The 70,442-nt window shown below is 52.2% G+C and overlaps 1 protein-coding gene across 2 annotated transcripts; it reads left to right on the forward strand.

Annotated features, from left to right (window-relative positions):
- Positions 1 to 29,571: 29,571 nt before the first annotated feature.
- Positions 29,572 to 48,899, forward strand: EPHB3 (EPH receptor B3). Of its 2 annotated transcripts, XM_081087075.1 has the most exons (16): positions 29,572 to 29,781; positions 38,195 to 38,259; positions 39,516 to 40,188; positions 42,491 to 42,646; positions 43,370 to 43,720; positions 43,868 to 43,992; positions 44,202 to 44,361; positions 44,441 to 44,549; positions 44,928 to 44,980; positions 45,931 to 46,053; positions 46,199 to 46,446; positions 46,930 to 47,145; positions 47,257 to 47,406; positions 47,495 to 47,688; positions 47,783 to 47,938; positions 48,043 to 48,899. In XM_081087075.1, exons 1-16 carry the CDS (start codon positions 29,676 to 29,678, stop codon positions 48,149 to 48,151), a joined length of 2,994 nt encoding a protein of 997 aa, XP_080943201.1. In that variant the 5' UTR covers positions 29,572 to 29,675; the 3' UTR covers positions 48,152 to 48,899. The 2 variants fall into 2 exon arrangements, with proteins under 2 accessions (XP_080943201.1, XP_080943200.1); XM_081087074.1 differs by having other exon boundaries at positions 46,930 to 47,406.
- The last annotated feature ends 21,543 nt before the right edge of the window (positions 48,900 to 70,442 follow it).

Below are 70,442 nucleotides of genomic sequence, written 5' to 3' on the forward strand. Positions count from 1 at the left end.
CTCTCTCTCTCTCTCTCTTTTAAATTAACCAGTCATTTGTAACTAGCATAGTGTCTAATCAACATGAAATATAAATATAACCACATGGAACAGCTGTAGTTCTCTACAAAAGAAAAGAAATTTTAATAGGCTTGTGCAGCTTTATAAGAAATCAATGTTTAATTATTGTTAAGACTTTTAAAATAGTGAAAAAGACCCATGAACTTCCTAAGAATCTATTCTAAAGAAACAATTTAAATTGCAGAAGAAAAAAAAAGTATTGCATTATTTATGATAACCTAAACAGTGAAAAAGCACTAACTATTCATCTGTAAATGAATTAGGGCACATTTGCATGTTTGCACAATGGCATATTTTGCAGCTATTAAAAGTTCTGTTCAGCCTTAGAGTGGAGAAAGATTTCCAATGCAGGGCACCAAACCCAGAAGCTATTAAGGAAAAGCTGACAGATTTGACACCATAAATATTAAAAAGGCTTGTCCTTGAAAGACATCATAAACAGAGTGAAAATACAAGTGACAAACTGAGATAAAATATGCAGGAACAATCTTAAAACCATGTATTTTTATTTTCCCCATAAATCCTGCTTCTTCGCACTTCTCTGCTCCAAGGCTGAGCCTTGAAGCTCAATGCCCAGAGAAAAAGTGGCAGACGGGCCCTGGAAAGACCATGAGTCTCAGCCCTGACTTCCTTCACCTCCTTAGAAAAACAAGGGTCTCCAATGCCAGCCTCTGTAGAGAAAAATGATTTATTCCTGAACTTTGCCCTTTAATAAATCAAAGCCCAACCTTGGTTGACTTGATCATAAATGTCTACACAGTGAGAACTACTATCAAGAGGAAGGGGGGAAAATAGCCATCCTTTCCGCAGGGAGCATCGTGGGAGGAAGAGAAAGACAAGGATAGGAGAGTGGAAGGTGAGAGATGTGTGTCCTGACTGTTGCAAACTTCTAGACAGGGAGATTGAGGAAACATCCAAAGTAGGAGACAGGCTTCAGACCCCATTTTGGTTTGGAGTTCTGGGATGAGAAGCCCCATGAGACACCTGCCCTGGAACAGCCTTTCTGTCTATTGAGGCAGAGAGAAGGCCAGCAGTTAGCTACCCGGAATCTTCCTGGCATTCACTGGATTTCCTGGATACCTTGGGAAGGAAGAGCTGACCCTGGAGGTGAGTTCTGGGTGGTCACTCAGGATGGAGCCAAACGGGAGTTGTAGCCAGGCCTTAAGGGGGGTCAGAGCACCAGTGGGACTGCAGTGGAGAAGAGTTCATTGAAAGGACCCCTGACTCCAAAGAAGCTAAGAAAGACCTCAAGTTTCTTAACCCTCGATTTAAACAACAAAAGACAGCAAGATGCATGTCCAGTGTCCAGGCCGGTAAGAAACATGGTTATAAGTCAAAGATAAGTATCACATGATCTCACTCACATGTGTAATCTAATGAACAAAATAAACTGATGAACAAAATAGATCCAGAGACGTAGAACCATGAACAGACTGAAGGATTTTAGAGGGAAAGTGAGGGTAGGGGTGGGGTGGGAGAGGGGAGATTAACCAGGGAACTTATATGCATATATGCATAGTGCCTGGACACAGACCATAGGGTGCCAAAGGCTTGGAGGGCCAGTGTTGGGAGGAGGGGGTCGATGGGAAAAACAACAACAATAAACAAAGTGGATATCTGTAATACTTTCAACAATAAAGATAATTATTTTATTAAAAAAGAAACATGGCTACAGACGTCCGAGGAGCCATGGAGCAGTACAAGGACCTGGGCTCAAGACCTTAGACCCCTTTCTTCTTCTCTTCACCATTAGACCATAGCAGCCCCATCTTCCATACACCCAAATGCCATCTCAGAGCATTAGCAAAAGGAGAAGCATAAGAGTTAAAATACCCAGGCCTAGCATAGTCTAACTGCTGAAAAACAAGTGTAAAGAGAAAATATTAAAGGTAGCCAGATAAAAGACATCACATATACAGGGAGTAATGAAATGAATGGTGAAAAATAAGGGAGGCCAGAAGATAATGGAACAACATCTTTAAATGACTATAAGTAAAAGCTGACAATCCATAATTTTATATTCTGTGAATATACCCTCAGAAATGAGGGTAAACTAAAGTCATGTTAAAATAAATGATACTTGAGAGAATTCATTGCCTGCAAAACTGTAGTATAAAAAAAGTTAAACTAGACAGAAACCCATTTAGAGGACATTACACCCAACAACTGCACATTCTTTTCAAGTGCACACAGAATGTTCAACAGGATAGAACAGATGCTGGGCTATAATGTAAGTGCAATGCATTTCAGAAGACCAAAATCTTAGAGTATGTTCTCTGACTGCAACAAAATTAAATTGGAGACCAATAACAATAAGATAGGTAGAAAAATCCCCAAATATTTGGAAATTAAATAAGGCAATTTTAAATCTATTATGGGTCAAAGAAGAAATCACAAGAGAAATTTTAAAATATTTAAATTAAATGATAATGAAATAACAAAATTTGTGAGCTGTACCTAAGCAGCTCAGAGGGAAGTTTATCGGTTTAAATGCTTACAGCGGAAAAGCAACAAGGGTTTAAAATCAATGATTTGAGTTTCTAGCTTCAGAAACAAGAAATGTATGAGTAAATTGAACTCAAAGTAAGTAGTGGAAGGAAATAATAAAGATAAGGGCAAAGATCAATAAAAGGAACAATAGTCCAACTATAAAGAAAATGAACAAAGTGGAAAGTTGGTTCTGTGCAAAGATGAATAAAATTTATAAGCCTTTTATGAGATTAGCTAAGAAAAAGAGAGAGATAACACTATCAGGAACAAAAGATGGAATTCAATAAGGATTCTCAGACCTCGAAAAAATTAAAAAGTTATGAAGAACCTTATGCCAATAAATTTAACAATTTAAGTAAAATGAACAAATTCCTTAAAAAACACTACTCGCCTAATCTAAATATCCCTGTACTCATTAAGTACATTGAATTTCTAATAATAATTTTTTTTAAATATTTTTTATTGATTTTTTACAGAGAGGAAGGGAGAGAGATAGAGAGTTAGAAACATCGATGAGAGAGAAACATCGATCAGCTGCCTCCTGCACACCTCCTACTGGGGATGTGCCCGCAACCCAGGTACATGCCCTCGACCGGAATCGAACCTGGGACCTTTCAGTCCGCAGGCCGACGCTCTATCCATTGAGCCAGACCGGTTTCGGCATAATAATAATTTTTTAAAAACTTCCCACAAAAGAAACTTCAGGCCAAGATAGTCTCATCAGCGAATTTCATCAAACATTTACAGAAAATGGAAGGAGTGGCAAAATCATGTTGTAGAAGAGCACATAGGTAAGAAATAATGTTGCAGTTATATTTGAAAATTAAAAGCTGCCACAGTGATGTTGAAATAGGCTAATAATTCTTACACGGGACACAAAAAGCACAAACTATAAAGGTATTGGGTTTACCAAAATAAAATTTCTATTCATCAAAACACATAATAAAAAATGAAAAGTCAACATCCAGACTGGAGAAAATATGTGCAGTACACATATATGACAAAGAACTCTTGTAAATCAATAATAAAAAGACAACTCAATGAAAAATAGACAAAAGACTTGAAGAGAAACTTGAGAAAACAAGATTCTGTGGTCAATAAGCACCGAAGAAGATGGCCAACATTTTTAGTCATCAAGGAAATGCTCATTAAAACCACAATAAGATATTGCTTCATACCCATTAAAATGGCTAAAATTAAAAAGATGAAAAATTCTAAATATTGATGACTATGTAAAATAATACCTCCATTTTGAAAAATTGTTTTGCAGTTTCTTATCTATATATATAAAAGGCTAATATGCAAAGTGTCCCCTGGGGAGTACAACTGGGAGAACAGGAGTTTGATCACTTGCTATGACATGTGCTGACCACCAGGAGGCAGTGCGGAACATGGTGGGTGACCAGTGGTGGTGGCAGTGTGGTGGCGGCACAGCGCTGCTGAGGGAGTGAGGGAAAGAGGAGGCCAGAAGGTGGGGAAGTGGAGAACCTGATCGGCCCTGATCGCTGGCCAGGCATAGGGACCCTACCCATGCACAAATTTCATGCACCAGTCCTCTAGTATAAAGATAAACATATACCTATCTTATGACCCAGAGTAATATAGGCAGAACCCTAATCCCTGGAACTTGTGACTATATTACATTATGTGGCAAAAAGGACTTTGCAGATAGACGTGACTCAGTTAAGGATTTTTCAACTGAGAAATTATTCCAGATTATTTAGGTGAGCCCATATCATAAAGGTCCTTAAAAGTGGGAGGGGAGGCAGAATAGGTCAGTGACACAATGTGACAAGGATTGATCCACTGTTGTAGGCTTTGAAGATGGAGAGAGGGGACCATGAGCTGAGAAAGGTGGGCAGCTTCTAGAAGCTATAAAAAGTATGGAAATGAATTTACCCTTGCTACGGGCTGAACTGTGTCTCCTACAATATGAAGCTCTAACCCCCAGTGTGATGGTATTTGGAGAGGGGGCCTTTGGGAGGTAGTTAGGGTTAGATGAGGCTGTAAGAGTGGGGTCCTCAGGATGGGATTAGTGTCTTTGAAAAAAGAGACACAAGAGTGCTCTCCCCTACTGCCACGTACCCCATTATGAGCACACAGCCAGAAGGCTATCTGCAAGACTGGAAGAAAACCTTCACCAGATCCAGACTGTGCTGACAGGCCGACCTCAGACTTCCAGTCTTCAAAATTGTGCGGAAATAAATTTCTGTTGTTTAAGCCACCCAGTCTCTGGTGTTTTATTATGGGGCCCAAGCTGACTAAGACACCATAGAACCTCCGGAAAGGAAGGCAGTTCCAAGGACACCTGATTTTAGCCGCTGTGAGACCTGTGTAAGACTTCTGACCTACAGATCTATAAAATAATATTACATTTGCCACTACGCCCTTAGTAACTTGTTACAGCACCAACAGAAAGCCAACACACCCAGCAATTCATTTTCTAGATATTTACCCAAGAAAAATGAAAACAAATCTACAAGAATCATTGTATATGTTTTTAAAAAATATTTTTTATGGAGTTCAGAGAGGAAGAAGAGGGAGACAAAGATAGAAACATCAATGATAAGAGAGAATTATTGGTTAGGATCAATCCGGGTATGTGCCCTGACCAGGAATCCAATCATGACCTCCTGGTTCATAGGTCAACACTCAACCACTGAGCCATACCGCTGGGCTTGTTGTGTGTTTGTAGCAGCTTTATTCACAATAGTAAAAACTAGAAAGAACTCAAATGCCCATCATTAGGGAATGAATAAATAAATTGTGGTATGTTTGTACAATAGAACACTATTAAACATTTAAGAAAGAATGTCAAAAGGACAATGAGGTACCATCTCACACCTGTCAGAATGACTATCATCAACAAACGACAAGTGCTGGCGAGGATGTGGAGAAAAAGAAACCCTCATGCACTTCTGGTGGGAGTGCAGACTGGTGCAGCCACTGTGGAAGACAGTATGGAGTTTCCTCAAAAAATTAAAAATGGAACTCCCATTTGGCCCAGTGATCCCACTTCTAGAAATATAACCCAAGAAATCAGAAACACCAATCAGAAAGGATATATGCACCCCTATGTTTATTGCAGCACAATTTACAATAGCTAAGATTTGGAAACAGCCCAAGTGTTGGAATACTATGCTGCTGTAAAAAAGAAGGAACTCTTACCATTTGCAACAGCATGGGAGGACCTGGAGAGCATTATGCTAAGTGAAATAAGCCAGTCAGAGAAAGATAAATATCACATGATCTCACTCATTTGTAGAATATAATAAACAACATAAACTGATGAACTAAAATAGATCCAGAGACATAGAAGCATCAAACAGACCGTCCAACTTTAGAGGGCAGGCGGGGCGGGGGTGGGGTGGGTAAGAGATCAACCAAAGGACTTGCATGCATGCATATAAGCATAACCAATGGACACAGACAGTAGGGGGGTGAGGGCCTGTGCTAGGGGGTGGGAGTGGGCGGGGAGAAGTCAATGGGGGAAAAAGATGACATATGTAATACTTTAACCAATAAAGAATTTAAATAAATAAAAAAGGAAGAATGAACTATTGATATATGCAGCAACATGCATGAACCTCAAAAACATGTTGAGTGAAAGAAACCAGACACAAATGAATACATAATGTATGATTCCATTGGTGTTCAGGAAGGGGCAGAGCAATTTATGTTGATAGAAATCAAAATGGTCATTGCCCAGAGGGGTTGGGTACAAGGGAATTTTCTGGGGTGATGGATATAGTCTACATTTAAATTAGTGTGTTGGGTACCAAGGAGTAAAAATTCATCAAAACCTTTTGTTATACACTTGAGATCTTTGCGTTTCACTGTACATAAGTTTTCCTCAATTAAAAAAAAAAGGAAGAACAAATAGTGTGTGTGTGGGGGGGATATCTCAGTCTCTGGCATACCTTTTATGTATCCTATATTTTTTTTGCATAACATAAAAAACTCCTTTGTTCAATAATGTTTGCTGCTGTGATTGATGAATCTAAAAATCCCACTGTCTTAATACAAAAATATTTCTTATTCACCTGAAGTCCAAAATGGATGCTCATGATCGTAGGCAGTCCTCCAAGTGGTGATACAAGAATCTATCTTGGCCTCCACATCTCCATAGCATGCTTCCAAAGATGCATGCATTTGTCTGCATCAAGCCAGCAGCAGGGTTAAAGCTTGGAGACTGTGCTTGAGAGGTTTCAATGGGCCACGCCTGGCAGGGGCATGACTTCTCTGACTCTGCTGGCTTGAATTTAGTCACATAGACACACATGACTGAAAGGCAGGCTGGTAATTGTAGTCTAGACAGGAGCCATCGGAGAAGATGAAAAAGATTTGGTAAGTTGCAGTGTCTGTCACAACGTATTAAAATCTCATGCTAGCTAACATGTGTTAAATGTATGCTATTCATGAGCAACTGTTTAAGAGCTTTACAATCTTCAAAAATTCTTTGAGATACATACTAGTTTAATCCCTATTTTACAAGTGAGGAAACAGAGGTATAAAGACGTTGAGTTATCCAAGTCATTCAGCTCATACGAGGTGGAGCTTGGATTTGAACTCAGGCAGCCTCAGGCCAGAGCAGGTGGCCATAACCATTACTTTATGATGCATCTATTTAAAGATTGCATAAAAATTCTGGATGAGTCAAATTTTACTTACCCATCTTTATACTGCTAGAGATTTAGGTTATATATTGACTAGGGCTGCGAATAATGCATTGCTGAACATCATCAAGTTCCCTCCTCCCCATATTATGGATTGACTCTTTAGAATTCTCTTTTCGTTTTTAAAGTTTGCTAAATTAGGCAGACAAGACTCTGCTTCCTCTCTGAATTATGTACTGCATACAAATGACCTCATTATTGACAAGACATTCATCATGGGTTGTTAAATGTTTTGGTTCAGCTCTCTCGGTTTGCAAATTGTTCTCTACAGAATATTAATCTGCTTTGGGTTGCTATTTGGCCCTGAAGACACTTGAGTAGACAGATAGTTGCCCACTTTACACAACAGAGTTATGAATTTTTCATTGGGAAAGATCTCATAGCCTAGCTGGTCCAATTCTTTAGCTGATGAAGAAAGATAGTTCTAAAAATGTCAGGACAAAAATAGAAATTTTAGAAATTGAATCACATATTTTACTTGCTAGAGGAGCTTGCTTTCAAAGAGAGTCCATGAGAAATGCTGCAGCAAGCGGAAATTTAGCTCATGAACAATTAACAGCTGTTACAGTCAAAATGCAGAAAGGGACCAAACTTTGAACTGACAAACTGGACCTCAGCTGTGGGAGTGATGTGGCTGTTGTAAAATAGTTAACATATTCCCAGTCCTAGTGTGCACAAACACCTTGCTCAGCACTTTACATTCTTTGTCTCATGTCGTCCTTGCAGCAAACCTGTGGGGGCACATATTGTAAATATCCGTGTTGTACAAATGAGGAAATGGAAGCCTGCAGAGGTTAGAGACTGATGCATTACTTTTAAAAGCAGAAAACCTCCCCCACCAAAATAGCTCATGGAACCTCATTAAAACCATATCTTTTTAATTTTTTTATTATTTTTAAAATAGATTTTTATTGATTTCAGAGAGGAAGGGAGAGAGAGATAGAAACATCAATGATAAGAGAGAATCATTGATCAGTTGCCTCCTGCACGCCCCCTACTGGGGATCGAGCCCACAACCCAGGCATGTGCCCTTGATCAGAATCAAACCTGGAACCCTTCAGTCCACAGGCTGATGCTCGATCCACTGAGCCAAACCAGGTAGGGCAAAACTATATCTTTTTAGATTCTTTGTTTGTCACGTCAGGGTGAACTAGGAATTCCACTCAGAAGATTATTCCTAAACCCTAAAATTCTCTTAATTTCTCAGGAAAAAAATAAAAGGAATAGCATAAAAAGTTAACTAGAATGGTAAAACTCTAAGCTTTCTTGAACTCAGAGTGGGAGGAACGGGCTACTAGTACTGATTGGTTGGTTGATGGCCTTTCAGGAAAGGCTGACCCACCAGGAAGTCTATTGTAGTTTCCATTCTCTGTCACTTGCTCTTTCTGTGTCAAAGCCCTCCTACCAGGTGTCTGGGGGTCCCTCCCTCCTTTCTTTTCTCCTTCACCTTCTCCCACAGCCTCTTCCCAGCTTCTTTCAGGCCCAGCCTCCCCTGCCTGTCTCAGTCCTTCCCTGTGATTCAAGCCACAACCCTGGGGAATCTTCTTGAACTTTTCAGAAGGTAGAGGCTGGCTTCCATTAGGCTCCATCTGTTAAAATGCGAAATTCCTTCCCAGACGCCAACCCTTATCCCAAAGCTCCCTTTCCTTGGAACACAGGTGTGTCACAGGGGTTGTCTATCCCCCTGATGACTGTCCTACAGTCTGAGGTACCACAGGAGGCTGAGCTGTCGCTTACAGGGGGCTGATGGGGGAGGCAGGTTGCAGGGATAAGGAGCAATGGGTCCTTTCTGGTGCCCCTGTGGGCATGTTGTGGAGCTGAGGGCAGCCAGGCACTGGATGAGAGCTTGGCTTGGCTTGAGGATAACCTCCTGTATTCCAGGCCCCGTGGCCTCTGGTATCCTCACCTGGACTGTGGCAGCCTCCTCTGGGACAGAAGGAGATTCCAGGGAGAACAGGCTCAGAGGGATTGTACAGGGGGGTGGGGACTGTGTGGAAGGAGCCTGGGTTCCAGCCACCTGTGTCCAAGCCCGTGCAGCCCAGCCAAGGCCCTTGGGACATGAGGTCTTGGGTTGGCACTGGCTGGGGCGCTGGGAGGCCCCCAGGAGGAGTCGCACAGGCTGACTTCCTCGGGAAGCTCACGGTCTCCTTAGGAAGGAAAGACATACACCTGCAGGCTTGCTCACGCACACCGTGCGCGCACACACGAAACGCAAATGATGTGAAGACACCCAAGCACAGTGAAGAGCTGACCGGCTCAAATGCGGCAGTGACTTGATTCCGCTACAGTGGACTGGTGCCGGGTCTGCCGGCCCTAACAGCCTCATAGTCTCACAGACCCAGCTCACAATGGGCAGTCTGGCGGCACAGTCACTCGGCCCCTGTGGAAGTTTGTGTTGTTCGGTTGGTGGATGCATAGCTCTCTGCTGCGTGTGGCACAGCCTTGGTGGAGAATCCCAGGGGTCTCCTTGTGGGTCTCCCATGGGAACTTGTCACCAACCCCACAAGACAACTTTCCCGTCACTGACATCTTCAGCACCATGTCAGCGGGTTATGGGTTACGAGGCGCAGGTGACAGAGCTGCTTGCATCTCAGGTAACACGGGGCCCCTTCGAGACAATGGGGTGGGGCAGCCTGAGTGGGGGTTCCTCCTACCTCCTCAGCCAAAGCTCTGCAAACGAAACATGTTAAGTTCTTAGAAAGAGAGACAGAGAAAGGAAAGAAGCTGCTCTTTGCTGTATTATCTTGTTGGATCCTTTTATATGCATATCCCCCAACTAACTGAGTTCCTTTAAGGCAAGATTAAAATCCCAGCCTCTCTCCTGACCTACATATGTGATCCTGGGCAAGTCACCTCACTTCTCTGAGCCTCAGCATCCCCTCTAAAAACTGGGGGTGATGTCGGAGCCCAGGGCCCAGAGGTGCTGTGAGCATCGAGAGAGAGAAAGCTCACAGGACCTGGCACCGTGTCTGCACACAGTCTGTTCTCCTTAAAGACTGGCTATCATTCTCCCTCCCTGTGGCCCTCTGGCAAAAGATTCCCCACGCCAGGCCCAGCACTCAGTAAATCTGTGCTAATGTGTTAGTGGGTGTTGATGAGTTCATGCAACCCTTGGGTCACATGTGGTTAGCATGTGTGCATTTTAATAGGCTCTTTTACAGTGACTCTAATGATGTGTGGATTGTCTGGGGGCTCTGGGGTTGTTCTCTCAAGTTGTAAACTCACCACCGCTCTATCCCACTCTCCTGGGAGTCTAGCCACCTCCTCCGCAACCCGACATCTCCGCAACCCCTCCTCACAGGCACTCGACACCAAGGGCTGCAGGGTGGATGTGGTTTGTGTACATGGGTATGTGTGCTGTTTGTATACATGTGTGTCGCCTATGTGTTGTATGAATGTGTGTGTCATCAATAGTTAAGTTCCCAGAAGCAGTAAAAAGCCGTGGACTGACCCTGCCTGGGTGCAATTTCCTCACTCACCTCCGAGGGCTCTGAGCCCCTTCCAGCTCCCCCAGACTGGACTGTGTGCAGCATCTGTGATCCTTGGTCTTTGTGTCTCAAAATTTCAACCAGGACTTTGGCTTAACGGTGCTCAAAACAATAGTACTTCTTAGCTAACTGAATGGAAAAAAGCAGTGCTGGATGGTGTTGTCTGGGCAATGCTGCAGTGCCCTCTCGTGGATATTTCCTGAACTTGTCAATGTTTGCCGTTATGTTTGTCTTTGAGCCCAAGAGCTCAGAAGTTTTTCCTGGGAATCCAGCCAGGCTTGGCCTCTGCTGCTGTTGGTCATTCCGCTGCCTCGCCGAGAGCACAGCTCAGTAGGAAGTGGGGGTGAGGATGGGGTCAGGCTGGGGAAGGAGTTGATTTCAGGAGACCAGATCTGAGCCTGCACAGCCCAGGAGACCAGGTAGCAGGGGACAGTCAGACCTCTCATTTCCTCTGCATCCCTCTCCTCTTTTTTTTTTCCCCTCAGGAAATGAGTTGACACATGTCTTGATTCTGTGAATGAAAACAAGGGTACCTAAAACAAGATGGCACATAAAAGTCAAGATTCTCAGACCAGGCGCATGCACGCACACCCACATCTAATCCATCGGCAAGTCTTGGATCCAGCAAGTTCTGAACCCAAAACACATCTCAAATGCATCCTCACTGCCAGACCATCGCCTAAGCCACCATCATCTCCTGTTTGATTTATCCCAATGGCCTGCCAGTCCACCCTCTGGATTCTACTCTCTTTCCTATAATCCAGACTACACACAGGAGTGAAATGTTCTTTCAAAATAATAAACAGATCCCAATGCCCCCCATTTAATAATGCTTCATTTGTCCCCCATTTCACTTGAAATAAAGTCCGAACTCCTTCCTGCGTCCTACAAGGCCCTGTGTGTGGAATAAAGGAAGGCCGCCACTCCAAAGGGTGGGACCAGGACCAAATGACAGAGCCGTAGAGCACGAGAGAGATCCCTCTCCTGAGAAAGAGAAAATTTCCTAGTAATCACAGCTGCCCAGGTGGTCTGCTCAGTGCGGGGTATGGTCCTGCTGTGGAGAGTGCAAAGCTGCCACTGAGAAGTTGGCTGGAGACTGGAGGAGGTGGCCACCCTCTTGCCTTCCTGCACCAGAATTCTGTACCTGTAGGCATGAGAAATGTGGGAGGAAGTCCCCACTTTATTCGTGGTGGAGAGACACACAGATAGAATCTGAGCGGATGCAGTAGCTCTTCAGAGAGTGCCAGCCTCTGCTTCCTCGGGAACTCTTCTTCCAGGGAGGAGCGCAGTACCTGGGGGCAGCCCGTCCTGTCGACACCTCCAGTGTGGGGAAGGCCAAGTCTGCCTCCTCCCTGAAACGTCCTCCTCTCGGGCTCAGTTCTTCCATCTTGCAGGGTACACTCTTCTGAAAGCGTGCCAGCGACTGTGCTGCAGGCCGGGGACATTGAGATGGAGGGTGCAAACTCTGCTGTTAGGAAGGTCGTGGGTGGGGGGAGCTGGGCTGGCTAGCAGTTCTAGCACCACAAGGACACCTGGACCAGGAGAGGGGATGGTGAGGGTGAGGGGCAGAGCTCACAGGAACTGGACCCAGGGAGCCCTATGGTCATGGTGTCTGAGAGTCCCAGGGCAGGGCCAAGGCTTTGCTGGTTTGGAAAGATCCCCAGGTGGTTCTAAGGTGACTATGGTTGTGGAACCCTGGCTTAGTTGGGAAGAGCTTTGCCTCTGAGACACCTGGATTAGAGTCCCAGTTTTGTCATTTGATGCTGGTGTGACTGTGGCATCTACCTCTCCAGTCCTGTGAATGAGCAGGAGGAGGGACAGGGAGGAGGGAGGGAGACAAGGAGAGATTTGCTGAGCCGTGTACCTGGCCAGGGAACCCAGCACAGGGGCAGGGTGTCTTTCCAAATGGCCCCATTACACAGGCCCAGCTGTACCCAAGCCATGGGTACAGGCACTGGCACCCACTCAGTCCAGTTTTCATTTCTGAAGCACTCGCTGCCAGGAAGAGCCAAGATGGCGCCTTTATGTAGGAAACACAGTAAATCCTTAAAACACATGATGCAAGGATTTTCACAGCCACTCTATGTGGTGGGCACTTCAGGATCCCCTTACAGAGAAGGAAATGGGTACATTGAGAGGTTGGGTGTTGTCTAAGGAAACTGAAGTTAGTTACTGGACTGGCATTGGGACGCAGCCCTGTCTCAGCCAAAAGCCTAGAATGAGTCTTGCTTACCCGCCATCCAGCTTAAGAAATGAAATATTACACAGCTGAAGTCTCTGAATTCCCCTCCCTCGATCCCCTCACCACTCTCCCCTCCAGCCTCTGTCCTGAAGTTGGTGCTTATCATTTTCATGTTTACATACCTTTACCACATATGAAAGGATTTATAAACAGTGCACAGTCTCTGAGTCCACATTTAGAGCCACTTATAGACAGTGTCAGGGAAAGGAAATCCTTCTGCAACGTTGTCTCTCAAGATTGTTTTTGACATTTATCCATGTTGACACAGATCTCCAATTTCTGCATGACCACTTTTTATTTATTTTTATTTTTATTGGGATATAATTGACATACAACATGGTATTAGTTTTATGTGTAAAACATAATGCTTTGATATATATATATATATATACACATTGTGAAATGATTACAGTTTACTTAACATCCATCACCACACAGAGTTACAAATCTTGTGATGAGAACTTTTAAGATATACTCTCTTAGCAACTTTCAAATATACTATATAGTATTGCTAGCTGTCATCATCATACTGTACATTACACCCCCAGGATTGTTTACCTTATAATTAGAAGTTTGTATCTTTTGATCGCCTCTACCCATTTCACTCACCCTTCTCTTCCCTCCCCACCCCCCTGCCATCCCAGCTTCTGATAACAACCAATTTGTTCTCTAGATCTATGAATTCAGGTGTGTTTTTTTCCCCTAGGAGTCCACATGTGAGTTAGATTATATGGTATTTGTCTTTGTCTGTCTGACTTATTTCTCTTAGCATCATGCCTTTAAGATCCATTCCTGTTGTTGCAAATGGCTGAAGTCTGTGGTGGGAGACTGCTCCAGCATTGTGCCACCTCCCGAGTGAAGGCCTCCAGCTTGGCAGCATGCTCATGTAACAAAGGCTTAGCCTTAGAAGTAAGTCCACAAAGGATTTCCAACTCAGCAGCCTAGCCTTTTACTTTAAAGAGTAGACACATTGAGGATAACTCCTACCAGTGGTGTTTCAAGACTCTCTGGGGGTCACCACCTCCATGAAGCCTTTTTTATGGCTGAATAATATTCAGTTGTACATACATGCCATATTTTCTTTATTCGTTCATTTGTTGGTGGACATTTAGGTTGTTTCCATATCTTGGCTATTGTAAAAACAATGCTGCCATGAACATGAGGGTGTAGATACCATTTTGAGATAGTGATTAAGTTTCCTTCAGAGACATACCCAGCAGTGGAATTGCTGGGTCATATGGCAGTTCTATTTTTACTTTTAAAGTATATTTTTATTTATTTCAGAGAGGAAGGGAGAGGGAGAGAGAGAGAGAGAAACATCAATGATGAGAGAGAATCATTGATCAGCTGCCTCCTGCATGCCCCACACTGGGGATTGAGCCTGCAATCTGGGCATGCGCCCTGACCAGGAATTGAACCGTGACCTCCTGGTTCAGAGATCAATGCCCAACCACTGAGCCACGATGGCCAGGCTGGCAGTTCTATTTTTAATTATTTGAGGAACCTCCACACTGTTTTCTGTATGGTTGCACCAATTTACATTCCCACCAACAGTGCACAAGGTTCCTTTCCGCCACAGCCTCGCCAGCACCTGTTGTCGCTTGTCTTTCTGATGATGGCCATTCTAACAGGTGTGAAGTGATAACTCATTGGGGTTCGATTTGCATTTCCCTGATGATTCGTGATGTTAAGTGTTTTTCATGTACCTGTTGGCCATCTGTGTGTCTTCTTTGGAAAAATGTCTATTCTGATTCTCTGCCTATTTTTTTAATGGGGTTGTTTGATTTTATCATCACTTTTTTAAAATCCATGACTCTGTTGATGGACCTTTAGGTTGCTATCATTTACTTTTCTAGACAATGATGCTACAAACACTTTTGTTCAGGTAACCTTTTGCACACACAAAAGAGTTTCATAAGGGTGTACACCCGGGAGTGGAATTCCTGGGCCAAGGGCATTGGGCTCTTTAAATTTATTGTGCATTTCCCCTTGTGTCAGCAGCATGCCAGAGTTTCTGTTGCTTTATGTCCTCACCCACACGAGGGCTGCCAGATCTCACACATACAAGCCTACCTTCTTATTCTGTGCTTAATAGCCTTTTGTGGTAAAAAAAAAAAAAAAAAAAAAAGAGAGAGAGAGAAAGAAAGAAAAAGAAAAGAAAAGAAGTCAATGGAAGAATAGTTACACAAAGAATGCATCCAGATTATGTTCTTGGCCATGTAATCCTCAGAGAAGTCTGGATGGAGGTCGCTAAGGCAAGCTGTGCCATTGTTAATTCAGAACATCCTGCTATGAAACATGGAGTGAGAGACATGAAGCACATTAGGAATTGGACCGGCTTGTTGGTGATCTCCACCAACAATCTGTTTCGAGGCATTATCCTTTTGTCGTGACCTTTTGTTTGGGGGAATAAATAGGGAGCCCAAACTACTAGGTTTCCCTGAGGTGGTCCCAGTTCATGGCAGTTGTCCCAGAAAAGCTTCTAATAGCACCTCCTTGGACTCTTCAAAAGTGTTCAGGTTTGAAAGATAAATTAGATGGTCAAGTGGCAATTCAGGGCAATTTCCTATCCAGAGTATTTAGACTTCTAATATTCTGCTGTGGTCAGTGTGAATATGATTTAAGGCCAGAGAGCAAATCGTAGGGGCAGAGCTACAGTTATTGCTACAACCATGAGATATAGGATGGAAGTGGGAGAGCCTCGGATCCTTCCAGAGAGGGAGCTGACCACAGCGCAGAAGCTCTGTTCCCCGTGCTCTCACGGTGGAGTTCTGGCCGTGCTATTGCTCACGGCCCCTGGGAGGGCCAGCTCCAGGGGCAGGTGGTGCCGGGAAGCCTGGCAGGTGCTCCCCCTCCCAGCCTCCTCGAGATCAGAATCCGTTCCAGGCCACCAGACAGTGCTCCCTGCCAGCCCTTTCACGAGAACAGTTCCTGGATGTGCTGCGGGAGTTGTGGCCAAGCTCTTGTGACAACACCTCCTGGAATAACAAAGGGATCCTTTGTGGGCAGCCGGCTCCAGTTAACAGCTTGTGGATGGCTGGACTCCCTGGCACTTTCTCCTCTAGACGGCACCCCATCCCCCGACTCCCATCTATTCCGTTCACAACAATCTGGGATCCTACATAGATAATTGGGCCATTTGATCAACCTGAAGAGGTAGGTCAGGGCGGCCTTCCAACATGAAAACTTCCGGAGGAAATGGCAGGACACAATGGGAGACCTGTGGTGGGGGCCCCTCAGCGTTCCCTTCCAGCATTGTGCCACCTCCCCAGTGAAGGCCTCCAGCTCGGCAGCGCTCATGTAACAAAGGCTTAGCCTTAGAAGTAAGTCCACAAAGGACTTCCAACTCGCAGCCTAGCCTTTTACTTTAAAGAGTAGACCCATTGAGGATCACTCCCACCAGTGGCGTTTCAAGACCCCTCGGGGGATCACCAGCTCCATGCAGCCTTTGTTGAGCTGCCACCCATCCCAGCCCAAATAACAGTGACCTCTTGCTTTTGTGCTTCCTTCATTATCTACTGTGTGTGTGTGTGTACACACACACATACATATGCCTGTCACAGCACAATGACTCCCTCAAAGACAATGGCAGTATCTTACCTTATTTCATGCACTAGGAGCTCAACAGAAGTTGGTTAAATTAAGAAATGAATCTACTCTTCACCTAGAGCAGTGGTTCTCAACCTTCTGGCCCTTTAAATACAGTTCCTCATGTTGTGACCCAACCATAAAATTATTTTTGTTGCTACTTCATAGCTGTAATGTTGCTACTGTTATGAATCATAATGTAAATATCTGATATGCAGGATGGTCTTAGGCGACCCCTGTGAAAGGGTCGTTTGACCGCCAAAAGGTCGCGATCCACAGGCTGAGAACCGCTGACCTAGAGGGAGTTAGTCTCAGAAGCAAACTGGATAGAGGAACCCAAATGAAATCTCAAGTCTCTTGTTGCCTTCTGCCTTTCTTCTCTGTCTCATTTTCTGTCATGCAGATGGACTGTACTGATATTTGAGGAGGCTGGCCACCAGGAAGCCCCAACTTACAGCATTACAGCTCTGGGAAATGAAGGCAACTGCATGGTCTCCCCTGGGCCCTTGGTCATCCCTGGGGCCACAGCGTGGGGTCCACTGACGGATGGGTTCACTGGAATCATATGACTGGGCTGGGAAAATGGAGGGGATTGAGGCAATCCTGAAGAGACAAGAATAACAGACATTTAGAGCAATAGCACTGGAGCTTGGGGAATTCCTGGGAAGACAGATTCAGAGCTGGAGCCCAGGACTGATCTTGTCGGAGGGATGACTCTGTGGTAATAACCACAGGCCAAGGGGGTGGGGTGTTAGTGCCAGACCCCTGTAAGAACAGCAAGTGGTTATATCTGCAGACTCTGAACATCATCAACAGTAAGCAGATGTTTGAGAACCTACTAAGTGCCAGACACTGTGCAGGCCCAGGGGGAGCGGTGGTTACTGTTAGGTTAGGTGGCTCAGGAGGCGGCGAAGAAAATAAAGAGAGTTGATCAGAAAAGGAAGCAGTTTAAGCCGAAACCGGTTTGGCTCAGTGGATAGAGTGTCGGCCTGCGGACTGAAGGGTCCCAGGTTCGGTTCCGGTCAAGGGCATGTACCTGGGTTGTGGGCATATCCCCAGTAGGGGATGTGCAGGAGGCAGCTGATCGATGTTTCTTTCTCATCGATGTTTCTAACTCTCTATCTCTCTCCCTTCCTCTCTATAAAAAATCAATAAAATATATTTAGAAAAAAAAAAAAAAGAAAAGGAAGGAAGGAAAGTTTATTCTGCGTCCCTGGGAGACCCACGCACCCCAAGGACAGGGCACGTGGATTCACGCCAACAGGGAGGGGGGCGCTTTTTTTTATACTGCGGTTGGGTGAGGGGTGGGGACATGAGCTGAGGTATTCAGCTGAGGAAGTTTCCGCTGCAGGGGGTCATCAGGATATTCAGGAATGAGTCAGTATCTGTGTGGGGGTCGTGGAGAAGCCAGTATCTGTGTCTGGCATGCTGATCTGTTAGAAATGCCAGGGGGAGTCCATTATCTCGTCACATGTCTGCATGTATCCGATCCTGGGATCTCTCCGACCTAACAGTTACCAGACAGCAATCCTTGCCTTCATGTGACTTGCCGTCTACTGGATGCCCATGCTCCACTGAATGCCCCCACCAAGCCTCAATTCCCGGCAGACTTGGCTTCCAGGATGGGCAGTCATCATCCTGATAGCTAATATTCTTGGAACTGAAGGCCCCATTTCATTGTGGCAACAGGGCTACGATGTGGATTTTTAGGATTTAGGGTCAAAAACAGGCCCTAACAAGAGAGAGAGAGAGAGAGAGAGAGAGAGAGAGAGAGAGAGAGAGAGAATGTGAAAGAGAGAAGAAAGAAAGAAAAAGTTGTTGAAGAAAAAGATGGACAGCCAGGCATTGGGGTGGGTTGGGACAGCACCAGGACCTGCTGTGGTCTAGGTCCTGTCTCGAGGGTGCTGCTCCTCTGGCTCAGCAGGAGCTGCCTTCAGTCCCCGGCTGTCTCTCCAGTCCAGCTCCCAGGAAAAGGCTCTGACTGGCCTGACCTGGGCCAATGCCCACCCCTGTGATCGGGGGCAGGTTCTGTGATTGGCAACCCCACCATGTGGAGGTGAGGAGAGGCGGGTCACCCATAGGAAGGATGAAAGGGAGGGAAGTATGTTGAGTGTGACAGAAACAGCAGCGCATTGTTTTATCTCCATTTTCTATTACCCAGGTGTTGTTTATCTCGGTTCTCCAGGTGAGGAAACTGAAGCTTAGAGAGGTTATATGGCTTGCTCAAGGTCACACTGACGTCGTGTGACAGGACTTGAACCCAACCTGCTTGATGCAGAGTCCACACTCTTCATCTCTATGCCAGGGGCGTGTGGCTGGCAGGGTACCTCACTCAATCACAAACGGTAATTTAACAGAATAACATAGTGGTTATGAGTTCAGGGACCAGTTAAAAGGTAATTGCAATCCAGCAGGCAGGACAGGGAGGACTAACTTACACTGAAGCAGCAGCTAAGAAGTACAGGAGGATGTGAATGACTAGAGAGCATGAAAAGAAAGGTTCGGTAACTGAAATCTGTCATGAGTGATAGCCAATAGGATGCATGAAGGAAGGACAGGATGCAGACACTCAGGTTTCTGGTGTGAGCACCTGGTGGATGGAAGTCCTTAAATGAGATACAGAATTCGGAGGAGGAAGTGGTGGGGTTGGGAGTGGGAGGGAGATGGCTATAATTTTGGACATCTTGGATTTGGAGGTGCCTGAAGGACATCCAAACAGAAACATCCAGAAGCCAGTGGATAGATGGGGTCAGGAGCATGGGAAAGAGTCATGGGTGTAGCTGGTCCCCTCCAGGGGCACTGACAAAGGCCTGAGGGTTCAGCCTGGGGAGTACAACATTTCAGGGCAGTTCAGAGTACTTTCTGGGTTCTGCAATTTTGTGAGAAAATATCAGGAAGGGTATCTCATTCATTACCCTCCTCCTGTCTTGCCCCCTCCTTGCCTGCCTTACCTGGGTAGGTGAGTCTCCCCAACCTGCCTTACCTGGGTAGGTAAGTCCCCCAGGCTGCCTTACCTGGATAGGTGAGTCTCCCCAACCTGCCTTACTAGGGTAGATGAGTCTCCCCAGGCTGCCTTACCTGGGTAGGTGAGTCCCCCAGGCTGCCTTACCTGGGTAGGTCAGTCTCCCAGGCTGCCTTACCTGGATGGGTCAGTCTCCCAGGCTGCCTTTCCTGGGTGGGTCAGTCTCCCAGGCTGCCTTACCTGGGTAGGTCAGTCTCCCAGGCTGCCTTACCTGGGTGGGTCAGTCTCCCAGGCTGCCTTACCTGGGTAGGTCAGTCTCCCAGGATGCCTTACCTGGGTAGGTAAGTCTTAACATTTCAGCGCACATGGCATATCCTGAGTAGAGCCTTGCCAGGCCTCCTGAACCTGCTTTATAACATCACACACTCCGGCACAGCACTCATTCCACTTGAATAATTTAATCTCATCAGTAATGCTTTCCCTTACTAGACCAGAAACTCCATGAAGGCACAGACCATACCTATCTTGCTCTTGTATCCCAGTGGGATGTGGAGAACATCCCTCCTCCAGGCCCTTTTCCTTGCTTTCCTCTCCTCCCCCTTCTCCCCTCCCCCCAACTTCCAAGGATGCTGATTTACTTGGCCAGTTTCCAAGGCACAGATAGGGACAGGGTCACAGCATGTTACAACCCACCTACATTCCTGTGGCCCTTCTTCTGCGTCCTTCACCTGTGCCTCTGGGTCAGTGACACAACCTGGGCTTTCTTGGGGGCCAGCCTCTTCTCCTCTCCTGTTTTCTCCTGCCGTAGACCAATTCCAGCATGTCATAATTTCAAGAGTTTCATCAAAAGGTTGATGAGACTTGGGGACTCAACAGGGTTGAGTCACACATATAGTCACCTGTTGGAAATGGCTAAAGGCATTTCCCCAAACCTGAATAGGAAACTGATGGTGGCTGCCAGACAGTTAAAGGGCATCTTAATCTACATGTTATTGCCTCCTACTGGCCAAACACCTGAACAGCCGTAGGCTATTCCCCAAACTGACAATGCCTCTGTACCCTTTGAAACCTTACCCTTTGAAGTGTACTATCTCCACCTTGCCTTAGGACAAATTGTGTTAATAAAAGCAAGGGTCCTAGACAAGGAGGGACTCTTCAGTTCCTTTAGCTGAAGGTCCTCTGACCCCCAATGCCTTTCAAAATTATATCTTGTCTCCGGACTCTTTATTAGTCTCTGGATTCCTATGTCATCTGCGCACAGCCTTTTCCAGATTCCTGAACCCTTCTTGATGTTGGGACATGAACCCCAGCATTGTCCCAGTGCCAGGGCACTTGGAAGGGCTCCTCCTTTGGTCCAGTAGCTCTTGGGAAGGCGCTGTCCGGGGTGTGAGGCTGTAGGAGGGACTGCTCGCAGAGAGGCCTGCCTTGGGAAAGCGTGTCCTCTCCCAGCTAGTAATAAACTGGCACTTCGGTCTCTCACTTGTGTTTATCCTTACAGCCTTGGGAACTTTATGGAAAGAGGGATGACTGGAGGGTAAGATTTGGCCATTTCTGGGCTCTCCAGCCAATTCCCTCTGCTAGACCTTGCACCTCATTTCATTTCTGCTCAGCAAGTGAAGGAAGGAAGGAGAAAATGCATAGGCCGGAGCTGGCTTCTACCCTGTAGTCACGATCATTGATGATTTGTCTCTGGGAGGGTCAGTCTTAGAACGTTTGAATATGATGCAAGCCCTGAGCTTTTGCTCTTGTGTATGTAAACTGTGTGCCAGACGACGGTGATGCTACTGCAACTTCTGGGCTCCATCCTGATGCAATCTGAAAGGCCCCTATCAATCTACCAACCAGAAGTGGTGGGAAACGTCCATAATGAGCCAAAATCAGGAGGTCTGAAGGGCCTGTTAGGTATTCAGCATTTTCTCAGCCCAGGAGTAGCCTTCAGATCTAATAAAAAATAAAAAGAAAAGTCTCTCAAATTGCCTGCACGCTGCAGTCACAGCAACTCTACAAGCTGGGCATCATGTCTTCTCCTTATTCTACAGAAGAGGACACTAAAGCTCAAAGAAATTCTGTAATTTAGCAGTGCACCCAGCACTAGTAATAATAATTAACATTAAGTTATAATAGTAAATGGTAGTACCATTTATTGAAGACCTACTGTGTGCTGGGTACTTCGTTCGGACTTTTACATATTTCCCTCATTTTATCCTGACAACTGTCTACCAAGACTGGTGTCGTTATTTTACAAATGAGGGAATGGAGACTCAGATGAAGTGAATTGCTGATGGACACAAAGCTAATGAGAGGTGGGGTCAGGTTTCTACCCCAGGTCGGCCTGGCTCTGAAGCCCTTCTTTCTTTCACTCCTTCCAGCTGGGAGCAGGGGGTGCAGCGAGGACTCTGAGTAGCAGTAGGGACCCAGACAGGTCTGACAAAATGCATTCTGAAAAGGAAAACACCGTTAGGCCTGACCCCAGAGGGTAGCTTCAGAAAGCAGGGAGAAGAAAATGCCTCTCTTGTACTATGCCTGCTGGAACACTGGGGCAGATCAGGTGCCATGTCTGGCTGGGCTGGGAAAGAAGCCCAGGAAGAAATTGGCCAGAGCCAGTACCTGGGCAGATGCTGGGAACAGGGACAGCGAGGAGGAGGGGCAGGGCATCCCAATGAACCTTCCCCACCTGAGGCCTGCAGCAAGGCCTGGCAAAGGCCTCTAGGTCTGCAGAGGAAAGGAGAGCAGGTCCCATTGACCCTGGTGGTCCGGAGTAGGGAAACTTCCACATCATGTGGGGGTGGGGAAGGGAGGAGGGGAAGTGCGAGACTAAAAGGCATTTTAAGTATATATATATATATTTCAGAGAGGAAGGGAGAGACAGAAACATACATGATGAAAGAGAATCACGAATGGGCCACCTCCCACATACCCCTACTGAGGATCAAGCCTGCAACCTGACCAGGAATCAAACCTGACCTCCTGGTTCATATGTCGATGCTTAACCACTGAGCCACACCAGCCGGGCTAAAAGGCATTGTTTTAAAAAGCAAATGTGACTGACTTTTCCTCTGCTTGAAACCTTAAAACTCAAATGAGGCTTCCTATCTCCATAGGGCGATTCCAAACTCCTTAACTGGGCTGGTGGAGCCCTCTGCAATATGGCTCTGTTGATCTTGCCAACGACTCCTAAATTGTCCCCTCAGTGAAGACTTTATGATCTAGTGGTTCTCCCCACTGACTCCCAACTTTAGAACCACCTGGGGAGCTTTTAAAATACATCAGTGCCCAGATTTCTAAAACCGGACAACCAATGGGGTCCCGGCTGCCTGTCACTATTTGAGCCAATTAAGCAGAGACAGGGTTGAATTATATATGAGTGTTTATTCCAATAATGCTGGCAGTATGGGAGAGCAGCAGGTCATCCACAAAAATCTGCTCTGCCCCTCCCCACAAGCCAGCTGTATACGTTGGGTAGAGGAACAAAGATTACATGGAAAAGTAAGAATTACAGGCATGGGAAAGTAGGCAAGGTGTAATGGTTATAGGTTATAGGCAATGCGGGTTGGGGGCGGGGGTTGCAGAGAGTGGGTGCCTCAGGGCACCTCCAGGATTAGATTGTTTAATCTTTCCATAATGATAGGCAGTTCTCGGAAAAGGAGGATGAACTGCATTCTGATGTTGGCTCCTATGTCCTGAGGCGTACAACTCTCAGCCAGGTTAGAAAGTGCTTTCTCTAATCAGAATAGAACCATCACCATTAACAGAGCATGGTTAATATTTCTTAATAATAATAGCTAGTCCCTACTATTCCATTTCTGCCCCTAACACTCCATCCCAGACCAGGATCTCTGGGGGGTGGGCACCCTTCATTTAAAAAAACTCCTCAGGTGCATCTATTGTGTGTCTGGGGCTGAGAACCCCATGGCTCAGCCTTTGCTTTCTGCCGTCAATCCCGGCCAATTCCTCTTCATCTCTAGGCCTCAGCCTGGTTGCAGCTCAGAGTCTCCCTTTCATGACCTCTGTCCTGGAGTCCTCCTCAGCGGGTCTGTGCCTGCCTGTGCCTGTGGCCCACAGCACAGAGTAACTGTTCAATAAATGGGCTGAAATGTTGAGTATCGAGTTAAAAATTCCCCTTAGTCCTTGATATTTCCTCCTTTCTAATTAAACATGAAAGCCCCAGTCTTTTCCATTTTTTAACTTTCCCCAAATGTCTACGGACATTGGTCTTTAATTAGCACTTCTGCACCCCTCTGGGTCCTCGCTGTCCTCCTGAGCAGGGAGCTGGCTCTCTGTTCCTGCAAACATTAGTGTTTCCCCAAATAGCTGCTAGCAAAGGAAGCGCGGCTTCCCCACCAGAAAAGACAGTTTGCAAACAAGAGCTCTGTACAGGCAGGCTCAAAGGCAAGTGACGCTCCCCCTCTCTGGGAGGTGTTTAAAGCACCTCCACTTAAGATCACAGAGAGGTTTAGTCAATACTCATCCATTTCCTCCTCCACCCTTCCCCAGGGGAAGCCAGAACCGAGCCCTTGTCAGAGAGGGTACTGGCTGCAGAATAGCATCAAGAGAATGAAGGGGACGAACCAGGTAGGATCAGAAGATGATGAAGGGGAGCAGTGGCCAACAGGGCATTCATTGTCTTTGGAAAAGTTAAGAGCCTCGAGCGGGCCCAAACAACCCGAGGCAATTTCCGAAAGCAACAGTGGAGAAAGAAGCCTGCGCAGCCGTTCTCACCTGCTTTGAATGGGTGGCTCGGAAGTGGGGGAAGAAGCCAGGAATCCACAGGGCATCCTTCTCCTGCCAACTGCCCAGGGCCTGGAGGGAAGCCAGGCTGCCAGCCCCCTGGAGCTTGGGAATGTGTCTGAGTAGAGTGAAGCTGCAGCAACCCCCATTCCCTCCCCATCCTGGAGAGGAGGTGCTGATGCAAGTGCCCAAGCCCCAGAGGGAGAAATGGCTGCTGCCAAAGCCTAGTGTGGACAACTAATCATTGTTGGATTTCTGGCTCCATTGACTTTCCTTCTCCGAGCTCAGTTTCCTCACCTGAAAATGAGGATTTTGTTGGGCCAGGTGCGAAAGGTTGCTTCTAGCCTTGCCTTCTGGGGCTGGTGAGAAAGCAGGGGAAGAAAAGAGAGAGAGAGAAAGAGAGAGAGAGAGAGAGAGAGAGAGAGAGAGAGAGAGAGAGAGAGAAGTGCAGAAGAGGTTGTGATTCAAGAGAAAGAAAGGATCTGAGCCCCTGTCTGAGGGGATTTGGCATGTCTGCACGTGGCATCCGGCTCTAGACTGGAGGCCCAGCCCATAAAATGTCCACATCTTGGGGGACATCAGATGAGGAAACTGAGGCCCAAGGAGCTTTAAAAGCCTCACACGAGGTCAAACGGGTACAGGCAAGGAACCTTTGTCCACTATGCCATAGTGACTGTGGGGATGGCAGGCCCGTGAAATTTCATGCACCAACTCTGATAGATTGAAAAGAACTGCCAAGCTGGGAGGTGTTTGAAGCACCTCCACTTACGATCGCAGAGAGGTTCAGTCAATACTCATCCATTTCCTCCTCCACCCTTCCCCAGGGGAAGCCAGAACTGAGACCAAGGAGCCACGCCTGCCACAGGCTTGGGAAGAGGTAGTAGCAGCATGGATACCACAGATTTACTGTACTTACTGATTCATTTAGAGAATTGCTGTTGAGAGGCTACTTCATGCAGGGCACTGGCATTACATGGGGATTCAGCGGTAAAGGAGACAAGCCCCTGCCCTCAGGAAGCTTGCATTCTAGAAAGGGAGAGAGACACTACACATGTAAACAAATGACTAAATAACGTGATGTCATCCAGTGCTAAAGAGATAAGGAAAATAAAACGGGGCAATGGGCTAGACAGGGATGGTGTGGGGAAGAGGGAGAAGACCAAAATGGTCAGGGAGGTAACCTTTAAGCAGAGACCTACATTCTGAAAGGAGGCAACTCTCTAGGAGCTGGAAGAAGAGCATCCAGGCAGAGGGAACAGCCAGTGCAAAGACCCTGAGGGAGACCAGCCATTGAGGCTGCTTAGATGGCAAGGAGGGGTTCAGTGGAGGAGATGGGAGCGGCGAAGCCAGCTGTCTGCTCAAGGAACGCATTCAGATGTATGGCAGCTCTCCCAAACAGCCAGTCCGAAGTAACAGCCTCAGTCCCCAGCACCCTCCCCCACCAGCCAAATTGCTCCTCCCCAAGTCTTTCCTTTTCTTCTTGTAAATGACCACCCATGCCATTGCTCAAACCACTGAGCTACATACATCCCAAGCCCTATTACCATCAACTCTGGCTTGTGGCCTCTTCACTGGTCTCCTTGCCTTTACTCTGGTCCTCAACCAAAGCCCCTGAAACTCTCACCAAACCAATCCCACTATCACTTTATTGCTCCAAAGCTCTCTTCTCTCACTTTTGTATTTCTTGCAACAATCCCAACCCACAAACTCAGGGACACATATTTATTATCTTTTTTCAAGGAGAATCTGAAGTTGATCACAGGGGCTTTGAGCCCCAATTCAATTCACACACATTCCTTTAGTTGTCCCCAAACTGACAGTGTTTCCAACAGGGTTCTGGGGATCTGGGCATTAATTATCATAGGACCATTTATCAGGCACCTGCAGTACTCCTGGCAGTGTGGCCAGAGCTTTACAATAACCCTGCAAGGGAGCTATGATTATAAACCCACTTAGGCTAAGAAAGGTTCAGCTTCTTATCCAAAATCCTCCAGCTGGCCCTAGCCAGATTGGCACAGTGGATAGAGCGTCAGCCTGTGGACTGAAGGTTCCCTGGTTGGATTCTGGTTAAGAGCACATGCCTGGTTGCAGGCTCGATCTCTCTCATCATTGATGTTTCTCTCTCTCTTTCCCTCTCCCTTCCTCTCTGAAAGGCCCTGCGCACTCCAGGCCCTATCCCTCGGCAAGGATTTGGAGTTAGGTCTCTCTGATGCCAAAGCCCAAACTCTTGCTTCTACATAAACTTCCTCCAAGACTCAAATGGGCCCAGAGAGAGGTGCCTTGACCTCAGTCTGGATGATGTCCTTTCATTCCAAATCAAAGCCTGCTCCCTGGGTTCCTTGGCACCTCCTCAGCCTGGAAAGATAAGAAGTTTAGCACCTTTTGCCTACCTAGCCCTGAAGAGAGGAAGGTGTTCCAGTCCTTATCTGGCCTGGCTTTCAGTCCCCATCCCTCCACCTGCTCCCTCTCATGTCCCCTGTGTTGCCAGGTGGTCACCTTCCTGACATAGGCTGTTGTCGCCAATACCCAGATGCCCTTCAGCCTGTCGGCCTCTTGATCAGGAAGCATTCCCGTGGGAACCATGGTGCCAACATCCGGTCAGAAAGGGCCTTCTGATACCTGCTGGCCCTGCTGCCTCTGTTTTCAGGCCCAAGAACAAAGGAGCTTGGTGCCTGCCGCCTGGCAGGCTGTGTTTGTCCAGGGCGAGGCCTAGCCTGGCACAGATGCTGCGCAAACAGGAGTGTCGGCTTCACAGATCCGCCTCACGACCAGCGGGGCTGCAGCTTAGAGGTGTTGCTGCTAGGCCACCTGCTGAAATGTTACCCTGTTCCAACCAGCACCCCAGGGCAGAGGGGACTGTAGGGCAAGCAGTCCACTCTCTAGGCCTCATTGCATAGCTCTGCAATGGGAGAGCTGTACAAATGATCTGTAAGACTCCTTCTGTGGCCTAGGGCCTTGAATGATGTTACTAGGACTTGAGAACAAATCTGGGAGGCAGAAGTACGGGGTTGGGTATGGAATCTGGGCTTCTGTCCCATGGCATCTCATCTCCACCCTTGATTGAGCCCCATTCACCCCACATGCCTCTGTCTGGCCAGGAGGACTGACCTCCCTCAGAGCAAAGTCCTTGAGTACTGGATCCATGACCCCATTTACCCCAATGGAGCTTTTAGGACGGGAACTAGGTTACTTCATGGTAAAATGATTAAGTGTTACCATCTTGCTTCTGAGGCCTAGATCTGATCTCTCACTCTGCCTCCAGAAATCATAGGGTCACTGGGAAAGGCTCAGAGGGATCATGGAAGGATGTTTCTCCAGTTAGGACAGTGAGAAGCTGCGTGGTGATAGTGATTCCCAGATTTTAGTGTGCATCAGAGTCACCTAGAACCCTTGTTTAAAATACAGAATGCTGGGTTCATGGCTCAGAGACTCTGAGTTCCAAGATCTGAGGTAGGGTGCGTGGCTCAGGATTCTGAGCTTTTAACGAGCACCTCGGTGATACTTAGATCTCTGATGAAGTAGAATGAGCATGTCTAAAAGCTATGCAGCCCTGGGTTCAAATCCCATCCCTGACACTTATTAGCACCATGACTTGGGACAAGTCACTAAGTCCTTCTAGATGTCAGTTTTGTTTATAAAATGAAGCTAAAATAACATCTACCTGGTAATAAATGAAACCTATTGTTTCAGAGTGTTTATTGCACTCTGTAAATGTTTGTTGAGCAGACTGGGGTAGAAGTCCATTTGTTTAAACCAGAAACTTGCGGTTCTCCTTGATGTCTCCATCTACCACCTATCTTTCAACTACTCAATCACAAATCCCATTAACTCTACCTCTGAAAACATATTAGACTTCTCTCCATCCCTAGCCACCACTCTCGCCCAAGCCACCATCTTCTGCCTGACCACTGTACAGCGTCCTCTCTGATCTGATTTCCCCCAGGGCCTTCTCCTACTCATCCTCCCCAGAGCAGCCATGCTAATCTGATTGGGTAATGTCTCTGCCTCAAGCCCTGGCCCTCAGCAAAGCCTTACGAGTCTGGAAAAAAATTCCTCTGGTTCCTCCACACCTAACTTCTAAGCCTTTTTCAGCCCTTCTCAGACTCTGCACTCAAGATCTGAACTTCTTTCAGGTTCCTTCCATGAATAGCAGTTTCTCTTACCTTGGAACTTCACACAAAGTATGTTTGCTCTGCCTGAAACAGCCACCGCCCCCACTCCCAGAACACACACACACTTCACCTATTCATCATTCATATTTCAGCTTGAAGGTAATTTCCTCGGGGCCAGACATAGCCATCCCCCTCACATGTGCTCTAGCAACTCTGTCCTTCATAATACCTGTTACACTCAGCTGTGATGACTTCATGCCTGCCTCCACCACTAAACCAGCTCCAAGAAAAAGAACACAAACCTCTGTCTTATCCATTGCTGTAGCGCCAGTTACTGGAGTCTTTGGCTCAAAGAAGGATGAAGTATATGAATGAATGAATGAATGAATGAATGAATGAATGAATGAATGAATGATGAATGAGCGAGAAGGCCTTGGTCGCAGGATATGTCCAGGTGAGTGCCTCCTGATAGTATCTAAACTGAATTTAGGGTCTGGATGTGCCTGGAGAACAGACAGCCACGTGGGGACGTCTCTGGGCATGGACCGGCCACAGGAGGGCGCCCCCGGTTCATTGTACCTGGCTAGCAGCTCCTCGGTTACTAACCACCAACAGGCGACAGGAGGCGGGTTTTCCCTCTGATGGACTGTGTTGCTCCGCCCAATCTAATTCATCTTTTCCTTGGCCCCGCCCACTCCAGGACTTGTAGACCCTGAGGATGGGCTTGGTGGAAGCGCCGCCAACTGAGCTCCCGCAGAGTGCTGTCGGGGCAGAGCCCGCCCTCCAGGCGGCCTGTGAGTGGGCGGCCGGTGGCTAGAGGCGGGCCTCGGGCTTGACTGGCACGCGGCCGTGTCCGCCCCCCTCGCCCAGAGCGGCCGCGCCAGCGCCGGGCACAGCAGAAGTGAGTACGTGAGCGGCGCAGCAAAGACCCGTCCTCGGACCCCTGACGGCCCGCGCACCCCGAGCCCCGGATCCGAGTCGAGCCCGCGGCGTACCCCGGATTACCGTGCACCCCGAACGACGACTACCTGCGCCCTCTCGCTCTGGCTGGCCTCCCCGAGCCCTCTGGCTCCGAGCTCTCCAGCGCCCGATCCTCCTGGACCGGTCTGTCCGGATTCCCGCGGGACCGACCTGCCAGCATCGCCGGCTCCAGGCGCTGCCTCGGTCCCGGAGCCGCTCGCCTGAATTGCACCCCCTCCTGGCCCGATCTCCTGCGACTGTGCGCGAGCCTGCCGCGGAGCCCGAAGAGCGGACCCTCCCCCGGGCGTCCGCAGCCCCGCCGGCGCGGCTAGGCGCGGCCCGGCTCGGCTCCCGGAGCCCCCCACGGCCATGGCCCGAGCCCGCCCGCCGCCGCCGCCGCCGCCGCTCCTGCCGCTGCTCCCTCCGCTGCTGCTGCTGCCGCTGCTGCTGCCCGCCGGCCTCCACGCGCTCGAAGGTGAGCGGCGTCGGGGGCGCGTCCGAGGGTTCAGGTGCTCCGCTCACCCGAGCGTGGGCCGGAGAGAGCCCGCAGTGTGGTTCCGATACGGACCGAGCGCACGCCGGAGGAGGGTCCCCACCTGCGCCCGCTCCCGTGGCAGGAGGAGAGGGCGGCGAGGACGCCCACCGAGACGCCTCGGAGGCTCCGGCTGGTTCCGAGGCCGGCGGTTGCACGGGCTGTACGATCGCGGGCCGCTGGACTCGGGTCGAACGCCTCCGAGAGTCCTGGCCGCGCCGCGCACTTTTGTGGGAGTACCCCTCGGAGAAGTGGGGCCTGGGTACCTCGGGGAGGCGAGCCAGTGTGGGCGACCCCCGCGAGGCGGAGGCTCCGAGGCTGCGGCAGAGTTGTGGGAAGCGGGGCTCCCCAGGTGGGGGGGCGGCGCTGGTTAGGAACCCGTTGGAGTTCATTGTGGGAGTGTGAATGAGTGCACCCCGCTTTGTCGGGGGATGGCTGCGGAGGGTGAAGAGGCGGGGGCCTGTTATTGTTGATGGTTGACTGCGTGCCAGTTGCACACGAGGTGCACGGGCGTTGCACACCGCTCTGCGGGTCCCCCTCCACCTTCTAGCAGGACACCCCCCAGTGCTCCGGTCTCCATCGAGCCCCCGAAGTGGTGGGGTTTGCCCCAGGTAGCACCGGAGCCCTGTGCATTACCCATGAGCCAGTGGGGAAAGGCCGGGCTTCTCAGTAGCTTGTGTGAAACCTGCCAAGACTGCTGCTGAGAGGGTAGCTCCAACTCCCCAGTGATTGTACTTGGATGAACAGCCCAAGTGTTGTCGGCCCTGGTGCGAGAGCTCACACACATGCCACTTGACACAAGCCTGCCAGGGACAGGGGCACTGACATTGAACGACACATACACACACACACACACACACACACACACACACACACATTTCAAAAATGTCCGAGCCATTCAATGAGGGAAGAAAAACCTCCTGTAAGGTGGAGGGAAGGGCACCCCTGAAATTTAGGGGAAATTAGAATATAGGCAGCGCTTATTTCTGATATCTTTAACAGATCTAGTCACTTTCTTAGTTGAAGAACAAAAACGACTTTTGTGTGGCTTGATTTGTTCATATGCTCACCATGGGTAAAGTTAAAGGTTGGAAGGAAAAGAAAACACACACAGTTCCGAGAGAAAGGCATCTTCTGGGCTGTCTGATTTTCTCCAGGGAACAACGTTCCCATGGACCCCCTACCCCTTTTATCTCTGAGCCCACTGGTGCTGACAGACTGGGTCCCACTGGCCGACACATGCAAATTCAGACAGACACACCAAGGTCGCGCCCACACTTGTGCACACTCATCCGCATGTGTGTGATAGGATCGCTGGCGTGAGAAACCAGAGTGGGGCTTTGTTGTTGATTGCCTCAAGGGTGTGAGCCAGGGAGCCTGATGGAGTTCTCAGGTCTGTGTCTTAGCCCAGGAGAGGCGACACAGGCACACACGCTTATGCGGCTATGTGTGCCAGGCCCCAGGGCCCTTGTTGTGGGTGTGGTGGGTGCTGGTGCTCAGAGTAAGGTGGGGGTGTGGTTTGGGTCAGGTGAGGTACGACTACCTGAGGAGGCTCTCCCCCCCCCTTCCGCTTTCTGTTTTTTCCTCCCTGTCCTCATCCTTTTCACCCCTCACAATTTGAGGCAGGCCCTAGCAGGAGCTGGCATCTGGAGACCAAGGACCTGAGGGGCTGACCAGGAGACAGAGCCCTGATGAGCTGTAGCCTCTCCCCCATCCCTCTCCTGCCCCCTCAGCTGTGAGAGGCCAGGCCAATGTGCCCCTAGGAAGCAGCAGTGCCTCCGGAGGGTGGCTTTCAACAGTCCCTTTTGCCAACCTCATACCCTAGTGTCTCCGGTTTGTGTGTGTGAAAATGAAAGGAAAAGGAGAGATGCCTCAGGGCATTGATCCTAGCCCTGCCAGTACCCCTACTCACCCTCCAGTTCTCCCTCACTGGGAGATGGAATAGGATGGTACCCACCTCCTACGGCTATTGAATCCTTAATGTGTGTAAAGTTCTTAGCACATAGCTATGGCTGTTCAAGGACTTGCTGTTATTGTTATTATTACCCTAGGGTTTGCTCCTTGGGGGACCTCAGAAGTGAAAATTTATGTTGTGCCCTTACCGTGTTGGAGGGCAATCACAGGAGAGAATAATGGGGGAGGGAAGGTTGGTCTGAGGAGGGAGAAGTTGTCACCTCACCTCCCTCTCCCTTCAGCTCCGAGCAGCGGGGAGGAAAAGGATGGGAAGAGAGCTGTCCCTGACTCCAGCCTGTCCCCCACCCCTGTTCTGGAGCTGGAAGGTGGGATGGGTAGACTTGGAGGTCCTGGGCTGTGACCAGAGAGCAAGCACTGAAGATTTCTTCAGCGCCCCAAGCTCTACGGGCGGGCGGGCGGGGTGATCCAGTCTCCTTGCTCCAGCCTTCCATTTGGCTTTGCCAGTATATAGTTTGCCCTGGGCCTAGGGGAGACTTTGGCTCTCTGCATGGGGGGCTGGAGGAGGAGGGCATTATATTTAGGCTCAGGGTCCTTGAGCTAAGGGTGCTGCCCCTCATGGACCCACTCATTAGATACTCTCTAGTACCCGGTTGCTCTTCCCTCCCTGCACACTTGGGGTTCAGTAAAACTCTGTATCAAAGGATTGCATTAGTTTTCTGTGAGGATGGAGCCAACTAGCTTGTCCTCCCTGGTTAAAGAAATACCCCTCCTCTTGCCCTTTGATTGATTACCCCACCCCGCAACACGCTGAGGTCACACACACACACACACACACACACACACACACACACACAGTTGCCCTCGGATTTACCCACAGACACAGGGAAACAAGACCACCTTGTTGCTCACTTTCCTTTCGAGTAATGCTCTCTTGTCTCCCAAGCCAAGATCATTCTCTGTTTCAGAACCAAGAACGGGTACGGGAGTGGGATCCAGTAGGCGAGCGGACCAGGAACGGGGTGTGGGATGAGGAAGGCTGTTTGAACCATAGGTCCCTTATACCTGTGATGGGATGGAGAGGCCCCTGCTGGAAATGTCAGACCCTTTTGAGAAAAGAGAAAACAGTTGTGAGATGGAAAGCCAGCACAGCCCCCTCCCGGCCAAGCCCCAAGCCACGTTAGCTGAGCTGCGGCTGCAGGGGAATGGGTCCCTGAGGGAAAGAGGCAGGGTGTGCGTCCCGCTCTTTCTCAGGCGGCAGCAGTGGCCTCTGTGTAGGTGGTGGCTGAGGGGGACAATGGCCTGGGGTTTTGGGGGCTGGCTCACTTGTTTGAGTTGCCTCTGGTGGCCCCTACCCCCCCTCCCTGTTTGTCATGAGCTGGCACTAAAGAGCTGCCGCGGAGGGACAGTGGCAGGCATTTGGGGGACCAGTTTGCTTGTCACTGCCTTCCCTTTAGCCAGAACTGCTGCTGCCACCGCTGCTGTGGCCTCAGCGGCAGCGAGCTAAAACTGAAGCTGCCTCCGCCACCCTCTCCGCCACCGGCCTTATACTAATTAAACAGCATGAAGAGGCTGAATCACCAGGCCTGCATAGTTTTAAAATTGTAGCCCTGCCTGTTGTGCTGAGTCAAACTGGTTTGTCGAGATTGGGCAGCTGGGGGAGGGGAGAGTGTGGGGAGGGAGCCTGGGTACAGCTGGGCACCTGATGGGGTGGGAGAGGCCCCTTGCCCCGGGGGCTGGCCCTGGCGCCAGATCTCCCATTGCCTTCTGTCCCCAGACTCCTGGCCAGACCCACTGTGACCTGGATCCCTGGGAAGGGCTCAAAGGCCTCACCTAAGGGCTAGCTCTCCATCCATCCTCCTGACTGGCTGGTAGGGCCAGGACCGGGGTGGGGGGCATGGATGAGCCCTGAGACATCTGGGCTCTCTGCCCTGTGCTTCTTCCTCCCTTCTCCTCCCTCTCAGGTTTATTTAATTATAAATCCCCATGATCTGAGGGGAAGAATGAAAAACAAAATGTGTTCTCTGTTCTGAGATGCTCCCCACTCCTCCTTCCCAGACTTGAGGGCTACAGCAGGGGCGTGTGGATGAGGGAGGTGGCCTTGGGTGAGAGAGGCTCCTCCAGGTCCCATGGCAGGGTCCCTCCTAGACCCCTGCTTCTCAGGCTAACCACCCTGAGTGTGCAGGTTGGTGCATGCATATATACCATGAGAGAAGACTGGGGACAGATTCCTGGAGTTGGCTGGCTGAGATATGGACCCTGTGTGTGTGTGTGGGGGGGGGGGCAGGGGGCAGGGTGGGGGTGCAACTCAGGGATAGCATGAAGTTCGCTCTCTTTTTGCAGGCAGGACTCTGGGGTGCACCTCCTCACCCAGACCACAGCCCCTCTGCCCTCCTGCTGCACACCCTGCTGCTCCAGCCCCGGGAAAGACCTTTTCCCCACCTCAGCGTCCCTGGCTGGAATTTGGCTTGGAGGCATCTTGCTTATCTCTAGAACTTTTTAGTTCCTTGAGTTTCCTTTGACACCCCTATTCCCCAGGTAGGGTGCTGTGGGGCCTGGCAGGTGTGACCAGCACAGGTGGCAGGCTCCTCGTTGGCTGCCCCTGTACCAGGGCAGCCCAGTGAAGCTCTCAGACACAGGCCGGCTGCCCTGTTCTCCTCATGCTGGGCCCCCAACTTATGTGTGGAAGTGTTGCCTGCAGTTCCCAGGGCTAGATCTCTTCGTGATGCCACCCCCTCCCCAGCGGCTCAGGGGCCCTGCAGACAGTGCCATTGTGCTGGCAGGAAAGTGGCCTGCTGCTTGGCCAAGGGCTCTCTACCTGGGGAGGCTGCACCCAGCCACACCCAGAACCATCTTCATGCCCCTGCGCCACCCCCAGCCTTGTGACCTGTGACAGCTCCAGCATGTGCCGGGGTGACAGGAAGCAGGTCTGGTCCAGGCTACCCAGTACCACTGCTTTCTTAGCACACACTCCCCCTCCCAACTCTTCCCATAGGAAGACTGTACTTGCAGTGTGTGTGTGTGTGTGTGTGTGTGTGTGTGTGTGCTGCCTGTGCGTGAAGGATGCACCTCTGAGGCTTTACACAAACTCACACTGTGTCTGTGTGCTCCTGTGGCATGTTTCAGTGCAAATGGGCCTCTGTGTGCGTGCCGCTGATGCTAGTGTGTGTGACGTGTGTGTGACTATGTAAGAGCATGTAAGAGTCTGTACAGGAAAACTGGTGTTTTTCTTTGCACTTGACTACACTCAAAATTGTGCCTTGTGGCTGGCAATAGTGTGTGCGGTTGGGTGTGTAAGGAGACTGTACAGTTGGGTGTGTGTCCCTCCGTGTATGCCTATGTCTCAGGAAATCTGCACATATGAGGGCTGTAAGAGTGACTCTTGGTGTAAGGCAAGCCCGAACTGTGTGTAGGAAAGTTTCACTGTATGTGAACGTCTAAAGAAGACTAATCTGTTTGTACCATATGCATCCGAGTGTCTGAGAGAGACAGACCATGGCTATGTGTGAAGCCGTGTGTGTCTTCAGGCAGCGGTGGCTTTGTGTGTTTTTGGCCCCCATATGAGTTGATTTGGCCCCAGGGGTGGGGAAGGAACCTAGCCACTGAGAGAACTGGGTGAGACGTGTGTGTCTGTATGTTTGTGCACAGGCGAGGGCCACACAGCTGCTGCCACGCGGCTTCTCTCTGTCGCTCTGGAAGTGCAATGGCTTCGCTTCTGAGCATTGAAGGCCCAGTTCCAGAAAGTCCCCAGGCCTGGGGTCCACTTCCCTGCTTACTTTTGGGGGCCGTTGGGGTTCCCTGCCTGACCAAATCCTGTATCTGGGAGTGGCCAGCTGCTCTCTGGTCTCCCTGCAGCAGCCACATGGTGGAACAGAAGAGGGCAGGGGTGCAGGCAACAGCTGGAGAGTTTGGAAACTGCTCACTCACTTTTCTTTTGTCCTTATCCCCACACCTCATATCCTTTACCCCAACCCCAGCACACACACATGCGCACGCGCACACACGCACACACACACACACACCACATAGCAGGAAAAAGGTGGGCTCTGCTGGGTTGGGTCTCTCCCTCCCAATGCCACAGACAGGGGGATTCTGCACTCCCCCCCCCCCCCCACACACACACCCTTTCTGAGGCTGGGACACAGGCACCTCAGGTCTCTGTCTTGCTGAAGGAAGCCGACCCCTCCCCTCCCCCAAGAGCAAGCCCCCTCCTCATCAGGGTGACCGGAGCCCTTCCTCAGGCACACATGACTCGAAATCCAAGTCCTCTCCTCATTAATGGGAAAAATGTGCGGAGATTGAGCGATGGCCAAGGCTGAGCGATGGCCAAGGGCCGATCCCCTCCCTCCCTCCCTTGCTCTCTCCCCAGAAATTAAACAGAAATGAAGAGCCTCCCCCTTTCTCCTGCCCACCCCCCTCTTCCCACCTCCCCACGCCTCCTCCCTCCACTCCCTCCCTCAGAGCCAGCGCAGGGCTTGTTTTAAACTGTGGAGGAATCTGGCTGAAGGGGGGAGGGGGCTGAATATTTGGGTTTAAACAGTTCCAGATGGGTTTGGCACAGGCTGAGCAGAAGGAAGTGCGAGAGAGGGAGGAGGGAGGCAGCCGAGGGAGCGGTGGGAGCCTTGCCTGCTCGGGAGGCGGCGGGTGGCGGTGGCGGGCAGCGGGCAGACTAGCAGGCGGACTGGCTGGCGGGCTGGGGGAGGGGTGCGCTTGGCTGGGCTGGCTCCCAGGGACAGGGCTACTTGCGACCGCCGGCTGGGGAAGAGGCCACTTGGCAGCCTCCCTCTCTGCCTCTGTCTCCTTGGGCCTCCTTGTCTCTCCATCTCACTGTCCTTTGTAGTGCGCCGCCGGCCATCCCAGCTGTCTGGTCCCAACCAGCCGCCTCTCACATCCTCCTGCTCGGTGCCGCCCACCCCACCGTCCGCCTCTAGGAGGCCCCTGCTCTGCCCGCCAGCTTCTTTCCCTGCTTGTCTCTGGGCCCCTGCTTCTGCCCATCTCCTCGTCCCTCCTGCCCCCCCCCCCTACCCAATACTGGTGTCTGTCTGCCAGAGGGGCCTGTCAGGCCACCGACCAAGAGGCTGGGAGGACTCACCCTGCAGCCTGCCCTCCAGGAACCAGAGCTGCTGCAGGGAGAGGACGGGCCTCACTCAAAGTGCATGGCTGCCCCCCTGGCATCACTTGGGCCCCAGGGCCACCACTGCCTCCTCCTCCACCCTCAGCTCAGACCCATCTGCAGGAAACCAAGCAAGGCTGCCAGCCTGGAGCCTGTGGGGTTTGGGTCTTTCCCTCTGGGTGCTCTCAACCTGCCCCACTGCCGATGTAGAGGCCTCCAGAGGTTCTGGGGTGACTGTGCCCCATTCCAGCTCAGACTTGAGGGGAGGATGGCTGGTTGGCACTTCTCTCCCCTCTTGCCTGCTCCTAGATCTGATCTTGGGGTCACACTGTCAGAGAGCAGAGTTGTCCAGCCAGAACCCAGAGCCAGGTTCTGAGGGGAGCAAGTTTATGTTGGAAACATTCATGGGTTTCTCCTGTGGCAGAGCAAGGGGAAATAGATAAGGAACCACAAGTCAGAAAAGGATTGGTGCTGTGACAAAGCCCCTAGCCCTGGATGCCCAAGGAAGGCACCTAACCCTGACTTAGGGATTCAGGGAAGGCTTCCTGGAGGCGGTGACAGCGTGGTTGGGACTTAAAGGATACACAGCAGCTTTCCCTGTTCCTCTTTTACAGAGGAGCACATTGCTCTGGTTAAGGGGTTAGTTGTGGAGTCAGATAGACCTGAATTTGAACCACCCTTCAGCCCTTCACCCCACCTCCTAGCAGTTGCACTTTAGGCCATATATTTATCTGAGCTTTGGTTTTCTCGTCTGGGAAAGGTGTTCACCAACAGTACCTTTATCTAAAGATTGTGGGAAGAACTGCACTAGCTCTCAGGGAGCTGGTCTGGGTCATGGTGGCCTTCTTCCCACCCTCGAAGAGCATTCCTGCCCCACCCCCCAGGTGGCTGAGTGGGAGGGAGGCTGAGGGGGAGTGGGCTCTGGCCTGTGGCTGCCCTCCCCTCCCCTGGGCTTGTGTGGGGCTGGGTCTTTGTGTTGGGAATGGAGTCAGGGGAGGCCTGGGCCGCAGGGTCTGAAGCACACGGCCCTTTGTTCCAGCATAAAGGCCCTGCTGGCCCTTTGTGTGGAGATTAGCCGAGACTGTAGGTGTGTGAACTGGCCCTGGCTCTTGCCTCATTAACCCAGGCCTGGGGTCAGCAGCAAACACCCACTCTCAGCTGGCCTGACTGACATCCCTGGCGATAGCTGCAGGGTCTTCTCCAGGCGGGGGAGCTGCTGAGGGGTTTGGGGACTTAGGGGAGGGGTGGGGTGTGTTTGGCTTTTACTGGGTGACCTCTTCCTTCCCATCCTGAGCTTGGCCCCTGACCTTTTTTCTTCGGTTGCTCCCCCAGAGACCCTCATGGACACAAAATGGGTGACATCTGAGTTGGGGTGGACATCTCATCCAGAAAGTGGGGTAAGACTTCCTTCTTCACCCTCTCTCCTGAGTGTTGGTTGCCCCTTGCATCGCTAGCATCCGTCCTCCTGCTTATACCAGGGCTGGAGAACAGGGCGCTCTCTCTCTCTCTCTCTCTCTCTCTCTCTCTCTCTCTCTCTTTCTCTCTCTCTCTCTCTCTCTCTCTCTCTCTCTCTCTTTCTCTCTCTCTCTCCCTCTCTCTCTCCCCCCCTCTCTCTTTCTCTCTCTCTCTGTCAGTTTCACTTCCCGCAGCATCCCCATCCTTTTCACCTGTCACCTGCCTTCTTTGCCTGATGGCACATCTCTCATTCTCCTGTGTCCCCCTCCCACATACATCACCTCTGTCCCATTCTCTACGCACCCCTCAGCCTGTCTTCAGCCTATTCCCGTCCCTCTCCCCTCTCCAGCCTGACAGCCCTTTGCTTGTCGGCCCTGGCGCTCTCCCTCCTTCCTGGGTCCCTGGGAAGAGCACTGGCTTGGGAACCAGGAAACTTCGGTCCCAGATCTCGAACTTGCTCTGTGACCTTGAGCAAGGCAGCTTACCTTTCCAGGTCTCCATGTCTTGGTTACTAAATTCCTGTAGTCCTGACATCTCTGAAACATTCTAATTAACCTCCCTAGTTGGCCTCCACAACCACACTAAGCCCCGAAACACTAGGGTTTGATGGCACTGCAGGCCTCGGCCACCAGGCCTGACGGTGTGACCTCGGGCAAATCCCTGCCTTCGTGAGCCCTGACTTCCTTTTCTCTAGAGTGGGGACAACAGATACACCTTCTCATGGGGTGTTGTAAAGGGTAAATGTGATAGCCATTTATTGAATGCTTGCTCCAAAGCAGGCACTGTTACAAGGACGTTGCATGTTTTACTGCCTCATAGCGTCAGTTACTTCCAGTCAGCCCGTTTTTACAGCCACTGACACTAAGGCACAAAGATAATAAACATTACAGCTAATACTCACATAGTATTTATCAAGTGCCCTAAGTGCTCTATGCACTTAAAGTCATTGATTCCTTGCACGTCTTTATTCTTGCCACGTTACAGATGGGGAAATGGAGGCACAGGGAAGTTAAGGGACTTGTCCCGAGTCACACAGCATGCAGAGACCTGGGATTTGAACCCAGATAGTCTGTGTGTGTTCAGCTACTACATTGCAGAAGCATCTCTGTGAAGTGAATATAGCAGACCTGGGCATGTGGCGAGCACCTGGCAAATGTTGGTGCTCACTCCCTGTCTTTTTCACTTGGCCCATGTACAGTGGGAAGAGGTGAGTGGCTACGACGAGGCCATGAACCCCATCCGCACGTACCAGGTGTGTAACGTGCGCGAGTCAAGCCAGAACAACTGGCTTCGCACGGGGTTCATCTGGCGGCGAGATGTGCAGCGGGTCTACGTAGAGCTCAAGTTCACTGTGCGTGACTGCAATAGCATCCCCAACATCCCCGGCTCCTGCAAGGAGACCTTCAACCTCTTCTACTACGAGGCTGACAGCGATGTGGCCTCGGCCTCCTCCCCCTTCTGGATGGAGAATCCCTACGTAAAGGTGGACACCATCGCGCCCGATGAGAGCTTCTCGAGGCTCGATGCCGGCCGTGTTAACACCAAGGTGCGCAGCTTCGGGCCGCTGTCCAAGGCCGGCTTCTACTTGGCCTTCCAGGACCAGGGTGCCTGCATGTCACTCATCTCCGTGCGTGCCTTCTATAAGAAGTGTGCATCCACCACTGCAGGCTTCGCCCTCTTCCCAGAGACCCTCACTGGGGCCGAGCCCACCTCACTGGTCATTGCCCCTGGCACCTGTATCGCTAACGCTGTAGAGGTGTCAGTGCCCCTCAAGCTCTACTGCAACGGTGACGGGGAGTGGATGGTGCCTGTGGGCGCCTGCACCTGTGCCACCGGCCATGAGCCAGCTGCCAAGGAGTCCCAGTGCCGTGGTGAGTGCGGACTGGCCTGGGGGGCAGAGGGAGGGAAGGGCTTGCGCCACAGCCGCCTATTGCCCCCTGTCCACTGCTTCCTACCTGCCAGGCAACGTAGTCTGGTGTCAGGTCTGGGGTGGGGGAGGAAAGGGAAGAGGGGTATCGGGTGCAGAGAATGTGCTGCAAGGAGGGAGCCGAGAGAAGATGAGGAGAGGTACCCGGATAAAAAGAAGAAAAAAATGAAACTAAATAGAGAGGAAGGGAGACAGGAGAAATCTTGACAAGGAGGCCCCTGGAGAACCTGGTCAGAGTCTCTGGAGGCCAGCAAAGATGCCTGTTTGTCCCACCCCAAGGGTACGCCTCACCCCGGAAATACAGCTGTGGCGACAGGGGCTGTGGCACCGCGTGCTTGGCCCTTTCACCTTGGGGGTCTTATCTGCTCCTTGAAAGGCGGTACTTAGGCACAGTGCACTGGGACCCAGCCCCTGAAGCCTGAGTCCTGCCTCTGCCCTGTGAGACCTTGGGCAAATTGCTTAACTCGTGAACCTGGGTTTCCGCGTGTGCAGAACAGGGACAGGAGTGATTTCTTTATGGAGGCGGAGTGGGGCTTACCTGAGTAGGTGCCTGTGGAGCCTTGGAGCCGTGCCTGGCACGTGGCGAGCACAAATGCTGTGGGAGTTCAGTTGACTCTCAGGAGCCCTGGGCTGCACGGGGATCGGCGATCGGGGATTGGGGCAGGGCGGGGTGGGGGGCACGGTGCAGGCTTGTCCGTATTTCTTACGAGAGGAGATTAGGAGGCTTGTCTCTGGTGGCTTGCAGTGTGCTCCTAAGACCTGACAGTGTACAGGACTTCTCTTATTTGAGTCTCACCACAACCTTTTGAGGCCGATTCCAATTATGTCCCCTATTTTGCCAATAAGGAAACTGAGTCTCAGAGAAGTTCTGCACTCAAGGCCTCATAGATGGGATTGTGGGAGCTGGGCCTAAAGCCTTGTCCAGCGCTTTGCCACGCAGGACAAGGTGCCCGGGCCTGTCTTCTGTCCCCACTGCCCGATTCTGTTGAGGGATGGGAGCCGGCCCTATGCATAGCCCTAAGTTGAGGGGCTGACTGCCCCAACCTGTCTGTGAGGCCAGTGTTGGGTGTTGTCCTGAGAAGGTGAATAGTGCCTTGCCAGGCCCCTCTCACTTTTCTAAGGGAACCTGCCCCAGACTTCCTCTTCCTAAGTGGAGAAAGGGGGTGGGGGTGATGAGCCTGACAGCCTGAAGAGGGGCTAACACTCCGCAGGTCCCTGGCAGGAAATGCACACTGGTTCCCATAGCAACCAGGCTGGCCTGGCCTCTGCCCCCTCCCCCACTGGCTCAAAAGAGCTTGGATGGAATATCACCTTAGTGAGGGGAGATTAAACCCCAGAGAGAGGCATAGCCCCAACCCTGGGCATTCCACACGCTGGAGGACCTCCCCAGAGGCAGTATTTGTGGAGAGGGTGGCCACCTGCTTTAGTGTGTCCAGGGCATTCCTAGTTAATGCCCATTGTCCTAACATGATTATTACTAACGATCCCTTTCACTCTGGAAATATTCCAGTTTGAATAATAAATTATATGGCCATCATAGACCCAGGTCCCGGGCCCAAGCGCAGGTGGTAGATAGCAGGAGAGGCAGCAGAGAGGGGTGTTCAGGCATCCAGCTCTGGGCTCTCTGGAGCCTGGGGTTCCCCTTGGGGATGCTTTGAGGCCTCTGAACTCCAGGTGACCCAGCTTTCAGGCCTGCTTTTTTTCTCTCCTTTCCTCACCCCACTTCTGCCCCCAACCCTGCCCAAGGGCAGAAAGAAGCTGCTGCCCTGCTCCTGGTGGGTGGGGAGAGAAGTTGGTTGTGACGCTCAGAGGCCCCCATCTCCAGTCTGTCCTGGAGTGGCCTTGAGGGTCCCAGGGTTTCCCTCGGGCTTCAGAGAGGGGTGGGGCATCCCAGTGGAGCCGAGGGTGCTGCCAGTTTGCTAGTGGGCTCTTCCCATCTTCTGCCTCTTCCTCTTCTCACTTCCCTGTCTCTACAAGCCCAGGCTGTCCAGGCTGAAGTCTTCATCATTGGGGCACCAGGTTGGGGGCAGGGTCGGGGAGGAATTCGCTGACGTGGGGTTTCCACGGGGAAAAAGGGCCTTTTGTAGCTGCAGGTGGAGTTGGGCAATACCAGTGTGGCCCCCACAGTCTAGAAGGTGAAGGGGCCAAGAGCTGTGCTGGGGAAGGGCCAGGTTCTCACGGGGATGTGGAGGATTGGTGTCTGCAGGGAAGGGAGTTGAGCACGCCCTTCCTCTTCTCCCCCACAGCCTGTCCCCCTGGGAGCTTCAAGGCGAAGCAGGGAGAGGGGCCCTGTCTCCCCTGCCCCCCCAACAGCCGCACCACCTCGCCAGCCGCCAGCATCTGCACCTGCCACAATAACTTCTACCGTGCAGATTCGGACTCTGCAGACAGTGCCTGTACCAGTGAGTGAACGCGCCTTCCCACAGGCCCTGGCTCCAGGCCTTGCCTCTGCTGGCCGGCCTGGGAGGGCCTAAACGGTCACTATGAATATCTCCATTTTCCATATGGGGAAACTGAGGCTCAGCTAGGAAGTGACTGGTCCTTCCACCAAGGTTTAACGAGCACCTACTAGCTGTTGAACATCAGGATCTGGCTGGGCCTTCTAGTCCATCTTCCTCTGTGCAGAACTGTGGCTCTCTTGGCCCAGCTCTAACCCTAGAGCGGTCCTCACATCCATGGAGTCGCCTGGTGTCCCGCTCTCTCCCTGCTCTGGCCTTTGGTGTGCCGGGCACTGTGCCAGGCACCAGGGATGTGGAAGAGAATAAGATACAGTCCTGCCCAAAAGGCAACCTGGTGGGAGAAACAGATATGAAGACAGATAATGACCATATAATGTGCTAAGTGCTAGGCTGGAGGGACGCCCAGGAATTGTGTTGTGGGAGTGCAGAGGACAGGGAGAGGATGCATTAGGAAGGCTTCCAAGAGGAGGTGACATCTCAAGTTGAGCCTTGAAGGCTAACCAGGAGTCTGTCCAATGAAGAAGTGTATGTAGGAAAGGTATCTGCTTATTAAAACAGAGGCCAAGGCGAGGAGGGAAAAGCAGGTTGGAGTGTGCAGGAACTCTGTGCAGAAGGATGGTCCTAGGCCCCTTAGCTCACTGCCTTCTCCCTCCTCCTCCTCTGCAGCTGTGCCATCCCCACCTCGGGGTGTCATCTCCAATGTGAATGAGACCTCGCTGATCCTCGAGTGGAGTGAGCCCCGGGACCTGGGTGGCCGGGACGACCTCCTGTACAATGTCATCTGCAAGAAGTGCCATGGGGTCCCTGGGCCCGGGGGTGCCTCGGCCTGCTCACGCTGTGACGACAACGTAGAGTTTGTGCCTCGGCAGCTGGGCCTGACAGAGCGCCGGGTCCACATCAGCCACCTGTTGGCCCACACACGCTACACCTTTGAGGTGCAGGCAGTCAACGGTGTCTCGGGCAAGAGCCCTCTGCCGCCCCGCTACGCGGCTGTGAATATCACCACCAACCAGGCTGGTGAGGAGGGGACTCAGGAGGGTCGGGCCTGGGCCATCTTCCCCAGACAGAGTCGAGGTTTCTGAGGGCCTGCCAACGGACCACCAGGGGGCCCATAGGACCTGGGTCCTTGGAGGAACCGGTGGTGAGCCCCCACTCTTCCCCTAGCCCCGTCTGAAGTGCCTACACTCCACCTGCACAGCAGCTCAGGCAGCAGCCTGACACTGTCCTGGGCACCCCCCGAGCGGCCCAACGGCGTCATCCTGGACTATGAGATGAAGTACTTTGAGAAGGTCAGAGCCTCAAGGGGCAGGAGGAGGCCTTGGGACAAGAAGATTACACCCAGAGAGTGTTAGGACCCTTGGGAGCAAAGCCTTGGGTCCTGGGGGGTGGGGGTGGGGTCCTGGAGGGTTGGGGGGGGGTTCATGGGGTGGGCCTGGGGTGGGCAGGGGCTGACTGGCTTCAGAACCCACTGAGACCCTCCTTCCTCCTGGTGGTATAGAGTGAGGGCATCGCCTCCACGGTGACCAGCCAGAAGAACTCTGTGCAGCTGGACGGGCTGCGGCCCGAGGCTCGCTATGTGGTCCAGGTCCGCGCCCGCACCGTCGCTGGCTATGGGCAGTACAGCCGCCCGGCGGAGTTTGAGACCACAAGTGAGAGAGGTACATCCCCTCTGTGCCTATTCATGCCCCCAGCCCACACGTTCCATCCCTCCCCTCACCAGTGCCCTCCCGTCTCCAGGCTCCAGTGCCCTGCAGCTCCAGGAGCAGCTGCCCCTCATTGTGGGCTCGGCCACGGCTGGGCTTGTCTTCGTGGTGGCTGTGGTGGTCATTGCTGTTGTCTGCCTCAGGTACTCCCAGGCCCACGCGTGCTCCCATGCTGACTAGGGCTTTTCTTTAGTACCCTAGTGCCCAGGTGAACCATTACCCACGTCAAACCAGAGCCACAGCCTTCCCTGGGCCCAGGCTCTCCTTGCTGGAAAGGTCCTCTCCAGTCCACGTCCACATCCTCACCTGTTCCCTACATACCCCCTGAAGCCACTGGCAGAGTGGATGAAGTCCACTGAGCCCCTTGCCCAGAGACCCAGTGGCTGCTGTAACCACCGACCTTACAGCCCGGCACTGGGCCATCCCCTGGGCACGCTACCCTTCCTGTGTGCCCTAGGGTCCCCTGAACCAAGATTGCTGTGGGACTTGTCTCAGGCCTCCTCTCCCGCCCCTCCCTCCAGGAAACAGCGCCATGGCTCGGATTCAGAATACACGGAGAAGCTGCAGCAATATAGTGAGTTTGTCTCCTTAAGTTCCCTTGGTCCCTGCAGGGCTTGGAGACGCCTCCTCCTGCTTCCAATCAGTGCCATTTCCTGAGCCTCTACCTCACTCCCACCAGCCTCAGAGATGAATGAGATGTGACCCCTGTCCTCAAAGGCAGTTAGTCCAGTGAAAAAGACAAGATGTGTATACATAGGAAACAATGAGAGAATAATTCAGTGTTAAGCTGGGTGTTCCTGTTTGAAGGGCAGTAAAGGTTCAGAGAAGAGGAAGGCTTCCTGGAGGAGGTGGCCTTGGGCTGAGCTGAGCCAGGCAGGATGAGGGTTTAGAGGGGTGGGGGAGAGCATTCCTGGCTAGAGGAGCCTTTGGAAGGTAGTGGGTGGGGTAGGGAGAGTGCCCAACTGTGGGGGCAGTGAGAAGACTGGCTTGACAGCTGCTGGGAAGCAAGGCTAGGTTCTTGCGGCCAGTCCTTGGAGGGTCGTGCAAGGCAGGCAGAGGAGTTGGGACTTGACTGCACCATAGGTAATGGGAAAGGCTCTCAAGCTGGGGAGTGATACAATGAAAGTATTGTTTTGGGGAGACAGGTATGCAGGTGGATCGGTGGGAAAAGTCCAGAGGCAGAGAGCCCGGCTGGGAGGCGATTGCAATAGTTGGAGTGTTGAAGGCCTGGACAAGGACAGGAGCAGTGTGAATGGGGGAGGGGCAAATGTGAGAGGTTTGGACATGATGAGAGATGAGGGTGAAAGAAGAAGAATCCTAGGTGCCTTTTATGGTCACTAGTTCTCACAGAGGGACGGTGGGAGGGAGGGGAAAGTTGTGGCTTCAACAGAGAGGAATATGGAGCTGGCTTAGCAGGGAGGTCACAACCTGTGCTCCCACCAGGGGTGACAGCCTGAGGGTGCAGACTGATGAGTTCCCTCACTGAAGAGCCGCCCCCTTTCACACCCACCTTTCTTCCTCTAGTCGCTCCTGGAATGAAAGTTTATATTGACCCTTTTACCTACGAGGACCCTAATGAGGCCGTGCGGGAGTTTGCCAAGGAGATCGATGTGTCCTGCGTCAAGATTGAGGAGGTGATTGGAGCTGGTGAGTCCCCAGGGGCACAGTGGGGATGGGAGGTTGGCGGGAGGCGGGAGGCAGGAGGGGGAGGTACCCCAGGGGAGGGCTGAGGCAGGCTGGGTATAGGAGCAGTCCCAGAAATAGCTTACTACCTGTGCCCTGTGCCCTGCAGGGGAGTTTGGGGAAGTGTGCCGGGGTCGACTGAAACAGCCCGGCCGCCGGGAGGTGTTCGTGGCCATCAAGACGCTGAAGGTGGGCTACACTGAGAGGCAGCGACGGGACTTCCTAAGTGAGGCCTCCATCATGGGTCAGTTTGACCACCCCAACATAATCCGGCTGGAGGGCGTGGTTACCAAAAGTCGGCCAGTCATGATCCTCACCGAGTTCATGGAGAACTGTGCCCTGGACTCTTTCCTCCGGGTAAGAGCCAGCCTCCAGCCCCTCGCCTTTCTCCTGCCCCAAAAAGCTGGGTTGGGCAAACCACTTCCTCCCACAAGTCGCACCGACCGTGTTCAAGTCCATGGATATTTATTAAGGTGGCCTGGTGCAGGGAACCAGCAGGGCCTTCAGAGCCAGAGAGACCACAGTTCTCACCCCCTGACTCTGTCCCTACTGCCTGTGTGACTTCAGGCTTTGCTTACCTTCTGAGTCTAGCTGCCCTGGCTGTAAAATGCGAGTGCTGGATCTATTTGGGTCCTCACGGGGATTGATTGAGATGTTGTATAAAGATGCCTGCCACACAGTAGGGCAGCTTCCTTACTCTCAGTGCCCTCTGGACATGGTCCCAAGGATAAGCAAAGCATAGTCTTGGAGGACTTGGAGAGGGTGGGCAGGCAGGCGTTGGGCAGGCCCTGGGCCAGAAGGGAGGTGATGGGCCTGATTCAGCTTGCTCGTTGCCTCCAGCTCAACGATGGACAGTTCACAGTCATCCAGCTGGTGGGCATGTTGCGGGGCATTGCTGCCGGCATGAAATACCTGTCCGAGATGAACTATGTGCACCGTGACCTGGCTGCCCGCAATATCCTTGTCAACAGCAACCTGGTCTGCAAAGTCTCAGACTTTGGCCTCTCCCGCTTCCTGGAGGATGACCCCTCTGATCCTACCTACACCAGCTCCCTGGTACAGGAAGCAGCCGGGAGGGAGTCTGGGGGCGGGGCCAACCAGGCAGGGGCTCAGGGCTGGGGATCAGCCCGGAGTCATAGGGTGAAGGGCATGTGCCCCCCCCACCAGGGTGGAAAGATCCCCATCCGCTGGACTGCCCCAGAGGCCATAGCCTATCGGAAGTTCACCTCTGCTAGTGACGTCTGGAGCTACGGAATCGTCATGTGGGAGGTCATGAGCTATGGAGAGCGACCCTACTGGGACATGAGCAACCAGGATGTGAGTGGGACCAGAGTGGTCCAGTGGGTGGGGGCTGGCTGGGGAGTGGAATGGTTGCTCACTCCAGGTTTCCCTGTTCTCGGCTCAGGTCATCAATGCCGTGGAGCAGGATTACCGGCTGCCCCCACCCATGGACTGCCCCACAGCACTGCACCAGCTCATGCTGGATTGCTGGGTGCGGGACCGGAACCTCAGGCCCAAATTCTCCCAGATTGTCAACACCCTGGACAAGCTCATCCGCAATGCTGCCAGTCTGAAGGTCATTGCCAGCGCCCAGTCTGGGTCAGTACCTCTGCTTCTGCTCTGACCTTGCTTGTCAGCCAATAGCCCTACCCCGGCTTGTTAGGACTTACCAGGTCCCTCCCTTCTCCCACAGCATGTCACAACCCCTCCTGGACCGCACAGTCCCGGATTACACAACCTTCACGACAGTTGGTGACTGGCTGGACGCCATTAAGATGGGGCGGTACAAGGAGAGCTTCGTCAGTGCGGGGTTTGCATCCTTTGACCTGGTGGCTCAGATGACTGCAGAGTAAGTGTGCCTCAGATTTGGAGTGGCAGGACAGGGGGTCTGAGCTGGGCTCAGGGTGGTGAGCAGAAGGAGAGGGACTGACCCTGCCCTTGATCCATCTGCAGAGACCTGCTCCGGATCGGCGTCACCTTGGCTGGCCACCAGAAGAAGATCCTTAGCAGTATCCAGGACATGCGGCTGCAGATGAACCAGACGCTGCCCGTGCAGGTCTGACACCCAACTCCCACCGGGTGTGTGTGCCCCTCAAGGACTACACAGGGACTCTGACCGGTCGGCTGGACTATTAGACTTTTGGATGCCTGGCCTTAGGCTGTGGCCCAGAAGATGAAAGTTTGGGGAGGCCCAAGCTGGGACTTCTCCTCCAGGCCTGTGCTCCCTCCCCAGAAAGTGTGCCCAAAACCTCTTCATATTGAAGATGGATTAGGAGAGGGGTGATGACCCCTCCTCAAGCCCCTCGGGGCCCAGGCCTTCTTGTTCTCCAGTGGGGGATCCCCACCACTTCAGACTTGGCTGTTCTTCAGTGGAGGTCCTGGCAGGAGCAGGTGGGGGATAAGCCTGGGTTCCATAGGGCCCAGCCCTGGCAGGGGTCTGGCCCCCCAGGTAGGAAGAGAGCAGGCCCTCCCTCAGGAACTGGAGGAGGGGACTCCAGGAATGGGGAAATGTGACACCCCCATTCCCAAGCCAACTGGCACCTCCAGTTTGCACAGGGACTTGTTCTGGGGGCTGAGGGCCCTGCCCCACCCCCGCCCTTGGTGCTGTCATAAAAGGGCAGGCAGGGGCAGGCTGAGGAGCAGCCCTTGCCCCCCCAGAGACTGACTCTCAGAGCCAGAGATGGGTTGTGTGTGTGTGTGTGTGTGTGTGTGTGTGTGTACAGAGAGCGTGGGTGAGCGTGTAAAAGCTTGGCCCTGTGCCCTGCAATGGGGCCAGCTGGGCCATCAGCGGAATAAAGGCAATAAGATGATTCTCTTGCCCCTTCTTATTCCACTCCCAAGGCAGGATTCCCTGGTGCCCGCAAGTTCACAGCCCCTGGGTGCCAGCTCTTCAGAATTTCCTGGAGTCATTGGGAGACCAGATCCAGGCTCAGCTTTCCTTTTTTGCTTTGTCATCAGTGCATCTAACTTCTTGGCAGTGGGTGATGACAGTAGAGCTCAAAGTACCCCAGAGCTCCCTCTAAGGCCCAGAGTTCCTGGGTGGAGGGTCTGACTGGTGTTTTACGGATATCATCGTTTCACACCCATTGTCTCAAGTTGCTGAGGGTAGAGCGGGTTGGTCAGCTCCCAGGGTCACGTGGCTAAGGACAATGGAGAAGCCAGCTCCCCTTCAGCAAACATCAGCCCAGAAGTGTGGCTACTCTTTTCTGAGCACTTACTATGCTCCAGGCACTGAGCTAAAATGCTTCATTTATACGTAGATCGTATTTAATCTCACAACAACCCAGCCTGGGAAGGAAGTATTTTTATCTCCTTTTTACAGGGGAGGAAGGGGAGAGGTTAAGTAACTTGCCCCTAGTTGCTGAGCCAAGTAAATGAGGTCTGGGGCTGGGGTTCCCACCCAAAGACTGCCTGCACACTCGGAAGATAAATAATAAGAACCAGGGAGAGGGTTAGGAAAACAGCTTCTGGAAATGTCAAAGGAGAAAATGCGGGAGGGGGGCGCAGGTGCAGTCGTTTTCCCAGCGTCAAGAGGGACCCCTGGACCGTAAACCCCTTGCGCGGCATGGAATAGGTTTCCGAGGTACCTGCACAGCCTAGATTAGAGCTTCGCGGGCTGGACCCGGTGGGGGAGGGGCGTGGACAAAGCCTTCTGGATCTGACGAGGCTCCTCACACTGGACGCCTCCCGGCAGGCCGAGCCCGCAGGGGAATTCTAATTGGGGTGATAGCTAGGGGTTGGCGGGGCTGCAGGCCTGGAGGCCCGGGGACCAGGCCCGGGAGGACGGAGGCAGTCTGAGTCCGAGATTGAGGGTTTGGTTCGGTGCCCCACCGCCGGCTGCCCGGGAGGGAGAAAGGAACCGGGGAGGCGGGGGCGCAGGGAGCGCGCGGCGCAGGCTCCCGGCCGCTCCCGCTCTTTAGTATTCCCCCCACGGAGCCCAGCGCCGCGCTGCAGTGGCGTCCCCGAGGCGCGGAGGGGGTGGGGATGGAGCGCCTTTGCGAGGCCTCCTGTCTTCCCTGGTTGGGGAACTCGGGGGTAGGGGGATGAGTCGGGGCCGAGGTCGCCGTGCGCCTAGGCGCCGGAGCTGTCCACGGCGCGAGGTGTCGCAGGCCGCGGGGGGAGGGGACGCGGTGCCGGGTGGCGTCCGGCGCACCTCGCGCCGCATTCCCGGGGTGAAGGCCCAGATAAAGGGGAGGGGCCGTTCCCAGCTCCTGCGCAAAGATCCACTGCCTACTTCTCAGGCTCCGGGACGGGAGAGGGTCGGTGGGCCTGGTCTCCTGGAGCGACCCCCTCACCGCCCTCTCCCGTCACTCTGACCATGTTAGCGGGAGTATGGAACAGGGGCTCTGCCGGAAGAGGTCAGACGTCGCCCCCTACTGGGTCCGCAGGGAGGGCGGGATCGTGGACTTGGAGCACCAGAGGAGTGGGGGCCGGGAGCCGCACAGTGACCAGGGTCACTTGACGTGTGCCCCCCAGGCCGGAGATTTCGAGGGACGTCTTGGATACAGAAATCCAGGGTGCATAAGGTACTCCGTGTGCCTGGTGCAGCACACCGCACATACCTCCCTCCACGTGCGTCCAGATGGCCTGGAAGCCCCACCCCCTTGCACACCTCGCTCACACACGGAAACAGCGGGCTGGGGCACGCCACACTTACCAAAGCCACACCCACACCATGTCCCCAAGTCACCTCCCTTACTCAGGTTCACACGTCTTCAGTTACCAGACCCTCCCTGGCCCCGCCTTCCAACCCTCACACCCGAAGAGGTGGGGGAAGGGATGTAAAGAAGGAAGGACAAAAGCCATCCCTGCCGTGCATTCCTACCTGGGCTGCTCAACCAATCCAGCAACCTGAATGAGTCCTCAGACCCTGAGCAGGGGTGCAAAGAGGGGTGGGCCGTGCAAAGGAAGAATGAGGGTATTCAGGAGGGGCCTGGCTTTCCTGGAGGCAGGTAAGGAGTGAGGGGAAGTGAGGTCTTAATCTGCCCAGTCTTGGTTAATTACACACACTCCTGGGGATAAATGATTAGATCTCCAAGTTAGTGCTTAAAAAGGGAAGCCAGTGTGTGCGTGTGTGTGTGTGTGGGGGGGGGGGGGGGCGGAGGGTGCGTTGAGGTTTGGGGGTGGACAGCTATCTCTTACCCCCCTTATCCTATCTGCCCCCAGAGAGGCAGTGGCAGGCCCAAATGACCCATTTTGTGCCCCTCTCTATGCCTGAACTCAGTGTAGGGACAGGTGAGGAGAGTAGGCTGCTCTAGGCTGCTCTAGGCTGCTCTAGCCCCTGACAGCTTCCCTCTCCTCCAGGGTGGCCCCAGGAGCAGGAACCTGGAGAACAGCCCTTAGATCTAAGCCTGGATGGCAGACCCGGGATTAGAACCTGAAAAATCTGGAGCAACTAGGGTAGCGCAGAGGGAAAGGCATAGATTTAGAGCAGCTGTCACGGACCACCGATGGGACCTCACGGACCACCCGTGGGCGACCGCTGATTTAGAGTACAGGCAGAACTAGGGTCAAAGCCCAGCTTCCTAGTCTGCGACCTTGGGCAGGTTGATCTCCCTGTGCCTCATCTACACAAAGATATAGTGATCATCCCGACCTCAGGAGATTGCTACAAACATCAATCAGTTGGTATCTGTAAAGTATGTGCCAGGATCATAGTAAGTACTCAAAAATGTCAGCTACTATTTTTATTAATATGAAGTTTAAATAAAATACAGGAACAGATAGGAAAATGCTGAATAGTGCTTGGCTCTAGCAGGGTTCAAAGAAACCAAAGCACTTGGGGAAATCCACCAACCCCATTCTACCCATGGGGATGCTGAGCACTTTGATGCAGGCTTAGCCTGGGCCTTGGCCCACTTCCTGAGAAAAGGCTGCTGGAGCCTGGGTGGTTGGAGGCAGTGAGAATGCAGAAGCTCATTATGGGTAAAGAATGCAGCAAGTTGCTGAGGAAGCCTGGTTTCTTCATTTCTTCCTTTAGCCCAGTGATCCTGCTCTCCCTCCTGGAAGGGGCTCTTCCCATTCATTGATTCTTCAAATATTTACTGCATATTTACTATGTGCCAGGCACTGTGCTGGACACTAGTGGTACTGGCATGAGCAAGAACAGAGAGAGCTGCTTCTTCAAAGACCTGTTTAATAGGGACATGGAAGCTGTTCAAACAATCATACAAAGAAATGTATATAATCACAAGTCGAGGTAAATGTTACCCGTGTGGGACTAAATCACACCTCTAGGGACCTGAGCTAGTTTTGAGCAAGGCTGGGGGCCCTCTAACCAGTTATCTGATGCCCAGGAGAGGGAGCTGGGGCCCCCATTACCATCCAGGTACCTTTAACCTTTTGGCTTCGGACCCTGAGAATATCTTTATTCGCTTCTTCCTTTACTCATTCATTTCTTCAACAGACCTTCATTGAGCCTGTCTATATGCCAGTCCCAGAGTGTGGAGTTAGGGAAGTGGAGATAAACCGGCTATAGCACCACTCCCTGGAGGTACACATAGCTCAGAGGGGGACACTAATATGAGTATATAAACCAACTAATATGATATGATGAGGTAAGTGCTACAGCTAGTTAAGCACCAGGTACTAGAAGGAAGGGACCCAGACTAGGAATTCTGTCAAAGACTGCCCAAGAAGGTGACTTGAAGTAAGCCTTGGTGACTGTTAGTAGTTAGCAAGAGGGGAGGAGAGAGCAGTATATGCAAAGGTCCTGGGGCAGGTAAGAGCAGGGCAGTCTATTGGTCAATGTCATATGTCCACGACCCTGTTCCTTCCTCATTCCAACTCAGAGGATGGGGAAGGAACACGGTCATGGATATATGACCTTGAACAAGCCTTTCATTCCCCATAATTCATCCCCAGTTGGGGCCATCTGCTTCCCATAACCCAGAGAGCCAGTCTTGGGCACCTGGTCCCAGCAGTTCTACAATTTCCACAGTGTTCTTGGGGCACCCCGCAGGTTGCTACTTCTGTAGTCCTCTGCTCTACCTCTTCTCTACTACAAGGTGCATTTGCCCTCAAGCATGTCTGAGAACATGATTCACTCTACCCCTATTTCCACAGAAGAGCTCAGAGAGATTACATGGCTTGTCTGGGGTCACAGAGTCAGTCAATGGCAAAACAAGATCTGAATTCGACTTAACCCATCCATGCTTCTGTTTTCCTCCCTCTACATCAGGATACCTTGGAAAAGGGCCGAGGGGAATCTAGAAATGCTGCACCTGGGTGGCACATTCTGAGCGATGCTCTCCCCCCTAGGAGGGGGCTCTGCACACATGAGCAAAGGCTGCCTGGACTTTCCTTTCTCAGAGAGGGGAGGGGAGAGAGAAGAGGAGAGGAGAGCCAGGGTGAGGGAAGGTAGAGGGGTGGGGGCCCAGGTGCTGAAGGCACTGTCAGTCCAGTCCAAGAATGGTGTAGGTTCCAGCTCGGGGGTGGGGGCGCAGGTCTGACAGACAGGCAAGCAGCTCTGTCCCTCCACCTCCCCTCCCTGTCCCTCTCTGTTTCTCATTAATTATTCTCATCTCATGGAGCAGGAATGAAAACAGACTCAGGATCTGGCTGGAGGCCTGCTGTGACATCAGCCAGAGGAGGCTGCCCTGACCCTGTCTGTTGGGGGCCAGGGAAGACCCCTTTCCCCACTTTGTCCTGTCCTGACAGGGAGAGGCAGGAGACATGCTCCCTTCCCTGGGCACTGAACTTAGAGTAGGTGAGAAAGGTGGCACTTGCCTGAGGGGACCAGGAACGGGTGTGTCTGAAGGAATGTGGGGGGTACAGGAGCTGGCTTTCTCCAGACACCACTGACTCCCACACACCCTGCCACGCCTTCCCCCACAGCCACCCCCTGCACCACTCCCAGGCATTGTTCTCCCATCATCCTCTCCACTTATTTTTGAAGCTACCTACTCAAATATTGAAATCTTACCTTATACTGCCGGCTTCCCATCCTGACCTCTGTCATCCTTTCTGAGTCAGGCTTCTTCTGGGACTTGGTACCTGGCCAAGTCCAGCTTCTTGGCTTTTATACCCAGATGTTGACCTCTCACCTCTAGTAACCTCCTCTTTTATTCCCAGTTGGCCCCCAGCAGCACAGTGGGCTACACTTTGATCCTGGTGATCACTAAGCCATTTCCTCCAAGATTGCAATGATATCCAGGCCCCCATCACTTCCTCCTGTCTGCCTAGTTTTGAAATCTCTGGTCCCCTTTTCTCTCTGCCTGGGGGCCTTCTGGGATATACTTCTCTTCCTGCCCAATCTGGACTATGCCTACTCCCAAACAGTCCCAGCGCGATCTCTCTGAGCAATGATTGTGCTGCTGACTTCCGGTAAAATTCCCCCATCGCAGCTGGTACAGACTTCTCTATTGCACCTTCTTCCAGGCACTGAGCCCCAGGCAATGGAGATAAGTGAGCCACCCTCTAGAAGCCTACAGTTCAGTGGAGGAGGAAGATAAATAACATGGTGACACAGGGACAGTCCAGGTGTCACTGGTGGACTCTGAAGAGGAGAGTGACATCAGTGTTTTTGGGAAGTGGAGTGAGGCAGGTGTCAAGGGTGGATTGGAAGCTAGAGATGGTGACAGGAAGGCAGGGGAGAAGGTCACAGTCAGGTGAAGAGTAATGAGGTCCTGGGTGGAAATAGGGTGAGGAAGAGGGGCAGTAGAGATGACAAAGAGGGGGCAGGTAGGAGGGATCTTACCTTGCAGAGGTAAGTAGCAACATGCTATGTGATTGATTGGGTGTGAGAGGGGAGACACAGTCAATGTCTAAGCATGGTGATTCTGAGGACTGGGCAGTTGGGTGTACTTTGGCACCATTTATGGATTCAGAAGGTACAGGAAGAAGAGCAATATGTGTGGAGAACAATGGATTCAGTTTGAAGCTTTCAAGAGGAGATACCCATAAAGCCATTGAATTCGTGGATCTGGAGCTCAGGACCCAGGTCTGAGCCAGAGTGTCAGGCACAGCATGGAGGCCAGAGATGACATGCAGAGAGTGGGCAGGATCACCCAGGAGAGTTGTAGAGAGAAGAGAAGAGAAGTGGCTGGGCTGGGTATTTGAGGGGATGTCCCCTCCCTGCTCCTCCAGGCATCCTCCATGCCTCTCTGAGAGTTCTTATCACACTGCATTGTAAATGTTCCTTTTTGTCTTCTCTGCTCCTTAAAAGAGGCACCGTATCTTTATAATGCATATTTCCCAGGGAGATATGCCAGGGTCTGGCACAAGATAGGGGCTCAGTAATGCCTGTGGGATGGATGGATGAGAATAATAATAATAATAATAATAATAATAATGTGTTGAGGGCTTACTATGTGCCAGGCATTATTCTAAGTGTTTTACATTTAGTAATTTATTTAATTTTCAGAACAACCCTACATTTCTGCCTCTCAATGGAAATGTACTCTCACCATTTCCATTTTACAGATGGGGAAGCTTGACTAAGAGAAGTTAAATAACAAGTAATTTGTCCAAGGTCACAGAACTAGTATGTGGCAGAGCCAAGATCTGAATCCAGGTAGTCTACTCCAGAGATGATGTTTTTTACTCCCACACTGTTCTGGTTCTCAAATAAAATCTTAGAATAAGAACAACTACTATGATTACCATTACTGAATGCTTACTGTACCAGGCACCGTGCTTAGAACATTATTAGATTATGCAATTCTATATAAATGAGTTATTAGATGAATACATTGATGGATGGAATTAAATATGTATGTGTGTGTATGTATGTACAAGTAGATGAATGGATGGGTAAATGAATGAATGGGTAGATGAGAAAGTAAATGGGTGGATAGATAGAGGGATAGATGGATAGATAAGTGAGTGTATGTATGAATGAAGAATAGTTGAATGAGTGGATGATGAGCAGGTGAATAGATATGTAGGTGGATGTATGACTGGTAGGACAAATAAAAGAATAGGCAAGCAAGTGTTTGGATGAGAGAATACGTGGATGGATGGATGAATATGTGAATATTTGGAAGAATAGATTAATGGATGAGTGGATAGAAGGATGGAAGATAAATAAGTAGGTAAATAGATTAATGGCTGGGTGAGTAGATAAATGGATGGGTGATGGAAAGATGAACAAATAGGGTGGATGAGTGGATAGACAATGGATATATGGATGAATGAATGGATAATTAGATGATTAGGCAGCTGGATGATTGGATGAATGGATGGTTGGATGGATGAGTGAATGTTTAGATGGTTGGATGGGTAAAGAGGATTGAATTCCTATATTTAGGGCTGTGAAAGAGAGTAAGAAAACCCACAAATTATAGTCTCTGCTCTTTCTCTTAGTTATATCTATGCCTTCTCTTGGTCATTTCTTCCACATTAGTATATAGAATTTGTTCTGTCCTCTCTCCTCTATCCCCACAAAATTACAACAACCAGACACCAAAACTTGGTCCTCACCCACTTACTCTCACCCCTAAGTACAGAAACATTTGAAATGAATCCCAGTCATCCTGACTCCTTTCCTGCTCTTCTGCCTTGATGTCCAGGGAAAGCACCTTCCAAATAGCCAGCCTAGGAAGAAGGCAAGTGGTTGTTGTGGGGGCTCCTCCCTCTTCTCCTGTTGTGGCGTCTTTAATAGGCCTAACCCTGGAGCATCAGTATACCCAAGCAGATGCCAGGGTTGGAGGGTTGTGATTAGAGTAGGGAACTAATGGGCATCACAGAAAGTGTTAGGGGAACAGTGTCAGGGGTGAGGGGTGTTCTGTGGGTCTGGCAGGACAACCAAATCTATTCTCAGAGAAGGGGTGTTAGGAAGTAACAGTCAGGCAGACTGAGCGGAATGAGGCCTTGCTGAGTTAAAAGGCTGGATCCACCTTGAAGGCATCTGATGGTTAAGTTCTTGGCTCTACTACATGGGAGCTGTGTGGCCTTGAACAACTCACTTAGCCTTTTGGAGGTTCCTTATCTGTAAAATGAGTTCATAACATCTACCTCACGTGGTCACTGAGAGAATGAAGCAAGATGATGCTAAGAAAGTGTGGGCACATGGAAAGCCTTTAACAAATGCTTTCAAGAAGCAATAAAGTGTGTATGTGTCATGTTTTCTGGGGGAAGGTAATCTATGGAACCTGTACTCTGTGTCTGTTTAGGAAGAATGTGGGTTTGAGGGGACAGTGACCTTACAGGTCTAGGGTCCCCATGACCTCTGAGTACCAGCACAGCCTCATGGAATCTCCTTGAAAAGCCTTCTCCTGCTTCCTGCCCCCATAAGCTCTTCCCACGGCCTGAGCAGAACAAAGTGGCATCAGGGTGGAGGTGGGAGTGAGAGTTAGCTATGGAACCCAGGAGGAGTCCAGACCCTCCCTGTAGCCCCTGACCCACCCTCCCTCTCTGGGCCAGGGGCCAGCAGGCAGGGCATCCAGCTCTGTTTCACAAAAAAGAGCTTCTTGTTGTGGAAGATGAGTCATGGAGACCCTAGCCCTAGCATGGCCCTGGGAGGACAGAGGGGGAGAGGGTTCCTCCCCTGCCCAGGAATGGGCCTTCTCCCACAGCCAGGCCTCAGTGTGGCGCATGTGGATTCATGGAAGCCAGGAACTGGGATTTTTACCTTTTCCTTTCCTGTGACTTTCTTTCACTTCCCTTGTCTCATTTCATCTCCACCACGTTTACATGTTTTCAGATGGAAGAACAGGGGCTGAGGGTCTTGTGTTACATTTCACAGGCATCTATAATATTACATCTCTGGGTTTCTAACTCTGCTGGGGGCACTTTCTCCTTCTAAACTGGGCTTGTCCTGGACTTGAGCACAGGATATAGGAAGGGAGGAGAAGGGAGTGACTATGTCTTGTACGAAACATTTTACAGTTTCATCCCCGTAACAACCCTATGAGGTTGTGTGGAAGATGCTATTACCCCGTTTTACAGATAGGGAAACTGAGGCCCAGGGAAGTAACTAACCCAAGGTCACATGCCTAATACAAGTTAGAGCTTGTATTTGAACCAGGGTCTCTGTCACTTGACCAGAGAGGGGGTCTTGAGGACAAGGACCACAGGGGCCTGGACGAGGAGATGAGAGGCTCTAACGGCGGGGGGAGGAGCGGGGTGCTGTGCAGTTTGACTGAGCACCAGGGCTCCTAGTTCCACATGCAGCTCCGCACTGGGAGCCCAGCTCTGCGTGTGTGAAATGAAGATGCTGAACTGGTGCCAGCAGGGCCATACCCAACCCCAGCCCCTACCCGAGGGCTCAGGAAATGACACACCTGAACTGCAGAACAGATTGTTGGACCCGGCTCCAGGATCACCTCCCAGCGGGAGGGGTTTGCAGATGGTTGCTCAGCAGCTCCTAGGAGGGAGGAGGCCCTGGGCTGAGGAGTGTCCTCCAGGGTGACCCAGACCCACAGTGTGGTGTGCTGGACACATCAGCCTCAGGGACAGCTGGTTGGGGCTCATGGTTCTGCTGTGTGATCTCTGACAATTTTGTTAAATATCTCTGGGCCTCATACTTCGTTTTGTAAACAAAGGGAGAAATATTTTCTGCCTACCTTCTGAGCACAGGGCCTGGAGGAAGAGACCTCCTACCCCCTGGGGGTCTGGCTCTGGGTCAGAACAGTCTCTGGAAAGAGGTGGGGGAACGGGATCTCTGCCTGCTTTTTCTAGGGCCTGCCTGTAATTTATTTCACAAATCTGGTTGTGCATAAGGGACAGCTTCCTCTTGATACCCTTGCTATGACATCTGAAACACGGAGCTTATCCTGCTCCTGGGGCTAGAGAATGTGCTGGGAGGGGGGCGGGCGAGGATGGCTCTTTGGGATGGGGATTTGCTCTAATTTGACCGCTAAACTCTATTGTGGGCAGGGCTGGGCTCTGGGCTCAGCTCTAGAACATCATCTGCTCCTAGCACAGGTAGGGTGACTGAGGCCCCAGTGGGGACGGCCAGCAGCAGAGCCCGGGCTCCCACATCCTCAGGCCTGAAACAGAACTCTGGAGTGGCAGCCTCCAGGGCCTCCCTTTCGGGGTTGCAAGCTGTGTGGAGGCCAGGAGTGCCCAGAGACTGAGGGGAAATAGCCACTGTCATTTCAAGTGTGTGCAGGGGTCCACCCCTTCTCCTTCCACACCAGCCTTGGCCGAGGCAGCAGCTCAGGCAGAAGGGAGGCTGGGGGAGGGGAGGGCAGAGCTTGCAAAGGAGGAGGCAGGAATTCTGGTTGGAAATAATTCAAATGAGGCTATGAAACCAGAACCCTGTCTCAGAACAAATTGGCCAGATTTGGCCTGGGGGGAGGAGGGTTACAAGGGGAGTGGAGGAGGTTAGCCCTGGCTGATGGGGGAAGGGTTGGCTGGACTTCGAAGTGTGTTCCCCAGAGGAGCCGGGCCTGAGCTGCCATGGGTAGAAGGGGGCAGCCACGCCCCCCTGCCACCCACCCTCCCCCCACCGTTGCCTGCCATGATGTCAGAGGGAGAAGCCAGGGGCCCCAGCCACCCATCTGGCCTGTCCTGGAGGAAACAGGTCTAGTTCATCACTGATGCTCTTTAGAACGGCCGGGCTGTCACCCTGTCCCTGCCCCCAGCCCTGCTCTACCTCTGAAGCAGAGGAACCCTGTGACTCCATCTTGCCGAGTATTCTTCAGAAGTTCTGTTTCCCTTCTAAGTCCCCTGCTCTGTGCACAGCCCGGGGTAAAGGGTGAACTCAGCTAAGGCTAGGTGACTTAAAAAATGGATTCTCATTTCTTGTTCTAACTGACGAGGTATCTGGGGGCCTCTCACTGAGCAGGCCTGCCCGGGCAGCCTGGGAAATGCCTCTTTTCCCCAGTCATGGGTCGGAAGCAGAGGAGGGGTGGGCAGTGGGGATTTACACGGGGTCAGGCAGGGGCCTGCCGTGGAGGAAAACCAAGCCTTCAGAGACTCATCAAAGGAGTGCTGTGTGAAAGGGGCGATCTTGGAGGGGTCACTGGGTTCACACTGCCTGGAGAGGGACGAAGGCCAGTCTGGGTGGGGGTGGAGGGAGGCGGCTGGGGGGACAGGCTGAGAGAGGCCCAGCCTAGCAGGCTCCTGGTCCAGCTCTAGCTTCCCCTCCAGCGTCCAGAGGGCTGGCCAGCTCCAGGCGGAGCTCCAGAGAGCTCTTCTCCAGGGAGAAGCTCTGTCTGTCTGCCTGTCCTGGTCTGGGTGTCTTGGCCCCTACTCAGAGAGGAAACAGGGTTCCTGGCCACCCCACCCCCATGCCTCCATGTCTCCTCAAGGGCCAAAATCAAGTGTTCCAGCCAGGCCAGCCGGAAGCGGGACTCAGTCAGCGGCCATGACCCTCGTCCGGCCTCTCACCCCACCCCTTTTTGCCCTGACCCTTCCCTACTCTGATCCTAGCCCTGGGGTCTGTCTGGCTCGCTGCTCCTTCAACACTTCCTACATCATGCAGGCCTCTGCCTGTGTCTTTCTTCCTTGTGTCTCAAGTCCCACCCAGTGGAGAGGGGACGAGAGACTGATGGGATCCCCTTTCCTGCTCCTCCCGGAGCCCACTAACCACCTGAAGAGCTGACTACCCTCCCATCTCCAGTGTGGGGGGCTCGGAGGCCTCTCTGCCCTTTCCCCTCCTAGAGCCATTAGAGGTCCCAGAATCCTCTCTGCTTCGTCCTCAGTGTGGATTCCCAGGTCTCCACTGACCTGCCTGCCCCCTGAGAGTGTGGGTCTCATTCACTATTCTTGACACCCCTCACCCCACTTCAGTGAGGTCTCAGAATTCTCTCTGTCCTCCCCCAGCCCCAGTGTGGCCTTCTAAAGTCCTCCTCTGTGCACGCCCCCATGGGAACCCCAGAAGAAAGTCACTTCTGAGGGAATGAAGGGGGGCAGCCATGGCTCATGATGAGAAGGACGTGGGCTTCTGGCCCCTCCTTGGGGATCAGGCTGGGCCTGGACTTCTACCCTCAACCCCTCCTCTCATCTGAGGGGCACTGTGGCGGGCGGAGTGAGCTAGAGGGAGAGGGGAGGGGCAGGGGAGGTGGGGGAACCGGTCTTGTGTTGTTCTTGGCTTGGAGCCCCCAGCCCCAGGGAAATCCTGACTCTGTGGAAAACTGAGCAGGCAGTCAGGCAGGGGAGGAGGAGTTGGAAGAGGAAGAGGAGGAGAAGGGGGAGGAGGACCAAGAGCTCAGGGTGAGGTGGGGGTAGGGCTCCTCTCATAAATCAATCTCACCAGCTCTCAGGCCTGACGAAAACCAGAGACCCTGTGTCCCTTGGGAGCTGGGGTAGGGGAGGGGGTGCAGATCATCCAATGGGCTTTGGGAGAAAAGGATGAAATGAGGGACAGCATCCTGCTCAGAGGGACCTGGCTCAAGCCCCCCAAAACAACAGGTGTGTGTGTAGCAAACTTCACAACTACGGAAGCTGAACCAGAGTGTGTGTGACAGATTGATGGGGAGGGGGGAGGGGGTGACCCACAGGTCAGCAATTCAGAACATTTTTATTGCCTTGAAATCTGCCCTGGTTCAACTCCTGAGGTACTGTGTGACTTCAGACAAGTTGTTTCACCTCTCCAGGCCTCAGTCTCCCCAGATGTAAGAGGGTGCAGGGTGGATAGAGCCCCACTCTGGCATCTTCCGACGCCCCACTACTGCCCTTTCAGTGCTTGGCGGAGGAAGGAATATTGCTCTGGAGCTGGCAGGACAGCAGTGATGAGTCTAGGCTGGTTCATAACGGTGTCCTTGGGTGGGCCACATAACCTCTCAGAGCCTCAGTTTCTGCCTCTGTCCAATGGGTCCAATAATGCCTCCCTGGCATTGCTGTGATGCCAGTGAGTGAGACAGTGTATGTGTGAGTGAGACACCGTATGTAAAGGGCCCGGTGTGGCAGAATATCAGTCAAAGGTCATTGTTATTTTGTGTCCATCTCTTGGGTGTTTGCAAGTCTCAGCCTCCCAAGGGTCACCTCTTTCCTTTAACACACAAGTATCAATAACAATCCAGCAGCTCCAGCTCTCAAACTGGCAATGTAGAAACCCCTACAACCCCCCCCTCCGTATTTGCAAGGACTCCTGAGATGTCTGTGCTTCTCCTCCTCCCACTCACCTCTCCTGCCTTGGCCCCGTATTTCAACCAGCAGAAGGGGCCAACTTTTGAGGCATATTCTGTGCCTCTGAGAGAATGCTGAAGGGCAGTCCTGAAGGAAAGCAAGACCTGCCAGGAAAGGGAACCCCAGCTAGAGGTTTCAAGAGGGATCACACCCACCCCCTCCTATTCCCTCCAAGCTGTGTTCTCAGCGTGGCCCGGCCCAGTGGGTCTGTTCAGACTCAAGAATAAGGATCTGGAGTGGCCTAAGCCAAAGCCGTCCCACTCCCTCACCACCCACATACACCGTCTAGGGCAGTGGTTCTCAACCTTCCTAACGCCGTGACCCTTTAATACAGTTCCTCATGCTGTGGTGACCCCCAACCATACAATTATTTTCGTTGCTACTTCATAACTGTAATTTTGCTACTGTTATGAATCGTAATGTAAATATCTGATATGCAGGATGTATTTTCATTGTTACAAATTGAACATAATTAAAGCATAGCGATTAATCACAAAAACAATATGTAATTATATATGTGTTTTCCGATGGTCTTAGGCGACCCCTGTGAAAGGGTCGTTCGACCCCCCAAAGGGGTCACACGCAACCCACAAGTTGAGAACCGCTGAGCTAGGGGTTTCCTGAGACCCAAAGAAAGAGATGAGCCTGGGGGTGGGGAGGCGAGCTTAGGGCAGAAGATGGGTTGGTCTAAGCTATTTTCCTGAGAAATAATAGTATAGCATAGTTGCAAAGAAAAGATTTTTTAAAGGAAATAAACACAGCTTCATACCTTGAGGCAGATATAAGAGTCTGAGCTCCAAGATGCAAGGGGCAAGGGAATAAGAGACCTAAGTGGGGCTGGACTCTTCTGGGTGGTTCTTGTGGGAACCAGATCTACTGTTGTCAGAGACATGGGCTCTCCAGGGTGAAGGAAGCATGAGGACCCCGGAGGAGAGGGGTGGCTGACACATTCCCAGGTAGTGCCTTTATAAATGTGTCTCCTCCACGACATGCTGGCCCCTCCAGGGTGTGGCCAATACAGGCATGCTGTGGTGGCCCTTGGCCCCCTGGGCCCCCTGGTCTTGTGAGGCTTATCTTCACTTGGGTGGCCCCGGGGCTGTGAGGAGTCCAGCCAAGTCAGCTGGGAATGCCTAGAGAGACCATTGCTCAGACAGAGGCTCCCCAGTCTGCAACCTCCAAGACAAGTGGGCATCTAGCCTTTGCTTGACCATTCCCAGGGATGGGGCACTCATTACCTCGCAAGGCAGTCCCCTCTCCTCTTGGTTGGGTAGCTGAGATGATTGAAGAATTAGAAATGGATAATCCTACAAGCATTTTTAGCTGGTCTCTCTGTGAGAGTGAAGGGGGGTCAGGGAGCAGCTATGGGTGGGAGGAAGGTAACGCAAGACTGGCTATTTAGGGTGAGGCCCAGGATCCCAGCAAAAAGGCTCAGGCCTGGAAAGCAAGGGACGGGGTTTGAGTCTTTGCTCTACCAGTAACTCACTCTGTGGCCTTAGGGAGTCCCTCCGTTCCTTGAGCCTCAGTTTCCATAACTGTAAACTTTACGGGCTGGATTTGGGGGACTTGGAAAGGCCCTGCCCCTGGCAACAGATGCTCGTCCATGAGTCTATGAATAGCTGGCACAGAGGGATCAGGTCTTGGTCCGTGGGGGCTGGGCTGGCAGGAGAGTGCTCAGAGAATGGGCCCTGTGTGGGATGGGACAAGGTTCCCTTTCATTTCATGAGGCCTTGGCAGTAGCCCAGGGCCCACAGACTCTCCCTTCCGCCAAGGTCAACCTGACCCTGACCCGGGGGGCACAACTGCCTGGGGCAATTGAGGTCAGGAGCTGGCAACTTGGGAGAAGGAGCCAAGTGCAGAGGTTCAGACTCCTGTCCCCTGGCTGGGGTGAGGGTCTGAGCAACTGCAGCTGTGTGCCTCATGTTCGAGACAGTGGCCCAGGGCCCCACCTCCTGCAGTCTTGGTGGTCCCAGGAAAGACCTCCACTTGGCCTAAGTGTCAGACAAACCTGGTATGGAATCCAGACCTGCTACTTACTAGCTCAGTGACCTTGGGCAAGTCACTGCCCTTCCTCATCTGGAAGTCAGGGACTCTAATTTCTACCTGGCATGGTTACCAGGACTATAAAGGCACGTGTGAGCATCATGCCCACAGCATGGGCTCCATGAAGACTGGACTCTTCCTGCTGCCTCAGCCCTCTGCTCTTCTTGGTCTGTTTGCTCATTTGGGTATTGGGGGATTCCAATTTTCAGGTCCTAAAATCTGCACAATTTAAAATAGTCAAAACAAACCCTCCACTCTACTTAGACTGAGAGGGAACAAGCCCCGGGCCCAGCCTAATGGGTTCCAGGTGTGCTCTGTGCCCTGCAGTGGCTGAACTGCCTTCGTGGCTGAGGCTGTGACTGCCTGGCTGGCTGGGAAGGCTCAACTAGCCAGACCTTTCCAACCACACTTCCCAGCCTGTGAAGAGTGTAGGGCTGGGCCAGGCCCTACCCAGTATGGTGGGACAGCCAGCTTTGTGCTCAGAGAGCCTGGGGTTCAAAGCCAGGAGGCGCTGTGCATACCCCCAGCAGTATGTGGGGGTCTCCCAGACTCTCCCTCCCCACCTCTCCCCAACTCCTCAAATTCATACTGAGCACCTACTGTGTGTCCCGCCTTGATCTCAAGAGGTTCTGGCATTGCTGAGACAATTTTCAGACCAATAAAACTCCTTCTCACAAGAGGTCGACCGTGGGAGTGAACTTCCAGAGAGGCTCAGGGAACCAGGTGGGAGCCCAGAGGGCATAAGTAAGGTTTCTTTTATTACAATTATACAGTAATTATGGTGTTATATAATCAGAGTAACGGCCATCATTTATGAATGGTGAACCATGTGCCAGGTACTATATTTGGTGCTTTCCATACATGAGCTCATCAAAGCCTCTCAGCCATACAAGGGGACAGCTTCTGTTCTCTCAGGGAACAGAGAGGGGGCAGGAGGCTCAGGGAGACCAGGGGCCCTGCCTGAGGTTGCACAGTCAGGAAGGGACTGCAGTGGGATGTGAGCCCAAGGCTGTCTGACCTCAAGGCAGGGCCTGTCCAGCTCTGCTATCCTTTTCACAGGCTGGTCCAGCCCTTCCCTAAAGTCAGTGAGAGTGCATGTGTGTGGGCGTGAGGATCTGATCAGAAGGCAGAACAGGGAGGGATTTCTCCCTGGAGCAATACCAGAGGCTCAACACCCATAGCTAGGCCCATTGCCCCTCCACCAGCCCCAGCCCACCCCTCCTCCCAGTGCTCTGTCTCAAGCGTGTGCCCTGACCCTACCTGGGCTACCCTCTCTCTCAGCCTCCTCACCACCTCTGGATTGCCATCCCCTCACCCCCTAATCCTGAGCTGGGTAGTGGAGTGGGTAGTGGAGGGCACTGTTTGCATTGGGGCCACCATGTAATCACCTGGCTCCCAACCATGTCAGCTGGGCCCTCCAGGACAGACGGGGCAGTCCCTGTTGGGGGAGGACTGGAGACCCACTCTAGAACTGCAGGTGGTGTGTGGGCATGATTGCAAAAGAGAGGTTACTCTCAGCCCTCCTGTTTGGGTAATTATTAGTAACTAGAGGTCCAGTGCACAAATTCGTGCACGAGTGAGGTTCGGCCGGCCCTCCCCGCCCTGATCAGGTGGATCGACTGGGCTGGCGGGGGGTGGGGAGGGTGGGGGGAGGGGGGGGACGCAGGAGGTTGGCCCGCCAGTCCCGCCCCCTGTTGAACTCCCAGTTGAACTGCCAGTTGAAGGGACAATTTGCATATTAGCCTTTTATCATATAGGATAACAATTTCTAGCCTCTATTGCTTCAATAATCATCCCATACATATAAACTTATTGTCATAACTTCTCACATCATTTGGTACTTTTCTTCATAACACTGATTTATAATTATAAATTTTACGTTCTTTTTTGCAATTTTAATTTATTTACATTATTTATTTATAATGTTAATCTTTTCACAATTAATGATTAATGTATTTACTATATGGTTAATGCCGCCTTCCTGCTAGACCGGGTAGTCTGCTTTTTGCTGTCTCCCCAGTGCCTGGCACAGTGTTGATGCATAGTAGGTACTTGACAAATTTTGGTGGGATGTATTTGTGGATGAATGAATGAAATAGAGTCAGTGGGGGGCTAAGAAGAGGTAGGCAGGACCAGAAGGCTGGGGAGCAGGAGAGGTATGAGGATGAGCTTTTGGAGCCTGTCTATGGAGCTGGGGTGGGACAGCAGGGCCGGTGCCCCCTGAGCAGCTCTGGGATGGGGCAATGAAGCTGTAGGGACCCTTCACTGGTTCGGAGCTGAACTGCAGCCTCCCCCAGGTAGGAAATCAGAGGGATCTTGTGGCTCAAGGCCTCTCTTGTATCTCTACAGCCTTACAACCTAGAAGGGCCAGCAGCCAACTTTTTTTCCCCTCCTCCCGCTGACACTCTCAAAAGGGAATTTAGGAAGAACAACCATATTTGGGCCACTTCAGAGAAGCCATGGAAGACCTATCTACAGGTGCAGGATGGGATTTTTCCAGCCTGTGTCCCCTTCCCCTGTGTCTCTAGATCTGCTGAATGCATGGCACTCTCTCCATCCCTCAATCTTCACTCCTTAGTCTCAGTATTCTGGAGATGTAGAGAGGGAAGTTGTGAGGAAGATCTGGGTTCAAAACCAGCTCTACCACTTTCTAGCTGGGAGATCTGGGGACACCTAGCTTCTCCAAGCCTCAGTGTCCGCATCTCTAGAATGGAGGTGCTAATCCACTTGAAGTGTGTGCTGAAGGGTTAAATAAATCAGGTGGGCAGAGCTTTTCTAGTGCGGGGCACCCCGTAGGCACTCAGGGAAGGCCTGGGCCCCCATTCCTGCTCTTGGTGCCACCTCGCTGTGTGAGCTTGGGTCGGACCCATCACCTACCTCTCCAGCGCTCAGCTGCATCTGTCACACAAGAGGGTTGAATCAGATCATCTTGAAGGCCCCTTCCAGCTCTGACTTGCTTGGTTCTATTCTGAGCAGCCAGCCCCACCTCTGGGGCAGGGGCAACACGAACATTCTTTCAGCTCAGATTCAACCCAGGCACATGCTTGCCCAGCCCCATCCTTCACATTTAGCCTGTAGCTGTTGCCACATTGGCCGCACCCTTGGCACCATGCTTTCCCCCACCCCCACCCCCACTTGCCAGGGCCACAGGCGGGTGGCTCACTCTCGTGGGGCTGAAGGAGCCCAGGAGGAATGGAGGAAGGGGATGGGAGAGGAGAGGGAAGGGTAGAGGGGCTGGCAGAGAGCAGAGTGGAAAGGCCGCGATGTGACCTTGAGCCCTGTGGAAGTCTAGCTCTGCCACTTTGTAGCGGTGGGTGTCCTGGGGGAAGTCTGTTTCCTCATTTATGAACTAATAATAATAACAATTAAAAAACCATTAGACTGCTGTGAAGATTAAATGAAAAAATATATGTCAAGTGCCTGGCTTTCTCGTTTTGTTCTCTGGGGGGCCGTGGGATGGGGTGGGGAGGGGATAAACACCCTTCCCTCAATCGCCAGGGCGGGGGCAGTTCCAGGGAGGCCCTTTGGGGGCGCTTGGCCGACTTTCCCGAGGGCCTGCGGTCCTCACCCGCAGCCCCGTCGGAGCCCCCTTCCCCGGGGCTGGCAGCCCGGGGTCCTTGGCCAGGGAGCCCAGCCCGCAGAGCAGGGGAAAGCCGAGGCCCGAGCCAGCCCCCGCCCCCGCCTCGCCCGCACCGCCTCGGCCTCCGAAGGAGCGTCTTTGATCTGTAACCTTCAGGGGGATTAAGAGCCCGAGAGCCCCTCTCCCCGGGGCCCCCCAATCCTCGCCGCCTCCCTCCGGGCTGACCTCCCAGTCGGTGGCCCGGGCTGGGGGCTGGCTCCGCCGCCGGTGGTCCCCGCCGCTCCCGGCCGCCGCGCCTCCGGGCAGGCCACTTGGATTACAGCGGCAGCGGCCGGGGCTGGCGGCTTCGGGGAGCCCCTAGGGCAGGGGCCCCGGGGCGGGGGCCGAGAGGGGCGGGCCGGGATCCGGGGTGGGGGCCGGGCCCGGGACCTCCCGGGCCATTTTGGCCGGGGAATCTGTGCAAAGTGTTTAAAAAGAAAAACTCTCCGGAGGAGGACGTAACCTTTTCTTAACATCTGGGGCTCAATTAGCTAATGACAGCAAAGCCTTCTCCGGTGTCGCTGACCCCGAGGCAGCGGCCCGGCTCCCCGGCCCGGGTATTTGTACAGCTGCGGCCCCGCGCTGGGCCGCGGAGCGGGGGGCTTGGCTGGTTATCTCGGCCGAGATCCGCCGCCCGCCCCAACGGAGGACGGAAAAGGCTCCGCGCGCGGTCCCGCCCGCGTCGCGCGCGCTCTCCCTCTCCCAGCTCTTTCGACGCCTCGCTGCCTCCCCTGGTCCTCTGGGCTCTCCCACTCCTGCTCCCCTCCCTTCTCCTCTCCTTCCTCTCTCCTCTCCCCTGCGCTTTTTTTTTGTTGCCGCTCCCTCTTCCTTCTTTCTTTTCTCCCCTTTCTCTCCATTCTCTCCTTTGTCTCTCCTGCGCATCTATCTCACTCCTCTCTCTTTCCCGCTCTGCTCTTTCTCTTGCTCACCATCCCCTTCCTGCCAGCCTGTCTGTCTTTTCTCCCCTCGTTCTCTGCCTTTCTCTCTCTCTCCCCAGCGGCCTCCCCTCTCCTTCTCACTCTGAATAGCTCCCTTGTTCCTGCTCTGGGTTCCTGTCTCTCCCTCACATTCTAGCGCTTCCTCCCACCTTTGTCTCTCCGTGTCTCAGCCTTTGAAAGCCTCTCTGTCTGTCCTCCCGAGGTGAGTCCTGCCCTGGCTGCCAGGCAGGTACCCCCAAGGGGAGCAGGCCTGGAGTCCCAAGGCAGACAGGGCAGGTTGGGGGCTGGGCACTGGCTGGCTGTGCCCATCCCCAGTATGACAAGTGTGGGAGAGCCCCGTGTAAGGCACCAACTGTTCCTGGTTAGGGCCAGAAGGGAACCCCAGGGCTTCCCTGGATGCCCTGACATCCCAGCCCCTGGAATCTCACCTTCCCTGCCACTCTGCCCACCCCAACACCCGGCCAGGTATTTTGAACCCCTATGCAAGTGCAGACACACTTTCCTCTTTGTCTTCCTTCAGTACAGTTTAAGACAGGCTGGGATCTTTAAAAAGAAAAAAAATCACTAATACTAAGAATAAAAAGTGATAAGTGCAGAAACTATAAATAGCATAAAATAGTCATGTCCAAAGGCAGTGTAGAGAAGCAAAGAAGAGCACAGAATTTGGAATGAGAAGAAGTGGGTTCAATTTAGAACTCTCTTTTTTAAAAAAAACAATTCTGTAATCCTGGGGCGAGTCCTTTGAGCCTCAGTTTCCTCATCTCTAAAATGGGGATAATAGCTATTGCCTACAAGACCGCAGTCAGTGGAAGGTGAAGCTCTTTCATTGGGGCATTTGCTTTTGGTTTTCCTGGAGAAAATCTTGGAGTCTATTCTTTTTCTAGGATAGAACCGTGTTCCAAAATTCTATCTGTTCCTCTTACTAAAAAACTCTTCCACTGACTTTCACAGAAAAACTGAGGCAGATAACGTTGGCGAGCAGTGGGGGTTGGGAGGTCAGAGGGCTCCTGAAGCCGTGCGGCGGACGCTGGGTAGGACCCGCGGCTCGCCGTGCACGGGGCGCTGCGGGCGAGGGCTTCAGGTACATGATCGTGAACCCTCCTGAGAACCGAACGGGAAGGGTACTATCGCCCCCGTTTTACACCCGGGGAAACGGAGAAGCAATTGTCCAAGTACCACAGCTGTCTCAGGGCAGACCTGGGGCTGGAACCAGGGGTCTCGCCTCTGAGCCTCCGAGCTTGTCTCCCCGCAGATAAAGGGTACAAAAGGGAGGGGCTGCCGGACCCCTTTCCGCAGTCCGAGGGGGGCGGAGGAGGGGCACAGCCGGCCCTTTTTCTGGGAGCCGGCGGTGGGTGGGCACCATCCTTCGACCCGAGCCGGCCGACTCTCGGTGCAGGCGGGAGGGGGCGGGGATGAAGGGTGGGGTACCGAGCCCGGGCTGCAGCTGCGCCCGCCCCCTTCGCCGCCCCCCAGGACTGGCTCTGTGCGCCGGGCGAGCTGCCGGCACCGGATGGAGAGTCCAGCGAAGGCTTAATTTGCAGGAAGACATTCTCATCAGATCGCGTCTCCCGCAGCCAAGCGCTGCAGCCGGGGGTCGGACTGACTCCTCCCAGCACCCCCCCCCGATCCCCCCCCCCCTCTCCGGCCCTGGCGGGGCGAGAAACCGAGATGGTGGCAGCAGAAACTGGAGCCCGGCGCCGGGCGGCCGCGAGGGGCCGAGCCCTTGGAGGGCTCTGCTG

This window comes from Myotis nattereri (genome assembly GCF_964212035.1).
Source record: "Myotis nattereri genome assembly, chromosome: 3".
Lineage (NCBI taxonomy): Eukaryota > Metazoa > Chordata > Mammalia > Chiroptera > Vespertilionidae > Myotis > Myotis nattereri.

Coding starts and splice junctions, on each gene's coding strand:
- EPHB3 (XM_081087074.1), top strand. CDS start 29,676: ATGGCCCGAGCCCGCCCGCCGCCGCCGCCGCCGCCGCTCCTGCCGCTG. Junction 38,260..39,515: donor CATCTCATCCAGAAAGTGGG/GTAAGACTTCCT, acceptor GCCCATGTACAG/TGGGAAGAGGTGAGTGGCTA. Junction 43,721..43,867: donor TATCACCACCAACCAGGCTG/GTGAGGAGGGGA, acceptor CTCTTCCCCTAG/CCCCGTCTGAAGTGCCTACA.